The sequence below is a fragment of the Pieris rapae genome, chromosome 1 (genome assembly GCF_905147795.1).
Source record: "Pieris rapae chromosome 1, ilPieRapa1.1, whole genome shotgun sequence".
Classification (NCBI taxonomy): Eukaryota; Metazoa; Arthropoda; class Insecta; order Lepidoptera; family Pieridae; genus Pieris; species Pieris rapae.
In genome coordinates this window covers 1,935,328-2,007,416 of record NC_059509.1, presented here as the reverse complement: position 1 = coordinate 2,007,416, position 72,089 = coordinate 1,935,328, and the positions used below count along the sequence as shown (strand labels likewise).

The following is a 72,089-nucleotide window of genomic DNA, read 5'->3' as shown; positions in this document are numbered from 1 at the left end:
GTCTCGTTATTCCGATCTTGACAGTTTTCCCTTCGGGTGAATAAGTTGAAGGATGTTTTCAGTTCCTTCATATTTTAACAGAACTTCTCATATATGGTACATTATGTATGTATTTTGAAAGCAAGGGCTTATCAAGACATGAATGTTTGTTAATAAGTAAAAGGAGAATAAGTCTTTAAAGTAACGTTTAACATATAATATTACATATATTTTTCTTAGTAATTGGAGAGATATTCTCTTTCATTCTTTAACGCTTCAGATCCCTAAGGGTAGCTTGGATGATTATGCATTTAGTTGCAGGAGTAAGTGGGATACACACCAGAATCTGCAATTCAGAGCTTGGGTGAACAGTAACCACTAAAATCACACCAAGTAGTCGCTCTTGTATTCTACCGGGACCATATAGGCATGTTACTCTCAAAAACCTTTGCTTCACTGCACACTACAGAGGGGGCTGAAGATGGGCATATCTTCTTCTATTTACTCCGCTTCTTCCAACCCTAGATTTCGTTCTGTGACAGCAGTAATGCTATACAAGGATTCTGTATAGCATTACTGTATCTGTAGATTCACGTTTTTGCTCACAGATTACTACTGCATTCCAGTCGCCATACCTCGTCGCTGCCGACCACTTTTTGGAAAACACAAGGCAAAGACTACCTATTCTCCACCACAGAAAATATTATGTTATATTCCAGAATTGTATTGCCATTTACAAATGTTTTTAAAGACAATTCTTTCTTAATACAATAATACTATTTGTTGATAAAGTAGAGAATGTGTGGGAACATAATATGAGATGATAAAACCAACGATGTTTATAAAATTTTAATAAAAGTCGGACTTCTTCTTCTCATTCGTTTCGCTCTTGGCAGAGCGGTCGTGATCGCTATGTAGTAGAAGTAGAAGGCGCAGATGTAATGCGCTTCACGACGCTCCGCCACCGCTGCCTATTGGAGGTCATCCTGCTGCACTGATTCAGTGTTTCTCCTACGGCGGACTTAATCTGATCGGTCCAGCGTGTAGGTGACCTGCCGCGCGGTCTAGCGCCTTCCACCTTCCCCTGGACGACAAGGCGTTCTAGGGACTGATCGCCACGCCGAGATACGTGACCGAAGAATGTTTCCAGTAGCATTATCTCCACGTGGAGCCTGGTCTCTAACTCCAACATGGCCGGTAGTCCATTTCCCACCGCTCGCCCCGGACGCGGCGCTGCGCCGCTGGCTAGGCGGTTCGCATGGCAATCGTGATTCTATTGTGTGTACTTCCATAGCGATTGTCTTGGGAGATAAGCTGCAGTGGTTTCCCGTTGCCTTCTGCGCCAGTTCTTTTAGGGGTTATTTGAACCCCAAGGCCACTGTAGCCTCTTCTGACCTCTGGTCAGGAATGTGGTTATACCGCCACGGCTCGGTCGCCATTGCCTCGTCCGTTATCTAGCAGGGGGACCACGGTATAGGAATACCGCCGCGGATGATATGTTGTCCGCGCGTGCAGGTGAGGTTGACAGTTGGGGCCGGAAAGATGTTGAGTCCGTTCTCCCCCATTACCCCCCAAAAATTGGACTAAGACAGAAAAATTCAGACTCTTAAAGTATATTAAATAACAATAAAACTGAAAAAACCAACACGTCATATTTCCCAGCCCATTAAGGCACTGAGTGAAAACTGCAATAATTATACAGATAATAAATTTGTGAATAATGAAACTGTTTACAAAGTACCAGTTATTAAGCGCGAAAGCTGTTCAGTGGCCAATTTATAGTTTTAATTATCTCTTGTCACGCTTTCGAAAGCTATTGTTTTTATTGTGATAATGAAAATGGAAGATATGCATTGTTCTGTTTAGTTCAAATGAAATGCGGAGTACATACGTATCCAATTTGTTATTAATGTAATTTACTATGAAATGCTATAAGTATCACAAAACAAATGAAAATTTAGCTATAGTTTTAAAGGAATTTAGTATTAAATATGTGTAAGGTAACCAATATTTTTAAATCTTAGCTTAGTTTAAACACTTATTTAAAAAAGATGATACATTGAAAATCAATTTAAATGTATGTGAAGATACGTCATTCTGTCTAAGGATTGTAACATCTATGAACATGAACGTGATTCTCGATAGCCTAAGACGTGAGAATTGTGGAAGGCACTAGACTTTTCTATTATTCACACTCACTCACACTCACTCACACACACTCAACAGACAAAATTAAGGTTGTATTAATCGATTAGCAAGAAATATTGCACAGTGCAAAATCGCCGAAGTTTGTGTAATACTGTTTCAATGATCAATAGTAATTTTTGTTCACTGCGTCAGCCGAGTTTTTAACTCACACGTTATAAGGCATACTCGTACTAAAGACAGAATAAGTGATAGGTGTTGTCCTATTAAGACCTTATGCAATAAATAACGTAACCAAAGAAAAGAGAGATCTTTAATAAAAATAAAATAAAAATTACTTTATTTGACTCAAAAAAACATTAAATTCAAAATACAGTATTCACTGTAACCTTATATATAATTTACTTCTATAAGCACCAGCGTTTAAACTATACCTAGCCTGAAGCTTAAAGTCTAGTTTCTTCCAGTGTCGTTAAGATATTGGATAAGGTTTTTGCCATTAGATGTTTATTGATTTTTATTGTTTATTGAACTAAATGAAGGTATATACATATCTATTTAGGTTGTTGCAATTGGTTAAACCGTAGTAAGTGTGAACTTCGACAATGATTTTTAAGATAAGATGAGAAACTTTCATACGAATGAAGATATGAATTAAGTGTCGTTATTTAGGTAAGTATAGTAGGGGAGCCCAAGAGGGGATTTCGGGATTTACTCAAGCGCGGCAGATTAATATACAGGGGGATACCTTGTACCCTGTTAAGTACCTCCACCAAATATGAGGCCCATATATAAGGCCGCCCGTGAAGGATACAGGATCAGATTAGTAAAAAAAAATTGATCATCAGACATTCTCGAGCGCGTCAGATTAAGGTAGTGTGAGTTAATCACATCCTAAAAAGTGTATATTCCACTAATCTGACAATTTGAGAGTGACGTAAAGAGAGGGGAGGGCAGCAAAGTTGTAAAAAAAAACGTCATCTTGACATTCTCGAGCGTAGCTAATTTTTTTTTATTTTGAATGAAATAATTCAAGAATATTGAAAAATATATAATCTGACGATTTGCGCAAGCCGAAATAACAAAATTTCGTCGATAAAGTTCGTGCGATCGGATTATCGTTTTTTATGAAATTAAATAATTAGAGCTTAAAAAATGCGTCGATCGCCGTCAACCGCGCGAAAATTGCTTGATCCATTCAAAAGTTATTGGGGTTTGAAAATTTCAAAAATAGTGTTCTATGAAACTTCTATCAGATTTTCGAGCTGGGAGAACTCAAACGCATAGAAATATTATTTCTTTGAACTCAGCGAGCTCATAAGTACAATTTTAAGCGCCCAGGAATGGAATTGCAGGCATGGCCTTTAGGGTGAACCGTTTTTCTAAAATTTTTTTTGTCAGATCAGGCAAATCCCTCTAGATAATCGTCAGATTATGAGACAGTACGTATAGAATATAAATCAGAATATATATCTTAATCTGACGCGCTCGAGTATTTCAAAATGGCGATTTTTTTTGCACATTATAATAATGGCTGCGAGTTTGCGTCAGATCGAAATCGTCAGATTATTGAATGAGAGCTTTTTTTTTGGTGCACTTAACACCCCCTTAGAAAACCTGACGCGCTCGATTAAATTTTTTTTTTCATTTTTAACTCTTACGTACAACCACCCCCATCATGCAAATGATCAGATTAACATACGTACATTATTAAAAATACGTAGGACATTGATGCTATCAATATCTGACGCGCTCGAGTATGTCCATGCAACAGTTTTTTTTTACATATTTAAACATCTATAGCCGCTTTCCCCACCGATGAAAAGGTATATATCATATAACATTTTTTTCTTCTTATCATCTAAGCTTTGCAACCCAATAGGTCTCCACGACGCTCGAGTAAATCCCCATTTAGCATCGTGGGCTCCCCTACCATAAAAAATATTCATTGATAAATAGTGGTCAATTAAATTTTTAAACTATAATACAGACTGAAGTTAGAAATTTGAAAAAGCCTAATTTTATTATTTTATATTACCAAACAAGTTTTATATTTCATTATATTTTTGAGTTTTTAGCCATTCTACTAGTTTTATTTTTCATTCGTAGATATAAAGGGGATAAATATTCATCTTGTTCAGCTTATAGTACAACATGGGGCCTGTATAAAAGTGGAATATTTGAATATGTGTTCTAGTTTGTATAGTGAGACAGACTCTGTGTTCGTTACTGGCGATGGCATTATCATAAATGAATTATGGTGATGATTATTAATTTCGTATTATTTCAAGTTCATCAGTGTATTTTTTTGCGTGCGTAGTTAATGAGTGTTTAAGTAACTAAGATAGTATTGGCGTGACTTTTTGTGTGATCGGTCAGCGACTTTATATTAAAAATCTCATTACCGAATGACTGTTTACGCGGTAAAAAATTGTGCGATAATTTTTGTCATAACTGTGCGATAAAGCAATTACAGGAAGTTTGAAGGCGGCAACTTCGTAAATTGTTTGGTGTACGTCGACCCGAACTTTTTGCAGCGGAATATAAATTTGTTTTTGTTTTAAAATAACTCAACTCCACAACGTTGTGTTATTTTTAATTAGCAATTTGTGGTTTGAATTTTTTCGTTTTTAAACGTTTTTTTTTGCTTAGAATTGTTGTATTCGCGATTTTAGAATAAGAATAAATTTAGAATACTAAATGAATGTTCGGATATTTTTCAAAACTTTGAACATTAATTAAATTTTGATTTGTCATTTTAAATAAATGTTTATGCTTGTGTTTTATTCTTACTTGTATGGCTTATGTGTTATTAACTAGCTTTTGGAATAATTAATTAATTAGAAGCAATTTCTTGATCAAAATCTGTTATTCATAATATATTATACATCATTCAAAATTCAAACAAGATGTCTCCTCTGACCTCTGTTTAAGCATAACTTGAAGAAATAAATCCTAAAAGAAAATATAGCAAATGGTTGTTAAGTTGATGCTCATCGCAAGACTGTTATCGAGATATAGCTTCAATAAACAGATATTGGTGATTCATAAAAGCAGTGATACAATCTCTACTGTCATCGCATATCTGAGGTCTGATACGATCAAATGGGCCAAGATGTTGCCGGGAAAACAGTTTTCCGCATGGTGCGTGATATTAACTCTGTGTTTTCTGTTTAATATAAAACTACGTTTATGTATTTATTTATTTATATTGCTATATGCTATAATAAGCTGTAAAAAGTCAAGTGACGTGTAGCAGTGGGGTATACTGGACTAAACTGGTTTTCAGGCTATATAAGCACGGCGCGCTGTATGGTCGAGCGCACTTCTTCGACGCTCGCACTAGATATAGGACGTTACTATTGTTGTTGAATTTGTGGTTAATTTCGTGTAATTTAATTTGGTTATTTTTCGTAATTTTATTTGTTAATTTCTTACTTCAGAAGTGGGATTCGTTCTCATTTCTGATTAGTTTAAATTAACGCCCACGTGGTTTTATTTTAGTCAGTTTGAAACGCGAGTGATATACGTTTAATAAAAATAATGGAGGGTAGGCGGTGAACTCGTAAAAAAAAGACGGTGTGCCCGTCTCTGGGCTTGAAGAAACGTTACAGTCGATATTAAACCGTCAACCGACGCAAGCGACTGAGCTATGTCCACCAGTGGTGTCACCACAACTGTGCTCAGCAACACCACCGCGAGGGGGTCGGCCCTTTGCACCGACATGCGCAACACCATCGGATTTGCTGCTTTCTTCCTTAAGCGACACTCGTTACCACCTGGTACTGACGGTTCGCACAATGGTACTGCAAACGCTCCGGTGCCAAGTTCAAGCAGCGCATGCGAGTCAAACACTGATCTGGTACTTAATCAGGTGACCGACAAACTAGTAAGTGCGTTGAGCACAATTCTGGTAAGATCTAACTCCATTTATATTTCTAATTTTGACCCGTCTTTCAAATATTTCGATATATGATTTGAGGAGGAAGACTGCGCGGTTGTCTAATTATTGGGATGACCGTGAGTGTGTATCTCTGATTGGATATTGTTTGAAAGGGGATGCTAAAGTGTGGCTAAATGAGTGGCTTAGTAATGATCATAGTTGAGAGAATTTAAATAGCTTTTTCCGTAGCGAGTAGACTTAGCAAATATTTTATTCGACGTAATGACAACAGACTCTGATAGTTATCTCACGTATTGCGTGTTGTACGAGGAATGAGTGAAGAGTTAATTGTCGCAGTAGTTATTTGGGGTATTAAGGACCCACAAGTTCGCGCCGCCGCGACTAGTGCTAATTTATCATCGGTAGGCTTAGATAAATTCCTTTCATTATATACCAAGCCCCTAGAACTGCGCTCTATAATACAAAATCACGTTAAAAGGACAAATGTTTTCAAGAGGAAGGTGATTGGGTTCTTAAACACAAGGTGTTTTTATAGCGTAGGCGACTACCTAGATCATAGATTTGAAATTAACGCGGGGAACATCACTTCAGATGTTATTAAATACAAGAAAAATAAGCCTAACGTTTAAATCGTTGTATTTTTTGGATAGGAATTTTTACAAATATTGGTGTCTAACTAGCTCTACGCTGTCATTTTTCTAAATGTGTTTTTCTAAATGTGGGATTTGATAACTAGTCTTATTATTCAATAGATCAAATAAATAAAATATAAGATGACATTTGCATGCCTATTCATATGTGGCGGATTTTTGTAATTTATGTAACTAAAATTTGCGAAATAATTCCCGAAAACGAGATAATTTTCAGTCTAATATTAACTGTTTTTCATCTGGGGAAATTGGTCATATACAAATTTTGTGTCCTAAAAAAAACTAAGTATGAAACCGCACCAGAGACCCAATCTACAAACAATTCAAGTTTAGAAAAAGGCAGTTTTCTAATATCAAAATTATTTGCACATTTTGTAAGAAGGTAGGACATAAAACGGAGGACTGTTTTGTTCGATAGCGTTCCGAGTCGAGCGGTAGGCTAAATTAGTTATAATTTACCGCCCTTATAAAATGTCGTATGATGAAAAATTACGCGTTAGAGATATCATAAAAGATGTGTTGAATCAATAAATAATTAGAGATAGAGATTTGTAAAGAAAAAAGCGATTCAGATAGGCTTTGTGTCGACTTTAAACTTAAAACTCAAAGACAGTTAAAATACCCGCTTCCGTTAATTGAGGACCATATTGTTTGGCTAGGTAAAGCTACCTATTATATTTACTTTGATATGGCTACTGGCTTTCACCAGATAAAATTAAATAAAAAACATCGACACCACTCCGAGATTCGTAACACCTGAGGGTCACTATGAGACATGAGTACATAAAGATGCCATAAGAATTAGGCAATGCACAGGTTGTATATCAACGAATTATATCAAATACGTTACGATTTTACATAGATTCAGGCAGAGCCCTTGTGTGTTGTAATTGTGTATATGACGTATTATTACCTAGTAAAACAATAGAAGAGGGTTTAGGTACATTACATGATGCGTCAGAGATGGGGGTAAGGGTAAGGGACCCAGACAGGCTTTTCCATTAATTTAAAAAAAAATGTAACTTTCAGACTACGGAGATCGAGTATCTATGCCGAGTCATTAGCAATGGTCAAGATATGAAGACATCGTGCATTGCGAGGTTGACTCGCAAGGGTGTGCATTTCAATGGCGGCGATTTTGTATTTGTGCCAAGCTGTTGGTAAGCTAGACTCCTGTATGCGCGGACCATATGTGGTTTTAGCGACGTTGTCGCAGGACAGATATGAACTAAAATTAGTCGCTGGTTCTTATGGTAAAGCTGCCGCGGAATACATGTTGCCCTGGCGCGGGGAGTGGACCCCTGATGTGTGTGCCGCATTCTTTGAGAGTAAGTAATTTTTACTTGCCTTTTCAAAACTTATGTATGTTGATAAATGTTTGTGAGAACTGTAATTTTATTAGGACTGCTTATCATATAAGTACCTAGTACCTATTTTGGTAAAGACCTGCGGGAGTCTTGTGTGATAGTAATGGAGTCGCTCTTACTATCAATAGCAATGGATTCGCTCTTGCTTAGTGTGATGTACAGTAATGGAGTCGCTCTTACTGTTAAAGCAATGGAGTCGCTCTTGCTTAGTGTGATGTACAGTAATGGAGTCGCTCTTACTGTTAAAGCAATGGAGTCGCTCTTGCTTAGTGTGATGTACAGTAATGGAGTCGCTCTTACTGTTAAAGCAATGGATTCGCTCTTGCTTAGTGTGATGTACAGTAATGGAGTCGCTCTTACTGTTAAAGCAATGGAGTCGCTCTTGCTTAGTGTGATGTACAGTAATGGAGTCGCTCTTACTGTTAAAGCAATGGAGTCGCTCTTGCTTAGTGTGATGTACAGTAATGGAGTCACTCTTACTGTTGATAGCAATGGAGACGCTCTTGCTATGTAAAAAAAAAAAAAGAACTAATGTTGTGTCGAGAGTAATGGATGCGCTCTTACTTTCGATGAAGTTATGTTAATTTAACGTTATAATAACAAAAATGATGTAATTTTTAGGTGGCGCTGATGATGACGATAGTCCTTCACCACAACCACCGCACGTGATACAAGAGTCATCAGCAGGTCAAGTTTCAACATGCCAACCTGCCTATCATCACACGGGCGAGGACGCACCGTCGCCAGGAGAGGCCGAATAAGCTGTAAAAAGTCAAGTGACGTGTAGCAGTGGGGTATACTGGACTAAACTGGTTTTCAGGCTATATAAGCACGGCGCGCTGTATGGTCGAGCGCACTTCTTCGACGCTCGCACTAGATATAGGACGTTACTATTGTTGTTGAATTTGTGGTTAATTTCGTGTAATTTAATTTGGTTATTTTTCGTAATTTTATTTGTTAATTTCTTACTCTATATTAATAGGAACCTGTTCTTGACGACAATTCTCGTTCCAACACACGTAAGTTTCTGTATTCGAATATGAATTAAATCACTATGATGTCTGATTAGCATAGTTTTTGTTATATATATATATATATATATATATCTTATAATTGTTTGATGTATATAATATATTTTTTAATTAAAATTTAATATTGTTCTTGGTATACTAGTAAGAAGTGAAGCTAGTAGCGAGTTTATTAAATTTGGAATAATATAGTCTAAGTCTATAGTCTTTCGTCGTCGTCGTCTTTCGTTCTACTTGCTTGATTTGAGAATCAATGTAATTTTGTAAGCATACACTTTTATACCGACGTTCAGAAGTGTGAATTATGAATAATGTTTGGACTTTATGATTTATTTATAATGCTGATATTTGTATATTTTAGTACATAGAATATTTGACCTTCATTGACTACTAATCAGGCTTTTACTATCACAATGACGTGAAGAGCTCGCTAGAGGAAATTGTGATTAGGATACTTCATGGAGGCTCGTTAAATGAACTTAGTGATACGACAACATAGCAGTGTTTCTATATACATATTAGAGAAACGGTGACCTGGTAGACCTGGTGACGTGTATACGTAAATTAAATCAAGTACATATATTTTTCCGATGATGATGAATTTATTCTATAAACTTCAACTATATACAAGTTGTGTGTGTAAGGGTTTCGGTCATTTTAAAGATGAAACTGTAAAAATAGCTTTTTCAACTCCTCTCAGCCGAAATCTTAGCAATTAGTGGTAGTGGGTACTTAGCAAGCTACAATGTCTAAGAGAAAAACTCAGTTACAGGAAATTCAGCACGTTTTGATAAAGCTTACCAAACTCGGGCTTTGCGTCGCGGTAACTGCATTTAGTACTTTGTGATAAAATAGTTTTGGTAAAATTTCCTATAGATCCAACTATGTAGGTACAATGTAATGTTTTTAAAATAAAGTTACTTTATAGCTTTAATTCAAAGTTTTTAGTGTCACAGGAATGAGGTTAGTAAGTCAAATTTTCGCATGACTCAACTTTAAACTAGGGTTATAAAAACTTTTGCATTTCTGCTTCCTGAATGTTCTTGGAGACTTTCTAATAAGTATTCTTTTGAACAACTTACAGACTATGATACTTTATGCCCGAGAGTACCACGAAGATGAAGAGCTAACATGCTATTCTCTCCACTACCAAATGTAATTCTACGCGAATAACAACAACAACAAGAAAATATCTTTATTCATATAGGTAAACAAGTACACTTATGAACGTCAAAAAAAATTAAATGAATTGTAAATTTACATTTATTACCAGTTCGCAAGTCAAGGGCGTACAGCGGGCAAGAATGACACATGTCAGCGTCATTTTTGGTTGTCCAATATGAAGTTTTACTTTGCCGTACGACGCAAGAGTCAGAAATAAGTATCGCACCAAAATTAAGATCAATATAAAACGTCGTCGAGGTTACGAAATTCCACCGGCATCACCTCAACTTCCGTTGTTCCACAACTAAGCGTTTCTTAAAACCACAGCGCACCACTATGTGGAACCAGCTGTCCTCTGGAGTATTGTGAAACCTATTCGACTTAGGATTCCTCTTAAAAAAAAGGTGGTTGCCAAATTCGTAAAGGATGGCAAAGGAAGAGTATCCAACATTAGGTGAGCCTCCTGCCTGTTTGCCCCCTGTTATATAAAAACTTAATAAAGGCACAATTTTGTGGCTTAGAGCGCGAGGGTTTATGTGATTCACATGTGCTTACGATTTTATTGCGCCGTGACGATATCATCGCATTCTTTCTAATGAATGCATGGGAAGCTATTGATTTTTATTTTTCTGTCTTGAAACTCCAAAGTTTCAATATATTTGGGCAATATTGTCAGACCAATACCAGAGAACAAAACTGGCCTCGTCTTATGTTGAATATTTTTTTAAGGAAATAAAAGCCACATATTCTATTCTATTGGAGATCGTAATCCACCTTTCAACTCTGGTATTAGTAAAATATAATTTTGTTGAGCTAGTATTATTAAAATAAGTATGTCATCATTCACAATACTGGATTTTATTAAAAACATTTAAAATGAGTTCCATTTATAGTACAATGTCAACAAAATTTATTAAAACGCATTGTACGTACTGTTAACAAGAATGTTTTTAAATATTTTTCAATGAGATTGAATGAATTTATGCGAAATTAACTGGTGTAGAAGAACTCAGATGAAATTTTGTATGGAGATACGTTGCGTTATATAGTCGTAATATAAATTGTGTTGTTTTATTTTTAACTTTGTTTTTATTATAAGGATGTTTCTGTTTGGTTTCCGAATAAATAAATAAATATATAAAAAAAATGTGAGGTAAAGCCTGACACCACGGAGAACGTTTTTAGTTTTTCGTTCCTATTTTTCCCTTACATAGAAAATACTTTGACTTGATATCCGCAATCAATATAATATGGGCCTTTATATGAAGAGAGACTGTGTCTCCAATCTGAACAAAATATTTCAACGCTATAAATCGAGAGAATGTCAAGGTCAATCAACCATTTGTCATATAAATCGTTCAGACTTAGACGGCTCTAGCTATCCTGACTGCTAAATCTATAGTGTTATTAGGTACACATCGCTTGAAATATCTCAAGCGAACTGCGAGAGATACTACGTCAGATATGTGTAAAAGTCTTTAACATATATCAGGCGTCATATCTATATATATATAATGAAAATGGTCTTCGTTTGAGGCTCTTTCACGCCTAAACCACTGATCGTATCGACATGAAACTACCACTATTCGATGCGAAATTTTTCCTAGATGGTTTATGGCTATTTATTTTTCGAATTCTAACGTTTTCGTTTTTTATTGCTGTTTTACTTTTATGAACATTTATCCCGCTAATTGCAAGCATTTTCTCTCGATTTTTTTGTTTCCATGGCAACGGAGTTTACTAAACGGATAATGTTCTTTTACATTCAGCTAAGAATTCCAATTTCTATAGTTACTCATCACGAAATCTCGGGAACTATAGGACTTAGAAATGTGAAACTTGGTAGGAATATTACTTTCGTTATGTAGAGGTCAACTAAAAACGGATTTTAAGAAATTCATCCCCCCAAGGGGATTGCGGGGGCGTTAACAATTCCCGTTTTTAAACTATAGCTCCTATAAATTCCAAATTTGGTAGGAATCTTCTGTAAGAGATCTAGAAATAGTCTATGAACGAATTTTACGGTAGCTCACCCCACAGTAGGTTGCGGGGGTGGTTTAACAATGAAAATTTTTATTTTTTAAGGCGTAGCTCCTACAGACTCCAAATTTAGCTAGAGTCGTCTATATGTGATGCAGAAATTATTTAAGAGCGGATTTTACAACAACCCACCGCCGAAAAAGATTGCGGTAGTGGGTGTTAAAATGTGAAATTTCTATTTCCAAACTGTAACCTCTATAGACTTTAAATTTGGTAGTAATCTTTTATTTTTCATGCAGAAATCATCTCAAATAGGATTTTACGAAATTCTATTTCCAACAGGGATTGCGGGGGTGGGTGTGAGAATGTTAAATTTATGTTTCCAAACTGTAACTTCTACAGACTCCAAATGATTATTAGTACAAAAGGATAGGAAAGTAGAATCATTTTGCGACTAGAACACAAATAGTCGTGGCAATAAAGATTGTCATCTGATTCAATGTCTAAATCTTGGTCTATCAAAACCACAGAGCGGTTGAAAAGCCTTTTCGAAGCCTCATACATAATTGATAAGTCTAATAAAGATTCTGCCCTACATAAGGCTGAGTAGAAGTGAGTTTTAATATACCGTTTAGATAGGTATCACGACCTCGATACTTTTCAGTATATTTTGACGAAAATCTTGTTTCTGTAGTATTTTTTTATTGAACGTAAAATACTTACAAAATTTCTGAAACAAAAACTTATTTTTCTTGATGACTTGTTCTTATATTCAGATATATATAATGTACTATTGATTTTGCGATAAAATATCGACTGTTGTTGATCAACGTTGTATACAATTTGAAGAACTTTATTTAAGAGGAACACATTATAATAGCATTATTCATACAATAAACATTAAAAATTGCTTTATATTATATGGTCTCCTATCCTGTACATGGATAAGTCAAGTGCAGACTCACCTCGTGGATCTATCGATCCGCGCAACACTTAACTTTCTCGCCCGAAGACCGCTAGCTACAAGCTAATTGCAGCTGATACGTACTAACGTCATTCATACTAAAAGAAACCACATCTTGTATGATATGAACCTCTATGATAGCCCAGGTGCAAGTGTAGTAAGAGAATACATCATTTAAAAAGTATGATACAAAAAATTCAACTATGAACTTGCCGAAAAGAAATGGATTACTTACATGTACGGCCGAGATTAACTTCTAGTAATAATAATAATAAAATAGTAATGACACTATTGAAACAGGATCTTTATATGTATAATTCTATTATTATTATGTACGTGTGTATGTCACTGAACTCCTCTTAAACCGCAGGATAGATTTGTTTAAAATTTGTATGTGTTTGGGCGGCGCCCTGGATGGTTCAGATTAACAAATCAATCTGGTAGATAGCGTCCGGTAGAAATCGGTACTTTCATACTTTGTTTAGTACCCTAATCGCTTTAAATATCATGCAGAGCAACGTTTATATTGTATGTGGAAACTAACGTAGACTTAATGTTGTTTGAAATGCCTGCTAATAATATTCACAGAGTTGAGAGAAGGGCGAAAACAAATGAGTAACAGACTTGACATAAAATACAACTCAAGTCAATGAAGCAAAAGGTGCGAAATTTAAATAATGCAAACTTAAATAAGGATAATCGGAATATTTAAACAAAGGCGTTTAAAAATATATGTGGTGAAGGAAACATTGCGTTATCGAACTTTGTGCTTCTCAGCCCTAGTTTCTATATTAACCAGGCCAGTATATATTGCAAAAACGGATACTACTACTATTCTCTACTACTAAACTCTAGACTCCTTTTGCATACACTTTTACACTAATAAAATTCAAGATGAAAAAAGCTAGATCTAAATTTACTAAAAGTACCAAATGAAGTAAGGAAAAAGGACGAGGAAAACTGACAAAAAACTCTCCACAACTCTTTTTAATCACTAAGTTTTGGTGAATTGTATAACGGCATGCTTCACATGACAATTTGACAAAAAAATGTCTTAATAATATATCAACAAACGCTTATACGCAGCCTTATACATGAAGTAATAACTATTTCGCTCCATCATAGTTAAAAGTTAAAATTACATGGATCATTAAGCTGAGAAAGAGATATTACGGGTTTATTTAAACAAAGGGTTGATATCCAAACCTCGCAACAATTGGCCTTTGTGCACACTTTCCGGGGTATGTTCCGTACATACATACATACATTTTGTCCATATTACTGAAAGGAAATTGATTTTTTAATCTAAAATAATGTTTGATTTCGGACAAGGACTTTGGGAATATTCAGATTAACTTCAAGCGATTTTATTTCGTAAATATTTTTATAATGGATCCATATATTTAATACATGTATTATAAAATAGAAAATCTTATCAGACTTAATTAGTGTTGAAGAACATAGATATTATGTTCTCTCCTAAAATTTTACATTAAATCTACCAGCCAAATAAACCTATGGGACTCTGATAACCCTATATTTAACACCATCTTCGTCAATCTTATAGGTAAGTTTGCTACCGATTTATTGGATATAAGGCAAGCCGGTTTCGTCGTGATGTTTTCCTTCATTGCTTGAGCGAATCTTAAATGAATACATAGACATAGTCTGCACAGTCGGGATAGAACTTACGACTTCAAAGAGTTTCACGGTGGAGACACTAGGCCAACACTGCTGCTGAAATACATCTACACGATCATCCATTTCATGAAGATTTAAATTATATTTAACAAATGACCTAATAAAGTTTTAACCTAGAACACTTTATTTCTAAACAAGTGAAGCATTAAAATTGGCCAATGACTACTATTCTAAGTAAATGTACCGTACAAAAGATAATAAGCGTATGTCAGTTCCGCGAACCCAATTGTGGGACTGCATGATGTTGCAAATTCGTAAATATGTTTTCATTTAGTTCGGAAAGCTTTCCAAAGACCACAAAATATCATTTAACCTGAAGTTAACATATAACTTTTATACTTTATTCTGCGCTGGCAGCTAAGCTTTTTCAGAGAATTGTATTACACCAGCTTGAAGATATTAAATGTCGTAGAATTGTTAGAAAACTTGTTTGACGAATTACATTAATTGTTCTAACTGATCTAAAATCATCGTGATTCATGTGCAGTTTTTCTTTTTGATGTGTCCTTTTTGTATAATGTCCTGTTCCACTTTTTACACATATTTTAATAGTTTAATTTCCTCCATAAGTTTTGTCTAAATATCTATATGTCTTATGTGTTTTTGTACTTTTTGCTGAGTTGAGTACTGTTGTTGAGAAGGTTTCTCTTATTACATTTTAATGGTGGCTTGGAAGAAACTCCTCGAATGTGTCCTACTTTTCATGAATGCTAATTGTATTATGTTTTTGAACGCAAGGTTATAACAGCAAAATTTTGCTATAATAACTTTGAAATGTGGATAGAATACAATAACTTTTTAAAATACTATAATGCGAAATACAGTTATCAGCGTGTTCTGAAGCAGATACTAGCAAAGATCAAATAAGAATGGTCATATTTGAGATAACATAGATTTTCTAACAAGAATGTAATTATCATACATTTCTCAGCGATCTTTGCTCTACATATTTATGTAAATATTTTATTTTTCCACGTTTTTCTCTCTAACCTTGGAATTCTGTAAATGTTGACTTCTCAACATCAAGATATTGTATTAATTATTGTGACATATATAGGTCCAGTGCAGAGTGATTTAAAAGTATTGATTTTAAGTAGTGACTAAATAATATATTTACATGATGCGTATAACTAATATAGAAAGACAAGCAGAAATCCTTCGTAGCTAATGTAGCTGAAAATATTATTTTCAATGCTGTTTTGCAATGAAGTTTTATTGCTTAGAGAGACAGAGAGTTTTTATTGCTTAGAGAGAGAGTACTGAACGTATTATCCCGTAGATTTTTGGGGTTTAGTAAAGTCTATTAATAAATTGCCTATTGGATTGCGCATCAACCAAATTGGCGCTGTGAAAAGCTTAAGCTTACACGTTATTTAATATTCTCTCGTTACAAAATTTACGTACAATCTCTGCTTATTGTTGTTAATGTATCCAGAATCTTCCCTAAAACTGTGCTGTTAATCCAAGTATACTTATTGATCAAAATATTTATATTGTATAGAAATCTGACGCATTAAAACTCCTGTCCTTCACTCATTAAACTTTTTAATATTGTGTTACTGCCTTTCAGAAAACTTCCTGCCAAGGGTGCAGAGTAATTATGAACTTTATGAGTTTTTTAAGACTGTTAAATTGATTTTATTAAACACTACCTTCCTGGCATGAAATAAAATGAGAACATCAAATAATTTGATGTTTTTTTTTATAAAAAGTAATATTTAAAAAAATTGCGTTAAAAATCGCTCAGTTTTCATACGATCGAAGTCGAGGTAATTTCGTATTCTGCCTCGACGTCCGATGATACAGTACATATACTCTCTATAGTCAATGTACTGTAATAAAAAAATGTACTGTAGTAAAACTGTAGAAGATTCAGAAGGGGTGTTAAATTCGATTCCTTGGTGATAATTGCGTAACATTCGCCTAACGTGAGGCTTTACTTAATTTTTAACTCAACTTTAGTACAGTAACTTGCGTAGATTACGCAATCCGTGATTAACTTTTATGCTACTATATAAAATAACATTTATTTACGTTTCTATTATTCATGAATGAAGGTGAACTTTTATGGCTGAAAAGCTACTTCATCGCCAATCTGCCCTCTGTCTTCTGTATTTTGATATTCTGTCTTTAGAACAAACTTATATGATTACGGGATGAGGAAGCAGATGATTGCAGGTTAATAAAAAAAATAACTGTTTTAATATATTTACAAGTTATTCACTTTTTCTTCGGCAAGAACAAAGATACCGAAGTTATACCTGAAAAAAATTCAACCGTAAGAATTTTGTAAAAATATTAGCAATTTTTTTTAATTTAATTAAACTTAAAAATATTTTATATAGAATATGGAAACAATATTATTACGAAGTTTTTGTGGCTTTTATAATTATAGATTAGAAAAGCCACACAGACTTGGTAACAACTTAATATTTTTTTTTTAATGCAACGTACCAATTAAGAGAGCAGCTAACGTGAAGAAGGGCACAACACAGCCCATACTCAGTAATATCGGAAACATGATATTCCCGACTAACGTTCCTGTACGACCAGACATCATTATAAAGCTAATCGCTAGCGACCTGTAATAAAAACTTATTAAAATAAATAATAATTAATTACACAAAATAGTTTGAATCATGGTTTAAATTTTTTCTCAACCATTTTTTTGTGCCATACCCGCCATTCTTATGTAAAATGCAACATACAGATTTAATTTTAGAATTTAAATGTTTACATAAAAAACTTAAATTAGGGTTTAGGAAGAAATATCTAGGAAATTTAATCTAGTTGCTATATAAAAACGAATTCTCACCTGCCACTAGTTGGAAAATACTCCAGCACCATAGTCTGTGTCAGGCTTATCATTGCCCTCGCACTAGACACGACAGTGGCATACAAAGATACCAACTCAGTTTTTGACATTGCCCATCGCAACCCCACAGTACACCCGACACATATCAGACCGCAAATTACAAGAAGATTCTTCTTTCCAACATGTTTCACTAAAATACTCGTTATGATGTTGGGAAGAAGGCAAACTATACCTATTATAACTGCGTTTATGTAGGTTTCAGTACCACTGCGTACCTGAAAATAAGATATTTTTATAAAGTGCTGGGCGTTGATCATCGCATATTCAGCATTTAGCGGTGGATGCAGAGGCTGCCCTTTCTATTCTGGGGCAAAACTGCGCTGATTACTAGAAATCTTATGAAAGGTCTCACAAGGCCGTTAACGCACGCGAGCCCATTGGCATTGAGAGTGTCCTTGGGCGGCGGTATTACTTAAGAGCAGCTGAGCGTTCTGCCAGTTTGTATTGCAGACGTACGGATAATGTTTAAATTTCTAAGATTTAGACCTTATACGATTAGAAATTTGTATTTACCATGTTTTTGCATCATATCCTTTTCCGGATTCACCCATGTGTATATTGTATTATTAATAATTAATATCGAGGATGGCTATCGTTATTAATAGTGAGAGATTTTATTGGTCAACTAATTGAAGCGTTGGTTGCTGGTCAATTAATTACTAAACAAAAATCGGTCGTCTGTGAACGTGAAAACGTTATAAGAAAATACTGATAGAATGGTTGCTTTAACAAAAGAAAATTTTAGTTTTATATTTTTGATAGATATTTTGTATGGATATAGAGAAGGAGGTAAGTGGAAATCATAATTGAATTGATCAAGTTACATTTATTTGAAATTTGATTGAATTGATCAAGCTTTAAATGGAACGCATCAGAGGTAACGCCGCGCTGCGAGGTAACGCTGCATGAGTCATGTTTTTTCGTGCCTACAGCCGGCTTCATCGAATTATAAGACGTTGTCAAGTCAAAAAATTCATTGGATTAGAATACATTTTATTGTAACATTATTATGTGAAGGTGTATATAACTGAAGGGTTATTAAAACAACTAGGATATAGAGGATAAAAAATACATCACTATAACTATTATTAACTATTTCAATAAATCCTATGAATATCACTCTTCGTTGCTCATTCTCAGAAGCAATATGTTAAGAAATAGGCAAGGTGCTTTAATCTAATTGAGTGGATTGCTGTGTAGTTGCTACTGATTAACTATGCGTTGTAACACAGTTAATAATCATTCAAGGAGTATTATCGTTGGAATATTGCTTTTTTTTACCTCTCCAAGGAATTTTAATATGTTACTCTCATATTTTCCTCAATGGTTTAATGAATGTTAAGGTTTTATTTTTATAAATACATGGTTTTGACTACAACTGTATTAACACTAGAAAGACGGGAAAATCTATCTACCTACAAAGACGGCGACCGGTCAAATGACTCCTCCAATATATTAAACCTTTTTTATTATTTTAGCTGTTAGAAATGGTAACTATAGTTATAAAACAGGGTTTGATGTATTATTAATTATAATATTTATACACATATTTTACATTTTAACATTTTCTTTACATTACAAGAGCCGCAAAGTGGCTTTTTACAAGTGTCTTTATTAGTTTTATTTTTGCACTTTTGTACATAACATTTTCCGAGTTTCCGGATTTGAGTAGAAAATCGAGAAGAATTGAAAAAATGTACGGCCACCTTCGAGATGCCGCTTTGACACTATGATTTTATGCCATCTGGTAAGCCACATCCACGCCGTACTTGGTAGCATTGTAAAAAGGCACAGTTTTTGGCTTTTTCTTAGGGTGATTGGAGTCTATTTCAACATTGTTATGTAACGTGCTAAGGAATAACACGTTCTTTTTTCGTTTTCCTTGAGAAATTGTGAGTGTACATCTATCGGATTTCAGGATTTTTGTTTCAAACAAAATCATATGAAATGATTTTGACGTAAGGTGGAATCTCTCGTAGTGCCCTGTTCATAGTTCCTACAATCGTAGTGCGTTTTGCAAGCAAGTTATTTACCAAGCTTATCGATGTAAAGAAGTTGTCAGTAGTTATATTTCGGCCAGTATTTGCAAAAGGTTCCACGAGACGCATAACAACGGATTCACCAAGGCTTTGGTTTTGTGGCCTGCTTTCGTCCTTTCCTAAATAAGGAAAGCCGTTGAGCACAAACTTTGAATCCACATCGACACAAGCAAGAAATTTTATTCCAAACTTATCAGGCTTGTTAGCAATGTAATGAAGAAACCTGCATGTAACCTTAGTAGAAAACAGTTGTTCGTCTACTGTAAAATTTTCTCCTGGCTTGTAGCATGATAAGCAGTTCTCAATAAATTTCTTCCAAATGTCTGATATTAGTGCAAATTTGTCTAGTTGAAGTGACCACGACGTACCGTCGGTAGAGGTGATAAGACCTTGAAGCTCAGAAACTTATAAACACTTATCGGATCTCAGCCGTCAAATGACTGCCGCCGTCTTTGTCGGTATATCAAGATTTTAAATAATAAACAAAAGCGATGTGAGTTATTTTCATACATAGTTTCATTTAACTACTAATATTAATAAAAGTCACAAAGTTTCAATACGTTACGTCAAATGGTTTGTGAATTATTCAACACTAAATTCAAATTGACAGTCAAATGACTGCTCCCGTCTTTCTAGTGTTAATAGTTTTAAAATGGCTTCGATATATCCTATCCCAGTACATTATGCATTGTATTTATTTTTGATATGTATCGGCTTTTTTACTTTAACTTTTTGAAATCTTTAAGCAAATTCTACGTATCCTTTTATGGTTATAAATAATAATAAGGTTTTATTAGCTCTACAATTTAACATGCATTGTTTTGTATTTGTGCATATCAAAATATCTCCGTGTAAGTTAATTGTGAAGTTGTAAATACAAATAAGTCGCAATTGAAAAAAACTTTAAAAAAAACATAATTGCAACGATATCTGTGCCAGCGTGGCACGTCAATTATTGTATACAATAACTCAATAATTTGTTATTGTAACCACTAGAGTATATTATAGCAATTATTTCATTTACCGGCTAATAAGAGAATTTTCTGCCCAATTAATGTTATAAATTATTTTGCATCAAATTATTTATGCAAGTTGTTATCGGTTAATTAATGCGTGTTAATTATTCATCACATGTAATTTAAATACACACAGCCATACTATCATTTTTTTTACTTTTAATGTAATTATAAAATTCGGCTTCCAAAAATGAATGTATGTATTTATACTCAAATTATCTCGCTACTAGTGCACGTTACGCTAATTCGAAACAACGTGTTAATGATCGCTTAAAATTACTCGTAGTTTCGCTTCAGATATTAGATTTAACAAATTTATATCGCACACTTATATTGTTGTAATGGCAATTAAGGCTGATATATTTATCGATATTAGCAATACGGGTTATACTGACAATATTTTTATATATAATACTTGAGAAATGATTACAATAAGAGTTCACAATGTATAACGATAACATTAAAACAAAATAGTTGCGTCACAACTTTTTTTTTATAGAACAGGGGGCAAACGGGCAGGAGGCTCACCTGATGTTAGATACCGCCGCCCAGGGACACTCTCAATGCCAAAGGGCTCGCCAGTGCGTCGCCGGCGTTTTAAGAATTGGTACGCTCTTTTCTTGAAGGACCCTAACTGTCAAGTATTTGTTTTCTATTAAGAAATATTCGGTGATCGGCCTTCTGTGACAGACATACACAATCAATTTTGGGTGTGTGTCGGATTCCTCGCGATTTTCTTTTTACAGGACGAGCAGTGATACGAAACAAAACACCCACGGAAGAACAGGCATCGATCCGTTTATTACCTGTAGGTATTTTTATTTTAACTTTCACTTTTAACAGATAATTTTTTTGACTTAAATAACTAAATACTTTACTAAATCTGAATAAAATAATTAGACTTTTGATAAGTATCACTTTTACACAAATTGTCTATTTTAATATATTTACTATGGTATATTACATAATGTCTATCTAATTTTAAATATCTTCATAAATAATAGATATAATTATATATAATAATTTAAATAAAAATAAAGAAGCCTATTTATTTAAACCTATTTAGCAAAGAACAAATTAAACTTAATACTATTTATTATATATATTTTTTATTTAAGAATCTATTATTTGTTATTGTTATGATTGAAATAAAAATGACAATGATTAAAAAAACATACATACAGGAACACACTCTGCTACGCTAAACGTAGAGTTGGCTGTTCTCGCTGTAAGATTTCCAGTGTAAGTGTCCAACATATCACACAAGTCTGCACCATCTCGTCTATAGTGTTCTACTATTGTTGATAATTGAGGGAACCATAATCTTAAAACGTTATATCTGTAATAAGTTAATTAAATCTTCAGTGATATAGCCAAGTTAGAGGCCCAAACATTCGTCCGTAAAGAATGTAATAAAAAATTGGCTAAATGTTATTTGACTAGAAAAAAATAAATATCTGTGAATTATGTACAAAAAAATTTATTGCAATAGGATTTTGACATAACACATGAGAAGCATGCAAGCAAGTCTTAAAAACATTTGAAAATAGTAGTTTCCAATGTATGATGATGATGAGCTTTTAGATGGGAAAGAGGCTCATCAGATGTTAAATGATACCACAATAGACACATTTCCAGAGGCTCGTAAGTAAGTTTTACACTGTTTTCTTGAAGGACCCAAAGCTAAATTTTCTATGGGTAATTAAATTATTATTTTTGCGTCTATGTATTTTCATGGATGTAAAATAAATCAGTGGCGCTACAACCTCTTTAGGTCTTGGCCTCTGATTTCTGAATCGGTTTCGTGATCATTTTTAAATGTAATAGGCAAGTAGGTGATCAGCCTCCAGTGCCTGACACACGTTGTCGACTTTTTGAGTCTAAGACATGTCGGTTTCCTCACGATGTTTTTACTCCACCGTTCGAGCATATGTTAAATGCGCACGTAGAAATAAACTCCATTGGTGCACAGCCGGGGATTGAACCTACGACCTCAGGTATGAGAGTCACACGCTGAAGCCATTAGGCCAACACTGCTCTATTTTCATAGGTTTATTTATTCAAATAAAACTTAAAACTGCAAATAAAAACTAAAACCTAGCGGAATAACATACATAATTCAAATCTTGTAAACAAAGAAGACTTTGAAACCTTTCACAAATAGTGCCCTTTAAGTTGTATTCGGTTTAGTTATCTTAAGTTTAAATATTGCATGAATTTATTTTAGTTTAGAAATTCCAAGCATTCGTACTTACTGTTGCATAGTAAAGAAGTTTATCGAACAAAAGAATAAAAGATAGAATAACAAGGGTTTCCGGAAGATAGGTTTAATGTTTTCAAAACCGGCAGATAGTTTGCTTTTCATACTCGTCTCCTCAGAGTTGTCAGTAATATCCTTTGTTTTGTCTTTGAACAAATTGATATACTGGAAAGAAAGAACCATTAAACTTCATTACAGATTCTTAGCTTAACTTTCAAATATTGTAGTTATTTTATATAATATGCAATCAAAAACATAAATTCAAACCAAAACAAGTCTCGCCCCGCTGTTGTTTTACTATAAAAATTTGTATATATGTAATAGTTAGTTAATTTATTCAGTCCCTAGTTTCTTTGTTAAGTTATTACATAATTAGCTGACCTCACAACTTATAATGACCATATCTATATTACAATGTTTTAAATAAATACATTGACATGTACTGTCGCTTTTTGCCGCGACTTGGCGGGCGAACTACCGTACCAACAGATAATTAAAGACAGAAATGAATACAACAAGCACTATATTATAGCTAGGGCCTGATTAACCCTTAGGGCATAGGCTAATACCTAGGGTGCAACGATCTAGGGGGGCGCGCTGAAATCGCATCTTCTAGATCCTATGCATCAATTTCAATTAGAGCGAGACCAAACACTGAATTATTTGTGAACTGGATCTACAAGCAGATGGGAAATTTTAGTATTTAAACTAGATGAAGAATCGATGGTCAAAAACATCTGTGAAATCATCTGTTACCAACTGCAGCTGCAAAGGTCTTTTTCAGTACTAAAAACAGTTTAAAGTTACTTGCGCTCCACACTCCGCCAGCAAAAACTAACAGCGCTTTCGCTAATGAATACAGAAAGTGAATTTTAGAAACTATTGAATTAAAAATAAAATAAGAGGGCGCATCCCGATAAATAGCCTGGGGCGGTCAGAACTCTCGATCCGTTTCTGATTATAGCGTACAGATATCTGATCTTTCACATTAAAACGTCACAATTAAGCTATATTAAATATATTTTCCATAATTATTCCACTTAAATAGCAAATAAGACATAAAAATATCATACCTTAAAACTGTCAGCCGATTTTCCTGTATTTTCTTTATATACTTGAATCAAAACGGCACGTGCTTCGTCATATCGCTGTTGCGTGACAAAATATTTAGGGCTTTCTGGCAGAAATGCGTACAGTATTGTAGCAAATAAGGCCCAAGTTGAAAATATCAGCAAGTAGAAATTCCATATATGAAGCACTGAAAATCAATATTCTTGTTACAGTTTCTAGGAAGTTTGTCCAATTGTTAACTCGAATCCAGGTGATATCGATATATGGATTTTATCCATATCTGTTTGAGTAGTTATGAATCGCCTTCATGGCTTTCTTTAATAAACTAGATTCAATTATATTTTATTTTAAAACTGTCTAATTTTATAACACTCTAAATTTGATGATTAACGCAATACCTTTAATAAACTACTATTATGTTAAGCAAGAACGAATATAATATATAACAAATATTATCTTTTCAATAATACATATATTATCTATGTATGTGCAGTGTTGGCCTAGTGACATGTACCAAACTGAGGTCGTAGGTTCAATCTCTGGCTGGACTTTATTTCTATGTGCGTATTTAAAATTCGGGGGAACGGTGAGTAAACCGGCTTGCCTTAGACCAACGTCAACGACGTCTATCAGATTAACGAATTGTCATAAAACAAATACAGAAATCTGAGGAGCAGACTAAAAAAGGTTGCAGAGTCATTGATTTATTTATATTATTGTGTATTCCATATTTTCAATAAGATAATTTTATATTAAATAAACGTATTTTTGATAAAAATTTGTAACGTCTTAAAAGTGTATATTTGTATAGAAGAGATGGAAAGCCTGACAATTTTTCACTTAAAAGGGTCCGGTTAGATTTCTAACAGTTGTTAGGCATATTATACCTTCCTACGACCCTTTATAGAAACAAAATATTTGTAAATTTATATACCGTTACTTTATTTTAATTTTAATTATTAAAGTAACTCTTTCTCTTTCAGGTGAGTGGTGACGCAAGGGGTAAACAGTATCAAATGCAGTAAAAATAAAATAAATCAGTGGCACTACAACCTCCACTCTGCTAACCAAAATATCCATTAAAAAGTGTTGTGTTCCAATCGAAGCTAAGTATGCCCCAGGATTTCAGAGCAACAACAACTTGTCCTAAGGAAACAAAAGACGATTGCACCAACATGACTCTATCTCTGTTTCCAGGGTGACAGAATTCGGATGTAAGCGTTAAAAGCGGACTAAATGACATTGCAAATCTGAAAAAAAAATCTCATTAAAGTATTTCCTAGAATCTCTATGTATGTACATACATAATCTACAACAAGGCTCTAACTTAAAGCCGGGTTTTATAACTGGCGAAACAATTTGTCTCAGTTTGGTAGATATTGAAGGCTTGGTGTACAAATATCGTAAAAACTATAATCTCAATAAAAAATGACAATTCTAACATACTTTTAAAATTACTTTTATCTAAACATCAACAGTCAGTACATACTACATATACGGAATCTTATCGCAAACATAGGTTAGTTTTAGTTATCTATGAAGGCAATCATAGTCTAGCAGTCTTCTTAAGTCGCATCTAGGTGAGGGGTACAGGGTTCGATTCCCGGTTCGAGGGCAAGTTTTAATTTAAATTTTTTTTTCTCGGTCTCTTGTATCGGAAGATTGCTGAAACCGTACAGGGAGAGTACGGTCTAATTTATAAAGCAAGCAGTGAGGTATGCTACCTATAAATATACTGAAGTATAGAATATATTATGTTTACAGTATATCCTGAGCAGAGAATGGTAATTATAAGTGGTTGGTAATTCAACATTATATACTTTTGTCTCCTGGATTGAAATATGTGCGGCCCCCGACGAGCTCAATGCGGCTGTTTTTTTTTAAGGTTAGACCTTTTTTTTTTATAGAACCGGGGGCAAACGGGCCCTGTAACTTTAACTTTAACTTTCTGTAGTAAGTCTCAAACCTATATTGAGACTTACTAAAGAAACAGTTCTATCATTTTGTTACTAACGTAAACCCTGAACTTATATAACAAAATACCATACAAATAAAAAAAAATGAGATACTTGCAAAAATCCTTCTAAGAACTTTGACGTTATCAAAATTTCATAAGTCTGACTGAGGCCGGAAGTCATTGAGAATATAAATAGACCCCCAAAGCCTAATAATAGAAACATCTTGCGTCCAAAAGTGTCGGTAAGGAAGCCTGCTACTACACACGACGCTATCATGCCTAAAACACGTGTTATGTCATAAATATTTTTGTGATGACAACCTACCATGAAAAATATTAATTATAATGGAGAAGTAAGAAGATATTTGTAAAGTGTAAGTTAAACATATTAATCTTATCAGAATGCTCTTGTTAATTTAATATTGGTTTGTTATGCATTATGTAAAGAGGTATATTTTCTGTTTTTGAAGTAGGAAATCAAACGATATAGAATTATTTCACGTAGATATAATTATCAAATAATACCAAAAACAAAATAATGTAATATTTTTGCCGCGCACCACCACTATGTGGAACCAGCTGAATTATTTCCGAACCAATTCAACTTAGGGTCCTTCAAAAAGAGCGTACCAATTCTTAAACGACCGGCAACGCAATTGCGAGCCTTCGGGCACTTTGAGTGTCCATGGGCGGTGGCGGTATCACTTAGCATCAAGGGTGGCTCCCTTGATCCGTTAAAATTTGTAAAATCCAAATATTATAATAGCAATTCACATTGTGAATCCACATAAGTTAAATATATACACGCACATACATGGGTGTAGTACTCGATACTGCAACTGATAATGAATTGTTTTAATTAATTAATACAAGTTTAATTTAAACCCCTAAATTATTAATTGTACTTTTTGATTACAAATATATTTGAAGCACTCACCTAGATAAGGTATTGCGTTTAGAACTCCCTTTTCCACCAAATTCATATTGAGATCACACTCAGCTATTGGTAATATGTATGGCGTGGTAGCCGTAGCTATAACCCCAGCAGTGTGCGCGACAAAAGATGAAAACAGAAGTCTGAAATGAAATTTGCCAAAACCGCATTCCTTCAATGCTAAATTTACCATACCCATATCCGTTGGCGGTTTTTTCTCCACATTTTCAGCTAAAGGAAACAGAAAACATTGTCAAATATTTCTATGAATATATATTATACAAATACTTATGCGGAAAAAGTACTTCACAGGGTCTTTAATTAATCGTAATAAAATTTCTTAAAATGTAAGTAGATAATTTATAGGATTATGAGTTAATCATCAATCAGAGAAAATATAATAGGTTATAAATAAATTATCTTGGTTATGAATAATTAATATCGCTTTCCCAAGTGCATATGCGCAATTATTTTATTCGTTAACATATATTTTCCATCAAATGAATTTTCCAATAAGAAAAAACTGTTCAAAGCAAATGTTACTTGTATGTCATATATTTTAGATTATTAGATATTATTTATAGATATTTTAGATGTATTGAGAAATTTTTATTTTAGCTCTAGTATGAAGGTCGATCTCTGTGAAATGTTTTAGTTGTAATAAAACGTTGACACAAATAGATGTAGGTGAAGGATAGGGTGATTTATTCATTATTTAACCAAGAAATAAAACCTTCAATCGTATCATCTACTAGCAACCAAATACCGACGTAACAAAATTAGTTCACATCCAACAATGTTTTTTGATTATCGTACCAGATTTAAAATTATACAAAACTACAGTATTATATAACTTTTGACATACCTTCATCCTTATCAATGATTTCGAATTCAACCATTTTAATTAAAAAATATATTGATTAAATGCACGTCATCACTCTACGCGTAACAGCGAAGGAATGTGTACCTGATTAACTGGTATCACTCCTGCGCACATTAATTATCATCAAAACAATATTTTGAAGATCTCTATTAAAATATTGAACCACTCCTAATTCATTTACAGCCATAAAACGGGCAGCTCAACTATAATTGGTTCGTATATTAGCTTTAGATAAAATTATCAGAACCACGTTTTAAATTAAATGCAAATACCTTTCGCCATCTCTTTGCGTATCTGATGAAATTTGTGTATTTCAGAAGTAATAACTATGACTTATTATTATACTCTCGTCTAAGAAACGCCGCCGGCAGACTTCTATGTTTATTGTTTGTACAATGAAAACCTAAGGTCCTACAAAAAATCTAAATAGTGTGATCTATATTAACTACATCGAAGTAGCATACAAGAAGTTGTGGTGTATATCGCTATCGCTACTGGTGCGAGTTGAATTGCTAAAGGGGCAAATTATCAGTCTTTGATGTAGGGTACACAAATACATTGCCAGGAAAATTATCAGGGATATAGATATATAAACCTAAGGCCAGATAAAATATAGTTTCTTTAAACAACTGTGGACAACTGTTTGACTGAAAATAGTTTACTCAATATTAAAAAAAACTAATAAAATATTAATATAAATACCTAGCTAGCACTCTTGTTAGTCAAGATAGTCATTTTATTTGATCTCTGTTATTTTTATCTTAATAGAACCATAAAACCATACAATTAATTAATCACTAATCTGCGATTAATTTTAACAATGATACATTATTTTATCAACGACGTGTTGCAATAAATTATATGGATTAACCGCAACCTACAATAGCGAAAACGTTTAAAGTTTGAATTAAATATTTTGTAGAACTTAAAGTATTTAACTAACTTTGAACTTATGACCCTTGAAGTTTCTGCATCTACTGATCATTTAAGTACGTAGTCAGCCATGCATGGCAGCCTCCAGGTTGGACGCAATAAACTAAGAACGTAAACAAGTCACAGTGATGGCTATAGAATGGAAATTTATACAAGTTGGATAATTCATGCGCACAGATACCGCAGAAATTTCTGGCTAACTATGTACAACTTTGGGGCATAATTTGAAAAGACTTGTTGGTTTGGTTACTAAGGTTAATTAAATAATGAAACATATTGAATCTATAAAAGATTTATTGATGTAATTATATATCAATTCTTGTGTTTATTAATGTTTTGTATTGTATTGCAAATCACAAACCCGTGAAATTAGAATTTTAATTTGTAGTTTGTTTTAGGATATTTTTTGTTTTATTTTAGATTCAGATTCAGTTTGATGATTCTATAATTCTTTTATAAGATTTGGCTATGCACCACCTATATATTACCCATAATATATATTTTTAGTTGTTTTTACTACAGTGGCCTTGAAGATATGGCCCGTTAGATTCCTTATATGTTTATGTTATTTGCTTTACTATAAATGTGACGAAGTGTAAAAAAAATAATAAAATAATTCAGTTAATATCATAAGTATAACCAATTTAACTCTTTTATTAATAAATAATTAAACCATTTTTACTGCAGTTCTATTTTTACAGGCACCCTTTAAACTAATGCAATTAGCGAGATCACATTTTTTGTAGGAGGACCACTTCAAGTAGGTTTAGTTTTTATAAAAAAGGAACTTTGATGTAACATTTTTTTACACTTTTCAACAAATAATTAATCAAATCATTTGATTCCTTGGAATCGTTTTAGAACTTGTAACCTTTTTTAAGGACCTAGCCGATCGCCAACCTTTAAAAAAGTAGATTGTTGTTTCTTAAAGTAGGAAATGGAAAAATATATGGTGGAGTTGAGTAGATTATGTATCCATTTTGAAATATCGATATACGATTTAAATAACTTCGCTAGGTAGAAAAAATCCAAACATAGTCCATTTTTGACACTTTGAATTCTATTTATGACGAAAATTTATATAGAATATGATTTTGAAATTTACTCGATATATTTTACCGCGAGCCAAATAATCTATTTCAGAAAGAAAATTATCAAATTAAAATGAATAAAATTTATTTATTTAATAATTTAATGTTTTACATAACTAATTGTTCTGCGCATCGCAGTCCACCCCGAGACTAATAATTTCACATCTAAGCATGCATGGTTTAAAAAAAGTCGAATACTCAGTACTTTCACAATACTTTTTAATAAAAATCATATCACTATAATAAATAACAACACTATCAAATACATCGTCTTACTATACACACATTTGTTAAATATTTTGTCATTACCACTTTAATATAACAACACAAACGTATTTTATTTCTTTCAATTTAAAGTAGGGGTTTATTCTTTTTTCGATGAGATCAAAAACGCCAATCCTGTCGTGACTGTAAAAAAGAAAAGAATATAAATACCATTTGGCTTGAGTTCGAATAATGCCTATGCACCAATATATTTCATTTATGTGTGCGCAATTAACTTTTACTCATAATTCGAAGGCAATAATCGTCAACCAGTCTAAACTCCAATACGATGGCATGTCAGGCATAGGAGGTCTATTACATTAGTAATAGGTATTTAATAAGTACTTAGTTGTGTATTTTATATAGACGTCCTATACACACGTCTTAAATACAAAAAAACATGTTATTGTAATTGATAATTATAATTGTAAATCTTTATAAAAATGAAATAATTTAAATTTAATTGATTCCAGCCGTTGAAGAAAATAATAATTATTTATTATATTAATGTATACACACATATGTATGTATTGTTTGCTAAACAGCGTTATAGAAACATTATATTATATTTTACACGACTACCAATTATTTTATTAAAATAGTACGGAGTCGCTGTACCAGTTATCGAACAATCGCTAGTAACATATGTATTTGATTAGAAGTCAGATATCTTACCGCCAACTAAAGCTGCTAATGAAAAGAAAGGAACAGCGCATCCCATGTCTAATAGTATTGGAAACAATATATTTCCAGATACACAGCCAGTTCGGCCCATCGTCATCACAATAGCGACAGCTAACGATCTGCAAAATTGAATAAATATTAAAGTGTCGATGCTTGAGGAAGTAAGACTAGTATTGTCTTTTATTAACATAACTTTTACACATTTAATAAAACACTTTTTTACGGATTATAGTTATGTGCGTTGTCACGGTGACTCACGCTGTAAAGCACGCGAAACGTCGGTTTAAATTTAAAATTATGTCCAAATAATTATAAGTTTAAATACAATAATACATAACTATAATCCGTAAAAAAGTGTTTTATTAGAAGTAAGACTATTCAAACTATGCGCAAATCGGGTTTGTGCTCTTCTTCACCATGCCTCCTGCTGATATAGGACAAATCTTTGTTTTTAATTTATTTTATTATTCTTTATTACTCAAGATGTCATATGGAACTTGGTGTAATGATTGCAGCTCCTTACAAACATCATGTAAAAGCGGAGAGTTTATTGCCAGTTCTTCTCTTCCATTCTACGCCCTTGATTTGGAAACTGGCAGTAAATGTAAAATTAGTATCATTTAATGAATTATTTCCTTTTTTTTGACGTTCATAAGTGTACATTATGTTACCTTTATGAATAAATGATGTTTGTTTGTTTGTTTGTTTGTTCTTAAAATAAAAATACCTTATATTATGTGGTTACATGTCTCCTAAAATTTACTCTTTTTTGAATAAGCTTTGTTTACTATAAACTGCCAGATAATACAAATAATGGCAGAATACGAAATTCCATCATCACCTAGACGCTCGTCGTTCCAAAACTGAGCGTTTTTCAAGACAATTTTTGCCGCGCATCACCACTATGTGGAACCAGCTGCCCACTGAAGTATTTCTGTACCCGTTCTTAAAAAGCCGGCAACGCACTCGCGAGATCTCTGGCATTGAGTGTCCATTGGCGGCGGTATCACTTAAAATTAACTGAGCCTCCTGCCCGTTGTATTAAAAAATAAAATAAAATGTAGCAGATAAGAAAACTCGCGGGTAACGATAGTCTATTATGACATTCATAAAATAATATCAACCCAGTTTTATTGCGTTGGAATTAATTAAAAATAAAGTATGAAATACATTTTAAAATGACTGAAATCCATTTTGCTGGCGTTTTAATTACGTAGACGCGGTGATTTCGGTGAAAACCTTTTACGAAACTAGATCGAAATCCCAACTGTATCTAGGAAAAATATCGGAAAAATAGATTAGAAATGATACTATAAAGTTTATTTTCTTGTTCTATTTGTGTCACGGTTATTTCTGATATATAAATACTAGGGATATATATATATATATTTCTCGCAACGTTGAGTAAATTTAGTTCAAACCATAAATAATTACATACCGAAATTTTATTCAGGAATTCAATAATGATTTTATTTCATACATATAGTCAGACACGACCGAGAGATGTAAGGATATATTTTAATTTTAATTAAATTATATAAAAATAATGTTGTCTATTCCAAGTCTATAGCGAGCATAGCATAGCAGTAGCTTTAAGAGTAAACAGTGGTTAGTGTTTAGGCGTGTAGTTATCGGCCCTAGGGGTTGAGATTACACAGAAAGAAACATGATGTGCGAGTTTTGTAACCTGACATTAGTAATGTACATACACATATTGTATTCAATAATTGCAGCTTATATGAGCCTTTTAGTTTTTACCACACTCATAAATTGTTATTTAACATTCTCGTTTCCGATAATATCTACTAACTATCACTTAGATTTATGAACTCAAGTTTTATACAATTAAAGCCAGTTGTTGCCCAGCTTCAAACAAACTGTTTTATTTAACATATATCTGAATATATCCATACAAAAACCGCCAGCAAACTTAATCACGTTTTGCTTAAATCTGACCTGTCAATAGCATATCTTGTCCAATCATAGACACGCGACCATCGACCATTCATTCACCAACTATCCACCAAAGAACATTTAGCTCACAGAATAATTTTGAAGAATTGTAAAGCTCCTTAGTTTTCTACACCACGTTTTTGTTACCTTTGATAAAACGCATTTGGCTCACGGTGGCACAAATTGAGATTTTGTTACGTAAGTTGTAGACTAAATTTATATTTCGAATTCAGAAGAATTCGACGTGCAAAGATTTTATTTTACAAAAGCTTCATCATTCGCGAGCTTAAAGCTTAAAACACTTATCGTGTAATAAGGAGCTGAAACTTTTATGGCGTCACTTCAACCAAAAGAAAATACGTTAAAACACTTTAAGTAATACGCTTGTACTTATAAATAATACAATCTAGTTAATTTCATACTTTTTTAAACATGAAATACTACAATTATTTAAGAAAAATTATATTTTGTTTATACAAGATTATTGCATGTGCACAAAATATTGCAAAAGGTGATGAGTGTTTGTGTCATTTAAAGTTAAACCAATTATTTGTAATACTTAGTAATAACGAATTGAATTCGAATAGCGTCTTAATACATATGCGTAAAGGTCTAATTATATTTATGTTTATTGCTTCCTGCATTTGCTCCCCTCTCTGGCCTGAATTATATCTCTGTTGAATTTTCAAAACAGTTTATTTACTTAAAATAAGTTGTATTACCTTGTGTTGGTCGGAAAATACTGTAGTACCATAGTCTGTGTCAAACTGGCCATTAAAGTTGATATGGCGACGTCTGTTGAAAACAGCGCTACCATAGCAATCTTAGAGTTGGTCCATCTCATTGCTATACTCAGGGCCATGGCTATAAATCCACAGACTATATATAGGTTCCGTTTACCGACTTTGTTTACTAGTACACCGCTGATTATAGGTGGTATACAGCAAACAGAGCCTAGAATGACACTATTGATGTAAGATTCAGAACCACTCCGCGCCTGAAAATGTTATAGTTTTAGTTGTATTTCATTAAAATAGCAATTCTTAAAAGGCCGGCAACGCACTCGCGAGCCCTCTGGCATTGAGAGTGTCCATGGGCGGCGGTATCACTTAACATCAGGTGAGCCTTCTGCCCGTTTGCCCCTGTTCTATTAAAAAAAATAATAATAATGAAATAGTCATAACAAAAACCAGATCAATGTAGTCGGTAAAATGAAAAGAAAGTAAAAAAAAATTAGCTACAATAAGATCACGTACAATACACCACAGTATATTATTATAAAATTATGTATGCCAAATAAAAAAACAGAGGTCAAAATTCAACACAATGGATCCAGATGATGAATGGCTGGATGAGGATCGATGCATGATGAGGAGCATGTGATCGATTACAGGCGGAAATATAGAAATACTAGTGACCCGCCCCAGCTTCGCACGGGTGCAATGCTGATGAAATGCAGGTTTTTATTATGTATTGTTATTTCCGTCGCTGGAAAGCTCCGATAATATACGCGTTCGATCGCTGCTAAATAAGCTGTAATGGGCTGTATTGATCTATATGAAATGAACAATGTATTCAAGGTATTTAATTGGTTAAGGATTAATACTGTATTGGTTAAAATCACTTCGAAAATTTGCCATTATTTGTCGTAAAAAGTAAATGACAAAAAAAGTTATTGTGGGTTATCCATAAGAGATAGACATATATCATCGTAAACTTTTCTGTAGACCTTTTTAATGTGTACAATACTTAGTACATTATTTTGATAAAACTCGTGGGGTTCAGCCTGCGTTTGCAATGTAAGTGGAAAAAATGTAATTATTTACGACATCACATTAGAAACCTCAAAAATAACAGTAATTCTCCACTATTTAATAGATGTTATTATACACATTAACCTTTCTCTTAAATTATTCTATCTATTAAAGAAAACCGCATCAAAATCCGTAGCGTAGTTTCAAAGATTTAAGCATACAAAAGGACATAGGGACAGACAAAGCGACTTTGTATTATACTATGTAGTGATGATGATGATAAAATCCTTTAATGCATATAGACAGTATTGTTAGTATGTTGGTTGTTAGTTTTAAATAAAATTTGTATACTCATAGTAATAATTTAATAAAACACTCACTGGTATGCAAACTTCATCTCTTTCAGGGAGAGTTTTCAGTTTTAAGTCTTTGGAGTAAGAATCTATGATGACGCAGATATCACTACTACCACTTGAATAATGTTCAAACATGGCAGATACCTGTGGGAACCACATTCTCAGTACTGTGTATCTGAAAAAAAAATTATATTATTTTTTCTTTTATTACCGCAATATTCGAACTACGCAGACTACAGAATGATTTTTAGAATAAAGCATTAATTATATAAAGTTAATGTGAATTTCAGTTATTTTATTAAACACAAAGTATCACATTTATAAAAAAAATCTTATCTCAATATTGTAACAGACGTTTCGCGTGTTTTGAAGGCATGACTTACATAATTAATTTAAAAAGTGTCTACGCGTAATAAAGCCGTAGATTATCAATGTTTGTATGGAGTGACTTTTTTTACATTTACTACAGTAAGTCGTTAATGTAAATACAAGTACAGTTATATAAAAGCCTTTTGTTAAAATTAATCTATTTTAACTTTATTTAACCAATTTCTGTGAAGTTGCAGTAGATCATTTTTCGAAAAATAGGGTCATAAAGTGCTACACCCGAACGTTGCAGAGGTATATGGGATTCGATCCACACCAGAATCTCTGTTATTTAGAGAATGAGTGAGCATTACCTACCAAAACCACAATAGATCCTACAAAATCATGTTATAGAAGACCTTTTTTTTATAGAACAGTGGGCAAACGGGCAGTAGGCTCACCTGATGTTAAGTGATACCGCCGCCTATGGACCCTCACAATGCCAGAAGGCTCGCGAGTGCGTTGCCGGCCTTGTAAGAATTGGTACGCTCTTTACCTAAGTTCGCTCTCGCATTCCACAGGGACCTCTACGGCATGTTACACTCAAAAACCTCCATTGCAGTACATACTACATAGGAGGTAGGATATGGGCATTTCTTCTCCTATTTACTTACCATCTTCAACCTAGGATTCGGCCTAAAGCGCTGCCTCTCCCGTTTAACGGTATCCAATAGCATAACTTATTCATACGAGGATACCACATATTAATATTGTTCACTTATATATGCTCGATTTAGATTATGTATAAAACTTTCGACAGAGTTCATCTAGAGGAAAAGGAAAACCTAAAAAGTTTTCATTACAGAAAACCGAAATTCTCTGGGGTAGCATAGCAAAATGTTCCATGTTGGTATGTACTAAAACGCTAAGTAAAATCACATTAAGAAGAAACTAAGTTAACGGGGGCAGCTAGTAAACATATAAATAAATAGCCAAAGTGGCCATCATTTATTTAATATCCATTCTAAAGGTTTGATACAGAGCCGTCAAATTTACGACTCCCGTATGTCAAAATAAAGTTTCTCTTAGTACGCCTGTGACTCATATTAACTCAAATTAGCTAAGTATTTTAGTCCCGTTTATATATAGGAGCAATAAAACGGATTAAATATTCAAAAGCTATGAAGGCTTGTGGTATGTTTCTAATCAAGGGATTAATATTAGGTTTACTAATTGGACAATGTGGGAAAAGCGATGAATGAATCCCTCACTTATGAATAACAAACAAGAAAGTTATAAAAAAAAGACAATCACAGATAAAAAAACATAAATGAAAAAAATGGAGGAGCCTTTTGCCCTAAATAATCAAACTTAAAGTCTTTGCTAACACAACTCATACTCATAATAAAAAATGTTTACTAACCAAATTCTTTCTAATAAAGATATAATAAATTAATTAATTGGACAATGAATCGTAAAGACAGGTAATACAGCGTCCGTAAGAGCGTGGATATTCATCCGAAAAAATTCCACCAATACGTAACAAAAGAAAGGCACATGTCGTATACGTACGATTACCGTTGTATAATTAGGAAAATACTGGAATAAAAATGTCTTAGTCCCATTCCTGCGTTATGGGGTTTAAAACAAAACAGTTTCAAAGTTATATTTGATAAATCAAACAATAAAAACTCAAGTTAAAATTGCAATGACCACGCGATTTATCATCAGTAATTCGAGTTTAAACTGCGTGGTTTGTGCAGAATGTGCATAATTTATAACAAACCCTTTGTTATCCTGTAACCATCGCAAATAGGAATTGTTTTCACAATCAGTTAGATTATTTATATCATTTTTTCCTAATTTTTTTATGAACTTACAGATACTGTGCTGCGTTCGGTGTGTTTTAATGTACCAAATATTTTTTGTAAACAATAAAACGTGTGCCGGGAACTCGGGGACTACCGCTGTAAAGCATATATTATTATGTTGTTTTTCATCAATTTATTTTTTACTTTTGCCGTTTTTTTTATTACTTGATATTCTACAAAGACAATCTACCACTCTACCAGACTCAGACTAACACGCCTATATAGTTTGTCTCACTCTAACGCGTAGAGGCTGCACCTGCCGCGCTATGTCACCGATCTCGTCAGAGAGTTGCGAATATGCAGAATGTGTTATGTCCCGCTCTAACGCGTATTGGCCGCACCTATATTACGTCATCGTGTGTTATGTTTCTTTTCGTTACGGCATTTCTTGATTCGGTCGCCGCGCTCAAAGCCCGCGATAAAATCTATTCAATAGCTTAGTACTGAAATGATACAAAAAATAGTCTATCTAGACTGTTTTTTGTATCATTATTTCAAAAATAATAATATTGGATTTCTAAATTTCTATTTGTCTGTTAAGTCACCTGACTCCTTTAAGGTTTAACCTTTTACCCGCTTGTCCACTAAAATGTTTATAGCTTAACACAAAAGCAAAAGCTTATTAGGTTTAAAAAAATAATAATAATACATACAATGTCATTGAAATAAAGTTCAGCACACAAAATAGAGCGAGGTATCCCAGAAGAGGCGTGCGGAACATTGGCCTGATGTTATGGAAAGCATTTGACAGTTGACTTGCTGGTGATATTGATGAACGCTGCATTAACAAGTGTTTGTCCTTCCACAGGTCTTTGTACTGAAAATAATATAATATGTAATGACAATTTACAAAAAATATGAATAGTCGCGTCCACACGCGGCCAGATTCATGCATGTAGTTTTTTTATTCCTCTAAGGAAGGTTTTTATACAAAAGTTAGGAAACTTGAGGATTAAATCCGAGAAACATTTTTATTCCAGCTTGGTAACGTACTTGACGTATTGGTTCACGATGAATTTCAGGTGATCCAGTTATAGCCGACAAAAGGCTAATTCAAAGAACAACAAAACATTTTGTCACAAAAAAAAACACGCCGTATTTATAATTTGACAGAGAAATTATAAATTTGCCTATTTTCCATTAGTAGTAGGTCATGTGTGTAGGTGTGGTAAAATTTTTCTAAGATACGAGGAAAATGTGCTGCGAAAACGTGCATGTTCAAGAGGATTACGGGTGTGTTATCGGCTTTTAAAGGAATGGACTTCCTTGTATTTAAGGCCCTTAGTCAAATGTAAATATGATTACAGTATGTTTCATAATTAAATTTGGAAAAAAATTACTTGGGCGAAGATTAAATCAACGCTCACTACACCAACAGCCCCTAAATTGATAATTTTACTACCGTGAAATTAATTTCATTACCTATTAAAGACTCCTACATAGAAGCACAGATTGATATTAACAGTAATCGACTATACTAGCAAAATACGGCGTTGCGTATACGTTCAGTCTTTGTATTTATTTATTTAATGACAGCATATTTGCCAAACAACTTACATACTAACCTTTTATCTACTTAAAAAACAACAACATATATTCTATTTCTCAGTCTTTCCAAACCTATCACAAATATATTCAAATCTGGTACAGAACTTAGGGAACGGAGATGATGGATGAAATGCCGACAGCATGCTTCCAGGATCTGAAATACTTTTCAGGCACATAGACTAAGCAATACCGGAAGCAGTCTGCAGTCTGTTCTACCTCTCGAAATATTATATGCAAAGAAATTTGCCGATTTCTCTTTCCGTAGTTAAAGTTATTGATACCCCACCCGACGTGCCCAGCAAGAAACGCATGGGTTAATGATAGTAAAGTTGTAATAATTATCTTAAAACCACAACCACACGAAAGTAAATGTCGTGACTAATATTTAATATATTATGTTTGTCTATATATTCATTATCTTTATATATAATACTAGCGGATCCGACAGACGTTGTCCTGTCTATACGTCTTTAATTTGAAAATTTCAAACTTTTTTTAATAAGCTAAAACATTCTGGACCATTTTGATGAAAATTATTATTCAAATGTTATGACAATATCTAACGATCCAGCACATGGTCTACAATAACACAATGATAACAAAACTTTTTTTTAATTTGATCGCAGCGCTAACTGTCGGGACAGACTAAAATTAAAATTCGAATATTATTTAAATTTTGACAGTGCGATGGTAGCGCCGTCTGTCGGATCCAATGTAAAACATTCCAAAATCAACAACTACTAATTAATTAAAAAAAACATTGTCCAGCGGACAAAATTGTGAATCTAAACCATTCTCGAATCTCCACGCACACACACAAAAAATTTCATCAAAATCGGTCCAGTCGTTTAGGAGGAGTTCAGTCACATACACACGCACACAAGAAATATATATATTAAGATATATTTATGTAAATATATGTATTTCCTTTGAAAGAGACACTTAGGCCATGACACATAGGTTCAAGTGCAAAGGCGCTAATTAACGAATTAATTGAAAAGAGAAGGAAGTTGGCGCCTGGAAGATAGTACCAGAGACCCTAGAGCTGGTACTGTTTAAGTAACAACAAATAAGTATTATTATGTCAGCAAATATACACACACTGACACATATATATGTGTCAGTAATGCTGCCAGCAATATATTTGACCTATGTATTTCAAGACATATTGACGTACTGATATAATCATTCTGTGATATCGTGGTAGAATGTAATCATGAAAAAATGGCGCTTGTCACACCGACACGTAACATTAAATTAACGACGTCCAATTTAGTAGGATAGTCGGATTTATTTTATCTTCAGACGAATTATCTAATAGGGGTTTTATCACTTTGGTTTAACTAAGTGTTGCTTATGTTCCGATTCCTTAACGTATATTTGCTATTCACGATGTATATTATCAAGTATTTGAAGTGATGAGTCGGGTTGACTCTCACCCTAAAATATGGCGAGGGGGCCGATGGCTAATGCGTCATACTCGTGAACGGGTGCTACTTGTGGTGACTGGTCGGACTTGAATTCGTTACTTATTTCGACTATGTACTTGCGTGTTGTTACTACGAGAATGTAAATGCGTGCTCCTATTTACCAATGCCTATTGCTGATAGAGGACAAATGTTTGCCTTTATTTTATTTATTTTTTGGCGGAGAGAATATTTACCGTTCTTCTCGTACATTCTACGCCCTTGATTTGAGAACGTAAATGTAAAATATAAATAAAGATAAAAATAGAAATTTATCATTAAATATGTATTTCTTTATTGCCGTTCATAAGTACATTGTGTTACATAAATAAATAAATGATTTTGAATGTTTTATTAGAAACTAATTTCAATTATTTTTTTATGTAATAGGAGGCAAACGGACATGATGTAAAATCGTACCGCCGCCAATGGACAACCACATTTCCAGAAAGTTCGTGTGTTGCCGGCCTTTTAAGAATTGGTATTTTCTTTTCTTGAAGGACCTTAAGTCGAATTGATTCGGAAATACTTTAATAGGCAGCTGGTTTAAGAAACTGTCTCAAGAAACGGTCAGTTGTAGAACGACAGAAGTTGAGGTGATACGGATGCTATTTTGTATTCTGCCTTGACGATGATGAAATTCACCTGAAGATTGTTTTATAGATTGATAATAAAAAGTGTGCATGTGTGTGGTTAAAACATAAACTGGTTTTCTGTCCTGAACGTCGAGCTTAATTTTTAAACCCAATGACATAAATCATAATTAATTATTTATAAAAAAACATGTACTATGTTTTTACATGTACATAGTACAGCGGCAAATTAAGACAACTGAATTAAATATGTTCAAAACTTTGTTTAAAACAAATTAAAATTATAATGGATTACTACGTATGTCAGTATTTTTTTTAATGTTTCGTGATTGTTAAGTCTATATATATAGGCTGAGAACAGGGTCCCATGTAATATCACAGGATGCGTTTGTCTTTTTAAAATGGAAGTAATTTAAAAAATACGTGGCATTGATTTTTTTGGTAATTGTCTGGGGTTTATTAAAACCTACTCTATCACCCAACATTAGCTTGACCTTTGTCATAATGTATAAACACTACAATACATCACAGTATAAGAATATATACTTATGAAAAATGTTTTTGGTATTCCCAGCAAAAAGTTGGAAGCTTAAATCGAATATAAGCCTCCGTAAATAAAGAGGATTAAAATTTTACGTAGCATGTTCGTTCCGTACTAAATCGTGATTGGAGACATCGCCTGAATTATGAACTCGGATTACAGTAAGATTTATAAAATCCGAGCAACGATTTTGTGGATTACATATTCAAGGACGCGGCTATTCTTTGCTCGTAGTTTTATTGAGTTAGATGATGTTTTTTATTGATTTAGATACTAGAAATACAAATCGCTTACAGAGTATAGCTTTCAATTTTCTTAGCACTTTGAGTTTTTTATGTATCTAGTTTTCCCGTATCACCAACTGAGCGTTTTTCTTGGCAGTTTTTGCAGCGCACCACCACTTTGTGGAACCAGCTGCCCACTGAAGTATTTCCGAACCAATTCGACTTAGGGTCCTTCAAGAAAAGTGCATACCAATTCTTAAAAGGCCGGCAACGCACTCGCGAGCCCTCTGGCATTGGGAGTGTCCATGGGTGGCGGTATCACTTAACATCAGGTGAGCCTCCTGCCCGTTTGCCTATTCTATATATAAAAAAATAGTTCCTTAAAACGAATGAATAGTATATGTATAGTGAATATGAAAGTTCAAAATTAGAGATTTATATCGCCTAACAATAGAAAAAAATAATTAACTCATAATCATATCAGATTTCTGTTTCATAAGTAAGGCAAGTAAGGGATCAAATTAAATGCATTTATTCAAATCGGCACACTAATGATTGTCAATATTATAATAGTCTAAAATTTACATTTACGAAGAAGAACTGGCAAAACTCTCCGCTATACTTTTTAATTGACAATTTTTTGGTTTATGTCGAGTGTTAAATTACTGACGTAAAAAATCTTACTGGCCAGGATTTTACCGCAGAACGTAGTAATTAACCGCTGCACTATTGAGTTAAAAGTTAGATCGTTTAAGGTCGAATGAATCATAATTTATCAATATTAAAGGCCTAAGATTGTTTCAGTGAAGTTTCAAAGTTAAATATTCGCATGAAAGATCACAGCAGGTCGCGAGTGAATACATTTTAATAATAATCAATACGATCGGGGCCTTGCTGAAGCGTTATTAAAATATTTTATTTTATCTAAAAAGGTTTTACATGGACTTTCTTGATTTAAATGAAAATGTTCTGCGTTAACTAATGTATGGTCTGTCTAAGCCGCACAGGAAGGAGAAAGAACGGTAATTTATTTTAAATGTAGATGATTTTGTTTTCGTAAGATTATCTATATACGAGATAAAACTATCAATTAAAAAACAAAACGTTTATTGTATTTTTTATTCATCGGTACAAATGAATCGTTCATGATAATATAATAAGAGTTTACAAAACTTTTGTTATAATAATTTTATGTTTTGTAAATTTCTCGTTTTCTTTTTCATCGCTCTAAAGCCTCGTTTATGTATAATAAGTATTATTTCTAAATTAAAATAGTGAGACAAATTATTCAAAAAAACATTGAACACAATTATTCTAACCCCAACTTAAAATTCAAACCGAAGTTGCGACCACGAAAACAAGAAACCTCGCTGACGTAACTGATAAATTATATCCGTACTAAAATCCACGGCTGTAACTCAGCTAAATGGGACATAAAAACACATTTTAGTTGGTCGTGCAATTACATAATCATTGCCAAGGTGATTCTGGAGAATGGCCAACTATTTTTTGGTTTGAGGAAGCCGCGAGATCGCTGCGTTCTGTTAGAGTGCTTACGTGATTAAGGAGATGTACTTGCCTATTTGTACAAGAACGTCAAGAGTATTATGGAATTAAGTTTACTTTACCCCTTTATTTATTAGAACTAAAATAAGGCTTGGTTTCAAAGCTTTCAAAGCTATTAATAATGTGTACTTTTGATTTGTATACTTAATAATAAAAATTAAAAAATAAATCAGTGGCACTATAACCTCTTTAGGTCTTGGCCTCAGATGTCTGAATCTGATTCATTATCAATTTTTAAATCTAATAGGCAAGTAGGTGATCAGCCTCTAGAGCCTGACACACGTCGACTTTTTGACTCTAAGGCATGTCGGTTTCCTCACGATGTTTTCTTTCACCGTTCAAGCAAATGTTAAAGCCCAACTCTGCTCTTATATTATATGCTGCTATACTGCAATTATACTCAATAATAATGTACATTATATTTTGGTGCGTATTGATATACAAGCTAAAGTAAGGTAATTCAATTATATCACGATTAACTGATTGAATAAATATTTTAATCGATAATTTTTCTTTTATATTATTTATAGAGTTGAACTATTATATTCTAAACATACAATTCTAAAGGTTTGAATGTCAATATAAACAAATTTATTTAAATGTATTTACAAATAATTTGTACAAGTAAACTTACCTTAAATGTTTCAGCTGGTTTTCCCGTATTTTCCTTATATATTTTAATTAATACCTCTCTCGCTTTATCGTACTTTTGTTGGGAAATATAGTACATTGGACTCTCTGGCAGTAATATATATTGAATCGTTCCAGCCAATGCCCAAAGAGAAACAATAAGGAAATAGTAGTTCCAAGTATGAAGTACTGAAAACAAATACGAACTAAGTTATCTATAATAAAGGTACCAAAAGGTATCTCTATATTAAAGGTACATTAAGTTTACATATTGATAATTTTCAGACAGCCTTACAAACGACAATTTAATTTACCATGAATCAAACTACAACAAGTGCTAAGTATAATATTTAGAGTTGAGACAGCGTGGTTTATTTACAAGTACATACACATATACATACATATTACCTTAAATCAAAGCATGTAATCATCATAGCATTGTTACAATGTATACTATGGCTTCTGTGATACAATACGTTCAATATAACATAGAACTCTTGGAAATGCTTATTGCGAAAGAAATATTACCGCGATTACTCTTCACATGTTTATGACAGGCATATTTGATATCCTAGGCATCGTCTGATGTCTAGAAGTCACGTTAGTACTGATAGCAAATACAATATTCTTTTGTTTATGTATAAAATTGTGTTTAAAACTAAACTTTTATTAAAAGGCTTGAGCAATTTTAATGTATATTCGGTAGATCTGAAAACACGTCATAAACGTGTTTTATATTAAGTGAAAACATAGCAAGTTTTGGCTTTATGAGTACAACTCGCCTCCCTGATGTCGTATGTTCAATCCGCGGTAGTACACCAATATACTTATTTTTGAGTGCGCTTTTAAAACTTACTAGTATTGTAAAACATAGTAAAGGAACCGCCATTGCTTAGAACTCGACGACGTGTATCAGGCACAAATGGCCTACACTAAGCGTCGTAGAATATAACTATTAAATAATATCTTCCGTCGTGACTAGTAATCTAATAATATTTTTATAGCAAAACAACGTCAGCCGGGTCAGCTAGTTTTAAAATGAATTATATGTTGCAATGAGAGCTGTAAAGCCGTCCCTTTCCAAAGCATGGTAAAGACATGCTTCTATTTCATCAACACACCTCTTCTGCGTAATGTTGAACCAACAAAATGTTTTGTACTTTTTATTTAGATTATACTTTTGGATGAAACAAATTCCTGTGCCTGTTTCATTTTGTGACCCATAGTGGCTTTCACAACTTGATCGACTAAACAGTAAAAGAGTTATCTGTTCAAAATAACAAGATTTTAAACTACGTTTAATTGTCCAAGCCACGAGTTCAGACGGACTAGCTGTAATTTATAAATAAGCTCTCAGTTTTGGAAACGTTATTTAGAGGTTTGAATAATAGATTCGCACTATAAAGGCACTTGATGTTTCCAAGAACTCATACAAAGTAAATTTCCAGAGGCGACAGACAAGAGCTATATTCATTCTTGGAACTGTATACATTCACTACACCTTTAGAATGTTGAAAATACCCATACATCAGTTCTTTTTAATAGAATATTAAACATTTGAAAGACGATTTATTTTAAAATATCGCATTGTATATTATACACAGATTGTTCTCTATTCTGATCTAAATCTAATTATGCAACATTTCATTCAAACCTGAGAAGATTATTTACGTTTCTATACATATACAAATAATATTATATTGACTATATAAAATAGATTTTTGTGATGATGCTAGCCAAAAAATAACAAAAATAGTTGTAAAATAATTTCACTCACCAAACGCCCCGTCAAAGAACGAAACTTTCCAATCTTGAATCAGTATGCCCCACGACATAAGAGCGACAATCACTTGGCCCAAAGGAATCGCAGCAGCTGCAATCAGCATTATCCGATCTCTTACTCCATCGTGATAGAACTCAGATGTCAATGTCAATATGGAACTATACGCTCCGGCGAAACTGCGGCATATATTTTTTAATTATTATAATATATATAATATTATAATATATATAATATCATAATTTAAATAAATGGAAGGTGTATATTATAATGCTTAAAGTATTTTATAGGAAAATTTAATTCAGATAATTTTTACATATAGCTTACACATTTAATTGATAAACTCAAGATTTGAGAATATTAATTACTATTTACCGAAGGTTGGCTAGGGCTTTTGTTGGACTTTTATTGAAAAAAATCATTTATTTCAGACCAATTAATAAGTCCATATTTAGTTACTATATTGAAACTTATAACTATATTAGTAAAATTATTAAATAAAATCAAAATAAATCAGTCACGCTACAACTTCTTCAGGACCTGGCCTCAGATTTCTGAATCTGTTTCATGATCATTTTTAAATATAATAGGCAAGTAGGTGATCAGCCTCCAGTGCCTGACACACGTCGTCGACTTTTTTGGGTCAAAGACATGTCGGTTTCCTGACAATGTTTTCCTTCAGCGTTCGAAATGCAAATGCAGCAAATGTTAAGCGCACATAGAAAGAAAGTCCATTGGTGCACAGCACGGGATCGAACCTACGACCTCAGGTATGAGAATCGCACGCTGAAGCCACTAGGCGAACACTGCTACTGCTGCAGTAAAATTATTAAAAACATTTTAATATTCAATTCATAAGTCTACGTTGATTTGAGACACCAGGTACATATTATATGAACCCAGTGTCTCAAAACAGCACATTCGAACTTATTTGCTATAACCATCAGGATGTTACAATTAATAATTTACGGTTAAATATATTATTCTACACATTATACTCCGATTCTAGAGTACCTTATTTAAGGGTCCCAGCGTCCAATTATTATTATTCGTATCTTGTTACCTCTACAGGTCTAAAAGTAACAAGTGAATAAAGTAAAAATATTATAAAGAAAAACATCCCCAAAGTTACATGGTGTACTTAAACTCAATAATTTCATCCAAAGTTAGAGTATTTTATCTTTTCTATTTCTCTTAAGCCGGATAATTTGATTTGTCACTTTCTTTCTTCCGAAATGAAATTTATTTTCGATTTATATTGCTGACGCTACGTAACGGAGTGTGTGGATGGGGACAGATACTTTTCCTACCGAACGGTGTTTCTCGAGCAAATATAAAATATAGGTGACATTGATTTACATAGCCCATTAAATTTAAACATTTTGACTAAAGAATCGTTTTTATCTTCTATCAAATTGAACTGTGATGGTAAGGGACTTATTAGCGTAACAAAACCTACTTTATTTAGTTTTTAGTTATTAAGATTCTATTTTTTTTCCTATTCTTACTAGGGTTGCCTGGAAGAGATCGATTAGAGAGATAGGTTTAAAAAAAACTACAATAAAAGAAAAGAAGTTAAGCGATACGCTAAGATTGTGCAATGAAATTTATTTCAGAGAATTAGATCAATAATTTTCTTTAGTTGATTTAAGCTCGACCCGCCGAATTTAATGATAGTGATATTATTATGCATTGTTAGTAGTAACTATACCAGAATCGAATTAAGTTGTAGTAAAGTTACACTTCTTGTTTAGGTCTTCAATTATTCAATATTTCGAATCAATTTTTATTCACATATTATTGAATGTCGCTATTTTTTTAAAAGTCGTAGGTGATATGTCAAAAGACTCGATTTTATTAATAATAAAATATTATGATGGTCCAATCTTAACTCCGCGGTCCGCTTACATAAATAGTTATATATAGTCAATTCTTACATCATTTATCACTGCATCGTCACATTATTAAAATGTGTTATTACAGTATCAAATTAATTTTAATACTTATTATAATATTCCACTGAAATAACTCTAGTTGGAAGATCTATAGATGCTTTTAGTTAATTATTATTAACCTTGATTGCCATACTTGAAATGTTTCGTTTACGGTGCCAGATTCATATTTAGCACACCTTACTTCCGCTGGAATAAAGTTTTTTTTTTATAGAAAGACTTTTCTTGAAGGACGCTAAGTCATGCTTATTGATTATTAACTTGTGTTTAATCATGTATCGTGGCGCAAATCGCGTAAACTTGGGAGAAAACTTTCCTAAAATGTTAAGAGAATACTTTTCTACAAAACTTCGTTGCAACTGCGTTCGTTCGTTTGGTCCTTCAAGTATTACATGGCACCATGGAGGGAGGGTCTGTGATTTCGTATTCGGTGATTACATCAACAGTAATTATTTGCTTTGTTACACTTATTACTTGAAAACTAAATGTATATTAGATAATTCCTACAAAAATAATATGTTTATGTACTATTGATACTATTTTTGAGAGGTTTGTTAACTTTTGCTTACATGAAGATGCCCCCCCCCCCCATATGCAATAAATCTGCTTACGTAATACTCCCACTCAGGTTGAGCTAAACTCGCCAAAACAGCCCGTGCTGAGCTGAAAATGACCTTAAGCCCAACAGCGAGATTTCTTACAAAAAAAATGGCCCCAATATGCTAAGGCTGAAATATCTTACTCAAGTATATACTTACAAAACTCCTTCGCAAAATTTGGCCATGGTTAACATTAGGTAGGTTTGACTAAGACCAGATATAAACGTGAAGATGAACGTTCCACCGCAGCCGAGGACAACAAATGTCTTCCTTCCAAACGCGTCCGTAAGGAAGCCGGCAATTATTGAAGATGTTAACATCCCTAAAATTAAGCATTATTATAAATTGAAACAGTATCTCTAAAACAGAAAAGTGGAGCAAAAACCTACTAAACTGGTCCCTAAGGTACAGCAATCGGGAAAAAGAGTAGAAGATATTCAGAAGGTGGATAGACCAAATAAATGCAACAGCAGGTGGTACATGGTAGAAAGTGAGTTTTGGAGGAGGCCTCTGCCAAAAGAAGGCATAAATGTATATGAATATAGGCTATTATTATTAATTGTGTGGTACAAGAACTCAACATTAGGGTTTTAATCGCGATCGCTATCGCTATTAGGAGTTACACAATACCGATGGAGAAGCTGAGAAAGATATGTAGAAATATAAATTGGTTAATAAAACATTCACACCTAAATAAGGCATAGCATTCAACACGCCCTTATCCACTAGATCCAAATCAAAATCACACTCGGCCTCCGACAAGATATATGATGCACTGGATCCCATTAAAACACCCACGACCAGGCCCACCAGGACCGCGAGCATCAGTCGCACATGGAAGAAGCCATAACCACATTCTTTTAAGGCAAGGTTAACTTCCTCCACAGCAAACTGTGATTTAGACTCAGCCGCAGCGCGACCTGTAATCAAATATTCAATTTAATTAAAACCTCAAAAAGTCTGATAATAATAAAGCATAGCGCAAACGTTGATAGGCACATGAGCAGTGACAATTTTTGTCAATTTTAAATAAGTGGCGTAAAAACGTATAAAGAAATTTGTTTTCAAAATCAACCAACTTCAAAATGGATTTGTTATGAACTTAAATCGATGGAGCAAAGTTTATTAAATACTAAATTAGCCTAATAACCATTTAAAAGTGAAAGCGCCTATTTGTCTGTCAGATAGTGTTTATATGGTGATCTGTATTTTAGTTACATAATAACATTAATTCTATCAAACCTAAGGTTATCTAGTAAAATGACATTTTGCTTTTCATACAAGTTTGTCTCCTTAAAATAACGATGTAAAAAATGAAATAACTTCAAAAAAAATTCCCAAATAAAGTTTAATTGCCACATATCATGTACATTTTTATTTGTTCAACACAATGTAAAAAGTAGGGGTCTATTTAAACTGGCTGGTGCACTTCGAGTATACTCACGCCGAGATGTCTGCAAACATGTCCATGATATGCAAATTTAATGTACCATCCGGTCACGACCCTTTGAAGATGTATACATCAAGTCTGTTCATACATGTTTAGTATTACAGTCTAGTCAAATTATATTTGTGTATGTTGTGTAGTATAGATACCAGCCATGTTAGCTGTACGAATTAATATACAATTTTCATTGCTCTAGGAAGATGACGTCTTTGAGAAGTTTTATTGCAGTAGTTGTAATTCCACTTAGGGTTCTTCAAGGTAAGAGCGTACCAATTCTTAAAAGGACGGCAACGCACTTGCGAGCTCTGGCATTTAAAATGTCCATGGGCGGCGGTATTATTTAACATCAAATTAGCCTCCTGCCCATTTCCCCTGTTCTATAAAAAAGAGTAAAATATCGCAATTGGTATCTTATTAAGATTAAATCCTACATGAAAAATAAAGTTACTTTGTTTTATAATTTTAAAAAATAAATATGCTGTCAGGTAACTTTAAAACAAGTTTATATAATATTTTGAAACGAAATTGTTGCGCCGAAGCGATAATTTCATTTTTCAGTCAGTTTCACGTGAATTTATACAGTCAAGAATATATAACACCACTTAATTGATCGAGCGGCTGTTTGCTTACATTTCATGAATTAATAGATGACCTATAAGCCTATAAACTTGTAAAATATTTTTTATAGAATCAAATGCATTACTTAAGCCTTTTGAAAGTTCTTTACTATACGAACATACATTGAACTCCTAAACAAATTTATCTTATATTATTAGATATCCGAATGCTAGTCAATCCTAAATATATGGAAGAGGAAGGAATAAGAATGAATAACTTATTACACACAATAAAGGATGTATAGTTAAAAATTAACTGTGTGTTTGTGTAATAGCTATTCACATACATTTGATATGACGTAATAAGTACTATATAAATAAGTATTCCATATAAACGAGTAAACGGTGCAATTACGAAGTCTGTTTTAAGAATAAGTTCAGTGAAATCTGTCTTACCTTAACACATTAAGTGCTATTTTCTCGGATCCGAGTGGAGCGGGGCCACCCACTCGGATCAGTGTGATCATCCCGTTCATTTTTTAAAGACATTCCTAGCTCTCTCTCGCTCTCAGGATCCGAGTATTCAGCACTCAACATGCTGTATGCCAACCACTCGGATCTGATCAGATATTTATAATAAAAATAATAATATACATTTATACAGAATTATATATTGAAAACTTTCATATTTACGTAATAAAAATTCACTATAAAAAGTTTTAGTTTCCGGTTATTACTTTTAAGATGTCAGAGAACTAGTTTCATTTTCTCTTAAGCTAAAGTAACCCTTAAACCTTAATGTACTTCTTCAAGCTAAGCCGTAAGTACTTGCATTGACGGAGGTTAGGAAATGGCTGAAGGACTGTATCGTAGAGGCCGGTCAATCTTACGATTGGCATTTTTTTGGTCACATGCCAAATAGGCTTGAATTTAGGACGTGTTTTTGTCAATGTAAAACAAAAAAATAATGAATTTCTGGAACCGGGACAGGCTAATAAGGAAAGTAATTCTAGCTTTGGATATCCCTTTTATATTTTCTTTTTGTTGTGTCATTAATATTGTCTCTAGATTGTTGTCCTTGGATATTTTACTGTTTTCTAATTCTAATAATAGTTATTTAAAATTAACGCACAAATTATGTGCGTATTCCTATTTCATCATGCCATGCTCATAGAGGACCAATCGTTGTTTTTAATTTATTTAATACTACTAAAGATGTCAAACAGAATATGGTGTAATGGTTGGAAAAAACTTGGCCATTAAAAAGAGTGACAGAGAGTTTCCTGCCAGTTCTTCTCCTCCATTCTACGCCCTTGATTTGAGAACTGCCAGTAAATGTATAATTAGAAGCATTCAATGTATACATTACTTTTTTAACGTTCATATGTGTACATTATGTTACCTACAGGAATACATATTTTTTTATCTTTTGACTACATGTAACTGGGGTTAATTATCTTGTATCTTCTTAACATAATAAAAACCACATGGACTTCTAATTGTTTTAAAATTATTATATATAATAAATTATTCATGCACTTACTACAGAACACAGGGCTGTAACCTAGGTCTGCGCCTCAAAAGCCTGGTAACTATATCGTGATTACTTTATAATTAGTAAAGCGGTAATTAGCCTCCTGTGGCGTCGACTTTTTGTATCGAAAGAATGCCGATGGTTACAATGTTTACCTTCCCCGTTCGAGCGAGTGTTAAGGACACACATAGACAGAACATCTTTTACAACACAGGGTACCAAACCTAGGTCCTCAGGAATGAGAGTTGAACGGTGAACGCTACTAGATCAACACTATTTCAACCTAAACAAACAGTTTTTCCCCGAATTGATCTCGTAGAATATTTAAAAAAAAACTTTTGTGTGATTTTTAATATTGTGTATCTCAAATAGAAGTTATAAAGGAAACTTTGACTGAATTTTAGATAAAAATAGGTTTTGGTAATAAAATAGGTATGGTAAAACCATTCAAAAATCGAATACAAATTCTATAAGAGAACGCAAAACAGAATCTGGTGAGAGTTTAATTAGATCAAAGTGATAGTAAAACTAAAAACTTGTTCTATATATTTCTCACAAATCAATATGTATATATTAGTAAAATCTGAGGTCACATTTACAATAAATGTTTGTGGTGTAAGATTTTTTATTTCAAAATAAACTTTAAACATCAGATGAACTGCTACTAAGAATCTCGATAAAGTTGTTTTGTCAGCGATTTCAGAAAGACTGTATTAAATTAATTCAGATGTACGTGCAGTTGCTTTAAACATTGCAAAGATATATGGAGGAGTTTGTCATATAATACGTGAGATCACGATAAACACAATATCACTACGTCTTGTAAATAAGATCTCCATTTAATCAAAGGTTCTATAACCACTCATTCAACCATATTCAATATACGTTCTCACAAACAATGCGGTTCGTTCTATAGGCCCCTCCTGCCTCACATAGATACAATTTAATAGCAACTTGTATTTGACTCAGTAAACACTGGGTTAGAATTGCTTCAAGATGAACCAAAGGTTTAAATGCAGTTCATTTATTAACATCAAGAATGTATTATTGTGAATATATCGCGAACATTTTAGAACCATATTCTTGTAAATTATTATTATACGTAAGACGTTTCTCAATAATTTTCACATACAAAAATCGCCCATTACTTTTATATCGAAAATCGACATTTCCATAGTTTTTAATTGTATTCTGTGTTTATTGGCCATTCCTGAAAAATATATCAAAGCAAAACTCGGCGATATTATACCATTTACGCGATACGCGTGGCAAATAGAATTCAAACTAAAATTCCCATCGACTAAATCTATAAAGCTTAGTTTACACTAGGGATTTTTCCGCACAATTGCCGAATAAAGAACGTACAGCTCTTAGCAATTTTCGATAGACGATTATTTTTGGGAGCGAACCGGGTTTTTTGAGAGCCGCACAATGCTTCCCATATTTTTCGTTCGCAAAAAGTATTCCAGTCTGTTGCACACTTCAGGGGGATTTATCCGGAAAAAGTGACCGCACTTTGATGCTGTGACGCAATTAGCTCGAGTGAAAAACGCAGTTAGGATCACTGCAGTTTCCCGTATATGAGCTTAATTAACTGACGACTATTAACCACTGAAATCGTGATACAAATCGATGCTCTTAATTCAAACGAAGTTGTTAAGCGTCATTAGCTTATATCTCAATAATTTTTCACATGAAAAATCATTAAAACATTCTAAAAAACAAGTGCTTAAAATACAGACAAAAGCCAAGTTGTCTTATAAATACTTGAAGTTATTGTATCTTACATTTTTATTGATAGTCATAATCAACAATTTAACTACACACATACACACACCGATATGTAGTAATAGATTTATTAACCTCTATTGCTAGAAAAATATTCAACTAAAACGCCAAGAAAATTTACATACACAAACATAAAGTTCATTGAGAATAGAGTATTTATGTTGAAGTCTAATTCATATTCAAATATATTCAATGATCTTATTGGATCGCTTATGAACCATTTTGCCTTAATTAAATGTTGTGTTACATTCGAAACGCTATTCCAACTAACTCATAATACTTTAGAGTTTACAAGCAATTATTGTTCAGAAAATTATTTAGTTGACAAAATTAGTTCTATTATAATATATACATTGTATTGGTCTAAATTCTGAATTTAGTTATGATTTCCTTTAAGTATTAGTTTATGAGTAATCAACTTAAACGTGAAGTGAGTCATTGAATACGAAATTTTTTTTTCAAAATGTCGAGACAGATAATGATTGTAAAAATACATTGAAAGAGATATGCTTGTATTTGAGCCAGAACCGACGAAAACAAGCTTTTACAATTACTTCATGCAATACTGTCGCAGAAAGCAATAACTTTTATGCCTTTTATAGATGCAATATAAACATCAAAAACGATAAATATTGTATAAAAATCCAATTTACTAGAGCCTCGCCTTGCAAGTGCGTTGCTTTGTAAGTAAGCACTTTTCTTGAATTTGAATTAGTTCGAAAATACTCCACAGGTTATATTTAGTCATGGTGTGTGTAGAAAACTGGCAAAAAAGTGCTCAGTTGTGGAATGTCTTGACGTTTGATTATGAAATTGAATTATTAATCTAAGCAATGGTAAATGCGGTAGAAAAGCTCTTCATTGCATGCGGTCAAATGGAAGGAGATGGTAGTAGGTAGCTCTTGCCGAGAAGTGAGAATAGAACTCCATGTGGGTTCGTATTAGCGCCTTATAGCTATTATAACATATATGGCCGGATCAGAGGACCAGCGTACAGGTGCCGTAAAAGAAAAGTTAGGACTCAACAAGCTTGCCAATATCTTGCCGAATCTGGGATACTCTGAGATTGCCATAGCAATTTCCAGTTTGAAGGAAATTTGGCTGTGTTTTATTCTTTTTTGAGTTTGCATATAGTCGCCCCTTCACAGACACACTTCACTTCACAGTACAGACATGCGTAGAATCGCAGTGTACGCGTAACTAGAAGTTAAATAGGTCATAACTTTTGTAAAGTACACGGAGTGTTTGGAAGAAGGTTCCTTGCTCCGTATACCCCGATATCGATAAATAACTCATTGATGTTATTAGTCATAGACTAGCCTCCCCCACCCCCAGAAGGGCAGGGGTAGTCCATGTTTTAACCCTGTTTTATTCTGGACTCTTCTTGTAAAGCAGAAAGCCAGTTTGAATTGATGCAAGAGTCTATTGAATAAATCTATTGCATCAAAACAAGCTTGCTTTCTGCGAGACTTACTGCCTTACCTGTTTGTCTACCAAATGCAATATTAGCGAAGTGTAAAAAATAAATGATTTACACACTGATAGTAAAACTTAAAAACTTTTATCATAGTACATATACACAATAGGTATATAACAAGGGCATAATAACGATAAAAACATGATTTACTCACCGGTTTTAGCTAATGTTGGTAAATCAACTTCACTCATTTTAGCATATCAATGTTTGATCAAAATATTTTACACGTCTTTTCACTTCATATACAAAGCGACTGATTTAAATTTGATTATGAATAATAATATAAACAAAAAATTATCTGCATTACCTTGATTTAAATAACCAATCAAATATGAGCTATCGTTTTCGCTGTATCAACATAATGTTGGAATAACTTCGTGTACAATATAGTTCATTTTATAATGGTTTTGTATAACTAGTAGTTTATTTTGCTAGATATATGTACTGCAAGTAAATATTATTTGTTGATTCATTTAATATGGGGTGGAGCAACACATTATTTAACACTTGCAGGATAAATTTGTTTTGATAAATTATAAAAAAACATAAGCCCAGACGCTAATCAATGATTTATTAAACATCTAGTAGATAATATATTTAGTTATTAAACAGAATTTGCAACGCCAGCAAGGGTGAGTACGTTGATACAGGATTCACGCTTTTTTATCATTCGTTTATAGCACGTACTATATGTGTTCGGAGAAGCAATATACCAACAGGTTAATCTGATATACCGTCCCAATTTTTAAATCTATTTACTTCTGTGCAATGTTTTTCAAATAAAAATAACAGTTTAACCGCGTGACTATGAAACATGCAGTCGCGCGCTCTAATTCTGACGGCACTATTGTTTTCTTTCTAAGTGCAATATTAAATGTACAGTGAAGGCGTCATTATGCATTTTAGACGAAAAAACAGTTGACGACATGTCAGGCACAGATTGACACATACTTGTCTATAAAGCAAAGACATAAATAAATGCAATCTAAAATCATAAAGGTGTACTGTCATATCACAATATATAAATATTTGTTATTATCAAGTTAAATTAAACACCATATACTTCAGCTGAGGTAAATTTCACAAGATATTTCGTGGCACCATCATTATTTACTTTATATTTGTTAATCAAACATAATACTCTGATAAATCGTATTTTATGTAAGAAGCAAGAGTTTTCTGTTTGAATAAAAGTGGAAAAGTGGTCCTAGCTCCGCAGGCAACTTCGTCCGGATGAGTTTTTTCTACGATGCTTCGACCTTCAATGATAATTATTTGAGCTAATTCACAAAAAAAAAAACACAATTGCTTTTTCCTCCACATGCCTTGCTCAGTAATCACTATATATTGGTGATAACAGCATATCATCCGCATGATGGTTTTTTAGTTGACCGCTTTGCTACAAACATAGTCTATAATATGTGAAGATTTGATGTCTGGCATCAAAAAGACATTGAGGAGAAGTTTAAATCAATAAAGTAAAACGAATTCGCATCATTCCTAAGTAGAAAATTTATCGACGGAAATAATTTCTTGTAGGCCGTATATTCTCGCTAAGCGAGCTAAGTTTCTTCATCCAGCATACCATTTCTTTGGAACTCATCCTATTCTTTAATTTCAATGTATAAATGGATCATTAGTCGTAATGGGGGTTTCTACGTTCGTGGGTTCCAGTAGTCTTTTTAATTAGTGGCGACGTCCTCTACATTAGGGTCCCGAAGACCTTAAATCTTCCGCTTTATCCTCCGTCAATAGGTTTTTTCTGTACGCAAACACCTTCCCGGAAAATAATAGATTACCTGGATTTTTATACCCCTTTTTAAAAGCCTTTTACACAAAGTCCAGGGTTATTTAATATTGTGGTACACGTCATGCAGCATGTTTCTATTAACTTCGAATGTAACCACGAGGGAATGTTGCCTTGTAAGTGCAGTTCTGCAGACTCGAGATATCAAGTTAAATTACAATTCAAATCCAAAGGGAAGTGCGCATGTAATATGGTTTGTCAAAGATGTTTGTTTACGAACTTCAAGTCAATTCCTAATAATTGTACGTATAATCGTATATAAACTAAGTATTTATCGTACCGTGGTAGACAAGTACTGTTTCAGTAATTTTTTTCGTGCTGTTTCACTACAGAGAGTCTAAATAGGACTCGAAACACCGGAATCAAGATATAAACTGATTTACTCTCTAATAATATGTCATGTAGGGAATACCAGAGCCCGTATTAGTCTTATTTTGATTTTGATACGAATTCCACTTTTCTTCCAGATGTTGCTAAAACGTGTTTAGCCTATTCGCCTATTTGCCTATTTGCCTATTCGCCTTTTTATCTGGGGGCAGAGTTAGAATTTTAAAAGATCCCAGATATTAGAAGCGGTCATCGATACTATAATACAACACCAAATTATCGTTGTTTTTATGACTGATAGTGAATAATATTTTCAAACAATAAATATTTAATCCAAATAACAAAGAATGATCGAATGACGATTTTTGTTAATAAACATTATAAACGCCAAATCTTCTTAGACGTGTAAACTTTAAAGATTTCACCAAAATATAAGCCGTAATAGTGTTTATATATTTGTAGAATTTTAAAGGTCTCTACAAATCTGGACGTTTGCCAAGGCAAGGTTCAAATGACATTTTTTCGGGTCAAAATAAAAATGTGAGTGAAAAAGTTTTACTTATTTATTGAGATAACTCGGCTTTGCCGCTTTAATATTAAACTATTTGTTTAAGACCAATATATATACAGCGATGTACTCTCTTTTCTGAAATCGTAGCTTAGTGCACCAATTGACTGTCTGTCTATGCGAGCATCTAGCACCTGTTAGAAAACCGGGATGCCTTAGACCCGTTAGAAAAAAAACAGACACAGATGTATAAGGCTCATAACAATCACCACTGATTAAAGATAACCTTTTTTAAAAAATCCTTTCAATGTTGTTAACGTTGGGTATAAACACATACGTAATAACTAAACATCACTGGATATTAAAATCTAAGCGTAAAGCCGACCTAAACACAAGACAGAATAAAATATTATATTTCTATATTCATACATCATCCAGTAGTGCTATATCAATTGGCTACTGATATATGTGATAATATTTGTTAAGGGCAATCTTACAGTCAGATTCAAAGACTAGATCTATATCTTGCTCTCGAGTGTAACTCTAGTGTTGTGGTTAAGCGTACGGTTGGACTTGAACAGCCAGTGCATTCTTTCTGCAGTTCCTTCATGAAGCGTTAATAACAAGCTCTTACATTTGCGAGAGTCACAAACATATTAGATTCGACTAATAGTCATACTTAGCTCTTAGTCTAGAGAAAGGCTTGATCAGTTTCATACACGTATAAGCAAGTGCTTTACTCATAGAAGACGCATTGGTACACAGTTCGTATGCACTGGCTTCTAAGCCTAAGGATCGATTAGCCACTGTATAATTCTCTCTCTTTGTCTTCAAACAGTGGCTAATGGTCGTCGTGGTCAACAAAGAAACATCTTGCCCGCTCTGCGTTTATGATTTGCGAACTGCAAATAAATATTAATTTGGAATTTTTTGACGTTCATAAGTGTACTTGAATAAAGTACAATATAAATAATTTTGAGTTTGGACCAGATGGTTTCCACGGGTTCCTGTTAAGTACCTCTCTAACATCTATAGTTGTGAAAATGTTAAGTTTCACTTCATCGCTTTAGCTTGAATTGCTGGTAAGACAGAAGACAAACGACCACGTGGCCGTTTGTCTTCTGTCTTACCAACCACGATCAATTTCTCCAAGTTGTCATCATCATCATGTCATATCAAAAGTGAGTCCGTGGTGGGATGCGGAGTTGGGTAACGATCAATATGCGCTTCGCATAAATACATTGCATTATTTGGAAATACAATTTAAGAAAGATTTCATTAAAACCCCATTTAATATTCATCGCAGCCGGAAAGTTAAATTCGCATTAAGCAAATATCAGAGTTAAAAATCGTTCGAATGCTCTAGAATCGTCGGTCGTAAAGCCTGAATTGCCTGCAGCTGTAGCACACTCACAAGTATTTAGGTACCCTAGATAGATCTCTTGAAAGCGTAATGTCTACATAATGGAAAAGACTCATATTTTCTTAAGACTAAAATTTTTAAATTATTACTAACGAGTGGGATTGGCTTGTAGCTTACGTGTGAACGAAATTACTTTTGCACGATATTTTTTTGGGCTAATCTACTTTATGTTTTCGGTTTTTCGAAGTAAACTCTTCTTCTTCGAATCTTTGGGTTTTATGTTAATAAGTTTTTATATTGCTACTTTAAACAACAAACTGCAAAATGGACTGCAAGGAATTGGTGTGGCTCGTAGAAAATATAAATTCTTACTAATGAATTATAACAGGACATAAATAAATATGTAAATAAAATATGTATAAATTGTAGACTTTTAATAAAAAGATTCATACTTATAATTCAAGAAAAATTGCAGATACAAAGATACTTTGATTAGACAACTTTATTTTCCTCAAGTTTTTTAATTACGGTTAAGACTTCTTTCTTTGGAATTAGGTCGAATAACATTTATTTTTTGTAAACTTGTAGTTAAATCAAACTATCATATCTTGCATACTTCTCTAAAAAACAATAATATAAAAATAATAAATGATAATAATTTGTTTATGACACTGATATCTTGGAAGCTATTTCAATGGCTGATTAATCAACTGTTAGTAATGTATTTGAACTCAGGGAAAAATAAATAGGTCGAGCCCTTTTTTCTAGTAATATGGATAGATTGCTATTTAATTAAGAGAGAATATTTGTGTTTTTATAGAATATAATTGACACTCATTTGGGAAAATATTTTATATTCTAATATATAAAATTCTCGTGTCACAATGTTCGTTCCCATACTCTTTCGAAACGGCTGGACCGATTCTCATGGATTTTTTGTGCATATTCAAATGATAAGGTGTGTCCATACCGAACTATTTTTTTTAGACGAAATCTTTTGTTTTTATTTGTTTATGATAACAGCATACAAAAATACATCCAATCCTTAATTTTCATCTACACTTTACGATCGACCCCTATTTCTTATTTGTTAGTTGAAAACTTATAACATGAAATCTGAGATGTATATAGAGAAAATTCACAAAACACCGAAAAAGTTTTCATATTGGCATGTACTAAAAAGGTAGGCTAAGTAAAATCAAATTAAAAAAGCGAAGAACTTCTTCGAGAAAAACTTCGAGAAACGAAGATCGCGGGGGCGGCTAGTATAAAAATAACATCATATAAAAATAACTTCATATAAAATCATATAAAAATAAGTCAATGAGTAGATTATATGATGATCTTCTCTGGAAAACACCAGCTTGGTGAATGACGTCAGTAAGTACGTAAGTTTTGATACTTGGCGGGTCGTTATTTCGGGCTGTCCCCTTGGTCTCTTTCCATCAATTTTCCCGACCATGATAGTAAACATTGTTAATTAAATATTTCATGTTTTAACAAGGTTATAGCGGTACGCTTCTGTCCATTTTCATGGTATGTGGCAGAATATAATTACTATTATTGCAGCGCAAGGAGAAAAAAATAAAAGATTTTTTTTTCTAGTGTTATTATTTCTTAACTTATTTTTTACTGTCAACGAAAAAATATTTATTCTTTGATACTTCTTTTCATTCCTATATCTATTTCTATAACTGGCCACAAATGAACCGTTCAACACAATATTTGTTTGATTGTCAATTGTCAGTATCTCTTGCGATATGGCACTTATATCTTTCCGTTCGTTCATCATAATCGTGAAATGCGCCGTCTTCTTTTGTTTTATTCAACACTGGTGTTTATAAAAAACTCAATGGCTTTAAAATGCCATTAAATTTACTCTGAATATTTATTTATTCTACACAATCTTATCCAGACACAATATGACCAGGAGACCTAATATAATTCACCAACAATAAAAAAAAGACACGAAGCAAAAAACAAACATTAGAAATTAATTAGGGAAAACAAGCCAAAGAATTACATAATACCATTCGTATCGACAATTGTGTCGTTCCACATCTAAGCTGTTCTCGCTAATCCCGCGCACCACCACTATGTGGAATAAGCTGCTCACTGAAGTGTTTCCAAACCAATTCGACTTAGCGTCCTTCAAGAAAAGAGCGTACTAATTTGTAAAAGGCTGGCACCGCACTTGGCACTTGTGAACCTTCTGGCAATTTTAGTGTCTATGGGCGGTAGTATTACTTTACTGCAGTTGAGTCTCCCCCCTGTTTGCCTTCATACATTAAAAAACAAAAAAAAAGGTCTTAATCGTGTCACGTTGTTTGTCCGCGATGGACTCCTAAACTCCCGAACCGATATCAATCAATTTTGCACACCGTGCACCGTTTGACCGTAGGATAGCTGACATCTCAAATTATACCCGCAATATTATTTTATTGCAAATAATTGTTTATTAGTTGATACAATTCCAACAGATGGCGCTGTATGTATAATAACATCCATTAAATAGTGGAGAAGTACTGTTATTTTTGAGGTTTCTATTGTGATGTCGTAAATAATTAAATTTTTTCCGCTTACATTGCAAACGCAGGCTGAACCCTAGGAGTTTTATCAAAATAATGTACTAAGTATTGTACACATTGAAAAGGTCTACAGAAAAGTCCGTGATGGTATATGTCTATGTCTTATGGATAACCCACATTTTTATATACAACGTTCACAGATTTTCTGTAGTGTATTTAGTATTAGCATTGCACCTGTGCGAAGCCGGGGCGGGTCGCTAGTATACCTATATAACTAACTTCTATAGAGACAAAGACGTTTGTCACTTCGCTCAACGAAGAAACTTATACCATAGACTAATCTTATTTCAAATAAATGAGTTTAAGAAAATACTTAATGAATATTATAAAAATAAAATTCTAAGTAAATAACTTAAAATTATAACGAAGTAAAATATCTTGGAGCACGTCCACTTAGTATTAATTTACATAATTTGTTGGACTGGCTAAGATTTACTTGGAGTTTTTAAGATACCTAGCAAGGTAGAGCTTAGTGTATAATGATTTTTAAATGTCTCGTTTAGTTTTCTAGAGAATTATATAGTCATAATTAATGACACTAAAAAGCAAACTTAAATTTATATTCAACATTGAGTGACTTTTCTAAGACTAGTGTAAAAATTGTCTGAATATCTTTTTTTAAACATGTGTTTTATTATCCCTTTCACTGTTTACATATTCAATGGGTCTGTTTTGTTTAATTATTTTTTTCTAAGTAAATTTAGGTCTAATGTAGTCTGATATTTATCTAATTTAACTTGTTTTCTCATAATGGTTGCCCGGAAGATATCGCCGGAAAGCCGGCCACCTGTTGCCCTCATTTTTGTTTAATTAATTTATTGTATGGTGTTTTTGTATACAACGAAATGTATTAAATATATAAATTAATTAATGTTTAAAGAACTTTATTTCTCATTAGAAAAAAAAAACATGATAAACTTAATATTAATATGTACATATGCGACATACACGAGATGCGAGATACACGTCGTCGTGACTAAAATTTACTGTGTTCATTCTAACATGCATCTTTACTGCCTTTTTGAATTTGTCAAACACTGCAATATTGCGGATTGAGATGGTAATTTATTAAATAATTGCACACCCTCATCCCTAATAGATTTCTTCAAATAATTTGTACGGGGCTTCAGCATCATTAAAATAACTTATCTTTAAAAAAATTTCATTTAAATTTGGTTTCAATAAAGTTGGCCTTTTGAATATTTGATCATCGCTTATTAAACTCATACTATACAACTATACTATACTATACAATAGACAATAAATGGTCCTCGAGGTTAAGTGGAAACCACTTAGGGAGCACTAATGATTATATTATGTGTAATTAGATCTCCTTGGACCTGTGTGTGACAGATTAGATAAAATTTCACTTTGCGGTCAATGCAATTACAATTTCCAAGGGTGGGGAAGCTTCTTGCCAGTTCCTTTCACCGCTCTACGATTTGGGAATTGGTAGTAAATTTAAATTTAGAACATTGCTATTTAATGAAAACATTGTGGTTCATAAGGATACTTGGTTAACTATGAAGAAATGTAAGTACGAAACTGATCACCCTAGTTGGTTATAATAATTAGAATAATTTATTCATTATATCCAACCATTAAATCCAAAAGTCTATTAGACCCATTTATAAAACAATTAAAAGTGCGTGCGTATAAAGAACACATGTTTGAAGTGAAACTTCTTTGTAAATTTTTTATTACAAAGGTAAAAGCCCTAATAGATGATGTACCAGTTTATGATCACTCCATGTATTTGTATTTCTATATTTACAGGTGCTAATGATAATATAAATAAATAAAAATCTGCTTTTACTGCACAAGACGTCATGCAACAGAGTTGCCATCTAAAGTTCTAATATGTAACTACTAAACGAATCCATCTACCAATAAAAAACCGGTAAAAATACGTGCAGTATTATTTTCTTGATCTCCCGTTCTCACTCTCTCTCAGTCGGTCTCAATCGCTCTCTTCCTTTTCTTCGACAAAAACGCTGCATATCTGCGTGACGTTTCATCCGTAAAAATTTACCCTCGTGTGTCTAGAAGTTTCACTTCAGTAATCCAAATTATTCGTTCTAATTATACGCAATTTTGAAAATTCACTAACACAGAGCGTACGTGCTGGTATTTTATAAAAATCAGCCATATTTAAAATAAAAATAAAAACAAATAAATGAAAAAGTATTTTTTTACTTAGCAACCAGTTTTACAGTCAGTGTGTCTTTTTATTGTCGGTTTTCTTCCCAGGCCTTTTCGGTAGTTAATTTAGTAAGATCCAATTCAACATCATTACAAATATTACAATTAAATGCTTACAAGAAAATTTTCTTCATCACCTATATCATACAGCAATATGCTTATAGTATGTAAATTCAAGCATAATTTGCAGTTAAGCTGAGGAATTCTCGTTATTTGGCAACGCTTAGCTAATTTAAAGCTATTTGCTAATTAAGTTTCTTTGGTATGCTATTATTTGAGTACTTAACGCTTCAAATATAGTTTCATAAAATGAACTGAATTGTTTATAGTCTACCCTTATTTGTTGGATGATTTGCTTTTTTAAAAAAGTACCGAGAGATTTTTACGCCGGCTTCTTTGCCGATGAGTACGGATGCCTACAGGTTCGAATTTAATGACGTGGAATAAGTTATACCTTGATGATCTTATTTTCCAAAATAAACTTACTTTTTATTTCAAATCTAGATTTTTAATTTGATTTTTTGGAAGGTATTAAATTCTTTTAATGAGTGTACACACACACTTTGTATATCAATTTTAATTAATATTATTATTAATATAGTTAAACAGTGGTTAAAATATTGATAATTAATAATGATGATAATTCAAATAACTTATAAATTCGAAACATTTACAGTTTCGCCAGGAATCGCCCGAAGGCGATGTTATATGCCACATACGTAAACTACTGAAGTTATATGTAAAGACCTAGTAATGTATCTAACAGCTTCCGAGCATTCCTAAGCGGGAGTACTATATTGTTGTTGTTATGTTTCCTCTTTGTCCCTGCCACAGAATATGTCAAAAATAAAATGTCTACAAGGCGAAATTTTCATTAATATTTACTAATTTGCTAATGGACATTATAGCAACCACCTGGGACTGACGGTGTTCGTAACATAGTAATACTTTGGTAGAATGACTATGTTTTAAAAATATGAATAAAATTTTATAATTTAAGTACGCTGTATGGTGTACGGAAAACTATGAACGTATCTGCATTTAACTCGCTGCTGACAAAGAACATTACTTTTAGTACTGATTCGACTGCCGGTCGTGGCCAATATTACATTTATATTTTTTTAAACGTCGGAGATTAGGATTCGAACAGAAATTCCTTAGTCACTAAAGAGATACTAGACGGGCTCTTAAAGCAGAAACCCTTTTTAAAGTATTATTATTATATATTAAGTAGTATTATATTTTTTAGTACGACTTAAACAAAGTCGTACTAAAAATATCAAAAATATGGTCACCACAGTTAACACTAAATTGCAGCGCGTTGTTAAGAACGAAAACATGTGGTCCATAAAATGTTGTGTTCGGACGTGAACAAGCAATATATATTATAGGGTTACATTTTCAGTGTTAAATGAGCCGAATTCAACCCTTTGTTTGCAACACGATTACTTTGTGGCCATAAAGTTCTGCGTTAATGTAGGACTCGTCTATGCTCTATACAAACAATCACAATTTCAATTGTTGAACAATCATTTGTTCATAATAGACCTTTGAAAGACTACATCTAACGGGTAAATGTAACGTATACTTGGAATTCCGGAATTAGTCCGCTCCTTTATATAGATCGCAGATTTTTAATACATATAAACGATATAATATTTTACTACTGTCGACGTTATTAGATGCAGAGTTCTTGCGTTTAATAGGGTTAATACATATGAGAATCGTTAAATTAAGATGATCTTGAAGTAAAATTCGTGTAATATTAAAGATATATGTAGAAGTTTTCTTCTGAGTGTAGTAATGGCCAGTGGCGTAATTATATATTTTCAAGTTTTTTGCCGCCTTTGCGTCTACAATTCACACGTTCTACTCTTTCCTATGACTCCTATGATTTTTGATCACAAAATTATACACAAATCATCCAGTTTGCAGCTTCTAACCAGTAGTAGAAATTATATGTATGGGTTAATAGGGACTTACATTTTCTGCAATTTTGCTCTTTTCTCTCGTACAAAGTGTAAGATGAGGACGCAGAGGTAGGTAGAATATTGAAGTCCAATATTACTACACCGAATGTACAGTGACAAGTTACAGAGAAAGAGAGGGGAAAGTCAGAATTTTTTGCTCTATCTGTCAAACAGCAGAAAACCGTCATGCAGAAATCTTTTTAATTTCTATGAGGTAGCAAAAAAATGTGCCACTCCAAAAATCTGCTGCCCTAGACTTCAGTCTAGCTGGTGCCAGGCTGAATTTGGCTATGGGGCTGTGTATATCAAAGTTAGCTCCTTATACAAGATAATTAAAATATGTTAAACTAAATAATATATTATACGTATATTGTTTTCTTGTTTAAAAAAAATATTTTATTGTTCCTTACACTTGCGTCTCACTTTATCATGTACTAATTTGAAACTACACTAGGGGTACACAGGTTAATGTTTAAAGAATTTTAATATTACGCTCTGTTTATCTATTCATACATAAATAATAGGCCAACCACAGTACAGTTGACCCCATATCTGATCACAGTAGATAAGTTTGGTTCAAATGTCGACGAATTAGTGTGTTATAAATATTCATTTTAGCAAGTCAGGCTTTACACCGGTCACTGTAAATAACTAGGTTTCCAGGTAGCGTTTAAATTTTTTTGTACTATATACGGTAGACCTGTCAATTTTACACTTGTCACGCCATACAATTTCAACAATTACGAGAATTTTTCGCAAAATTTTAAAACGATGTTGTTCTATTTTTAAATAGTTTTTTCGGCTTTATTCAAAGACCAATCGCGACACTTTAATGTCGTCCATATCAATGCTCAAAGCGTTCCTGCTCACCATTTGGACTTGTTGACAACCTTTGTATCCAACGAAATTATCTATATATATATAAAAATAAATAAATAAATGGTTTCAATTGTTACAAGTGTTACATGTGCTAAGTTATTTACGAGCTTAAATTGTTAAGTGTTAGGAAGTTTTTCAAGTTGACTTTACACAAGCGTTGGATATAGTAGACCTCTTTATAATGAAAAGAACAAGTGTGTGTACTTATGTACACAAAAAATTAACTTTCGCCTTATTCTACATTTGTTACGACACTTACAATAGAAAAAAGGTTTTATTATAACGCATAATCTAATTAAATAATGTTTATTTAAATATCAAAAATCTACATAATTAAAGAAATTGTCATTGAAATTTAAAATTTTAAACCAAACTTTATATTGTCGGTTTTTGTGCCGGTGTGCCGGTGTCGCACTTTCGCGCCAAAAGTAGTGTAACTTCAATAATATTTCGAGAAAGTATGACATAACCTCAATAATGAAAGTATACTCACATTTTCTGATTTATAAAGTCACGAGTATACGTACATACTAATATAAAATATATCTTACCCGTATCACGTATGATGAGACGATAAAAATAAAGCTTCTGTAACAGATACTATAGATAGATAGATTATTTTTTTCATCTTACACATTAATTGTAGATATATAAATATTCTTACGTTAATGGTTCGCACGCTAGAACAACACTTATCTTCGCCATGAGATAAGGGCAAGATGCTGCCCATCTAAAGCTTATAGTATATTATGAGAGAATAAAAATATAGAGGAAAATTATCTTCAACCGGGGTGACGCTAAAAAATAGGCTACTTAACATAAAAAAGAACGCGTAGGGTATCCAAATAAACTCGTATACTACCCACGTATCATTAACTCGGATTGATATCTGGAGCGGAGTCATCTCCGCGGAAGAAAAGGAAATTGAGATATAAAACTCGGGTTATACCACAGTGGATGGAATTTGTAGTAATAATATTCGTAGTGAGAGGTTTATAATAATTATAAACATGTTAAGAAACTTATTTATATAATTCTAATAATTCTTAGATTAATTATATTTTCTAGATATACAAATACAACCCTACTATTTTGCCCTACCTTTTAAAGTCTGGGCCATAAATTATAGTATCTGTTTCGTGATAACATTATCGTTAAATACGAAACTAGAAAGTTGGTGCATAATCGGGGATCGAACAATACGGCTCACGACCTCAGAGAGGACGTTGAAACCTTCTCTAGTAAAAACATGTTTTTCATGTTTGCCTCTAAGTGCTTGTCATATTAAAAATTAAATAAGAACGTGATAAAGACGTTATCGTTTTGTTCGTACGTAGTACGTTTCTAAATAACCAAATCAAATGAGTTCAATAATTGGACAAAGGGTTTCTTCATTCACAATTCAAATTTTTGGAATGTAATATTTGAAATTAAAAATCAACATAAAATCGATAATTTACAACTAGTTATACATACTACTTTGACGAATTGGGACAACTATCAATAAAGCGATCGGATTTAAAATTTAATTGATTTTTATTTTACGCGATCTATCACAAATTTCACCACTACACGTTAATGTGCTGCATATTTGTGAAGGGTTGGAGACAGTTACCCTCATAAAGCATTTTCTATTAAACAGACACAGCCTGTGGCTGCTCCCGTCTACTTTTTGTCGGCCACAACGTTTAATAAATTAGCATTCCATAGAATCCTCTTAGACATTATATAACAACGGAAAGGGGCTATGAAAATGAAAATTGTTGTGGTTTTTCTCTTGTTATGGGGATTTTATTAGGTTTAAAATATCACTCGTGCGCTTCTGGTTACTTGTAATTGTATTAAAAAAAATATTCTTTATAGAATTTCAACATGATATAGTTAATTTTATCATTTCGCCTACTAGGGCTAGTGACATATACACTATAACATTATGATCAATAAACCATTAAAATTGCACTTTTGCAATTGGATCACTAATATAGATATGAAAGAATGCTGAAAGTGTGGTGAGAGTGGCTCGTGATCTAAGATCCGGCTGCAATTGCGTTCAACGGTATTTGCTAAAAGTCAAAGTTTTATGTATATTTATAATTAGAAGAATGGCCGCTAGACAGCTTGATAAAGATTAAAAAAAAACACGGGTGCCGTATACACCTGGCCGCTCTTCTTCGAAGCCTGGTAAGCTGGAAGCTCTGGTTCGAAAACTGGTATGATTTCGATACATTTATACGAATAATGATGTATATAACAATATGGTGAGGTCCATATATAGGAATGCCAGGCGATAAAATAGTTGCTTTAACAGAAGCATATAATTTTAATTAAGTTTTTATTATTTATTTATAATTATTTAATTAAAATAAGAAATTTAATTTTAAGATTTTTGATAAAGCACAAGAAATTAAGCTTTTATCAAAGATTACCTATTATATTTTAAAAGGTATCATAATTTATAACAGATGCGCGTAAATGTTTTTCCCCAATGACACGTCAGCCATTTTGAAATTATAAATTTGAATTTACAAACCTTTTAGAACACTGTATTCACTTACCTTTGAGCGCATACAACGAACTATGCACTTCAAGAGATTTTCTCTAAGTGGCTTTGAGGTTTTTAAGGTTTCAAAGGGTGTGCAGTAAATTGGTCCCTTTATACACAACACGATGCTTCATAAAGATTTTTAATCTCTTTGACGATTTCACTCGTTTATATCTGACAATATGACATGCAAAGCAAAATTTTGGACAAAATTTTAAAATATATACTTTTTCCATTTTTTTTTAAATTATAAAATAGGCCACGATCAAGTTAATTCAATACTAGCTGTATTGGCGGTTTAAACTTAATATGCTTTTGTGTAGTTAATATAAGCTAGCTTAACCCATGCCTTTTCTTCTCGAATTGTTGTTAATTTAAATTAAAAATGTAATACTTATAATATACAGTAGTAAGTTTATCACCATCAAGAAATATTGTTATACAACAGTAAAACTTATGTATTTATTATAGAGTTAGGATAATATTAGGCAAGATTTCCAATTTTATGCTATTTTCAAAAGTTGACTAACCGACTAAGTTTACGGCTGCTAAAATTATTTCCAATCAGATTTTCGCAAATTTAGATTTATAGATGTAAAAATTCGAACTGTCGAATTCAAAGACATTTTACAAAAACGATCCACCGATTGGCTATTAAAAAGTATTTTATAAGAAATTGATTAAAATATGAATCTTTAGTAGTAAATACATTTAGTAGTAACTAAAAATTGGATTGAGATTGAGTAAAGCGGCAGGATGGTAAAAAAAATGTTCTCAATGAAAAATTTTCAATGATACATCTTACAAACTTATCGTACATCTCTCCGTATTTTACTCGGAGTTTTCTTAATTACGGTATAAAATCGTATACGCCATTTAGCGGTGAAATATCTAAAACTTTAAACATTTAGTCAAAGTAAAGTCCTTTGGGAACGACTCGTTATATTCGGTTTGATGTTAATTTCTACTTTGTCTAAAATTATAGGTCATCAGCGACTGGTCGTTCTTGGTTATTGTATGAAAATTTTCAAGAACCTGTATAAAATGACATCTGTAGGAGTCATTAAACTATATTGTCATGAAATAATCTTATTAATAATTCAATGTTTATACAAGCTCTCTTCATTACTCATTACATTGTGTTACCTGTATGAATAAATATATTTGTTTTTGATTAATATAATTTAATTGGGTATTCTGTAGCAAGTAAAAAAAAATGAAGTCTAAAGTCAAAGGTTTATGGGTATGTGAGTAATTGTACGTTTTTGAACATAAAATTTAAAATACTTAAATTTGTGAATTTAACGTTACATTTACGCCCAGTTATTAAATCATGAATGAAAAAAGAACTAGCATTTAATTGTACGTCACTCATTTTTATAACCAGCCATTTTATATTTCAAGATGCATGAAGAAATATTTAACAACAACGATATACCAATGCCGGTACAACCTATCAGGTGTAGGCCTCAAATTTCTGTATATGTTCCGTTATGATTTCTGACACTTTTCGTATTAGATATAATTATGGAACCATCCTTCTATCATCCTATGTAATCAACCTTCTCTATATGAAACACAACGTCGACTTATTGGATCTAAAGCATGCTGGTTACCTTGCTATGTGTTCCTTCACCGTACGAGTGAGTGTTAAATACGTAGATAGAAAGTCCATTGGTGCACAGCCGGGGTTCATCCCTGCGACAGCAAGGATATGCATGTACGGACATTGAAACCACAGCACAGCTTGTTGCATTACATTAGCAATATATTAAAAAAGCTACGTAAAGTAAATATTTCAAACCCAAAAAATTGTCACCTCAATTATCTAGATTGCTCTACCCAACGAAGTGTACCATTACTTAAATATAGTTCCCATAACAAACCTCCTTCGTCGTATTTTATAGGGTTTTTACGCTGGTCTAGCTGTAATAATGTCCTAATTAGTTTATTTTTTATTTATTTACATTTAACTTCAACTCACTAGTATCAGACAGTTATGTCTAATTCATTATTCTTCTAATTATTAAGTTTTCGCGTAATAATCTCTTTTAGCCACCCCAAGCCATTTTGAGCATTGAAAATGATCAAAAAGTTAATCCGAGAAGACAACATTTTTCATGTAAATAGCCCCGGACTCGACAAAGATGTGATTGATCACTTTCCATCATCGTGACGTCTTTTTCCCTAATGTGCTTTCAAATATTACCAGATTTTGAATACACCATTAGTCGTTATTCACAGATAAAGGGGAATTATAATATACAAAAAAACTGATATTTTATATTTCGGTTGTGTCCAGCGTGGATTTCAATTGTTTAGGTTAGGTTTCGAAAGAGCGTACCTATTCTTAAAAACCGAACGCATTCGCGAACCTTCTAGACCTGAGATTGCCCATAGGCGTTATAAATTTATATCAGTTGATGCTCTGTTCTATAAAAAAAAAAGATTTAATTACATATAAATTACCTATGAGATGTTAACCCTTGTTCATAATAAAGAAGTCTAATTACACTGTAACTCTATATTGTCTTTCGTCTTTTGCTGTCAAATTGTGTTTACGCTGTGTTTAAAAGAGACATACGATACTTTTGATAAAACGGTGCAATTGTACTTTAGTTTGTATGCACTATAACGCAATACGTTATCGTTCGTACAATATTTGTTGATGGCTGGCGATAATAAAAGTAGTATTATGGTATTAAAACCCCACTTTCGGATTAATTACATGATTATATTTACTTATACAAACTTACTAATCTTTTTAGGATTGAGTCTTTTACGTGAATAATGGTGGCTATGTTACAATAGACTTGCGTAAGTTTTGCGTTCTATTCCTGGGGAACCAATCTTTTTTCTTCTAAGCAACCTACCTAGGTTCTGAATAAACAATGCTAGTCAACCACTATTAAACAATCTTTTGGCTTATCTTAATGCAGTGTATTGATTTACATCTTAATATATATAAATCTCGTGTCACAATGTTTGTCCTCAATGGACTCCTAAACCACTTAACCAATTATAATAAAATTCGCACACCATGTGCAGTTAGATCCAACTTGAGAGATAGGA

At 33.0% G+C, this 72,089-nt stretch overlaps 2 protein-coding genes across 2 annotated transcripts; both read right to left on the bottom strand.

Annotated features, from left to right (window-relative positions):
* Nucleotides 1-17,074: 17,074 nt before the first annotated feature.
* Nucleotides 17,075-28,027, bottom strand: LOC110999937 (synaptic vesicle glycoprotein 2A). The gene is made up of 10 exons (XM_022269230.2): nt 27,900-28,027; nt 27,038-27,265; nt 26,217-26,379; nt 25,212-25,393; nt 24,146-24,330; nt 23,068-23,237; nt 21,995-22,151; nt 17,698-17,972; nt 17,337-17,464; nt 17,075-17,143 (listed from the first exon to the last, which is right to left on the bottom strand). Exons 1-10 carry the CDS (start codon nt 27,931-27,933, stop codon nt 17,103-17,105), a joined length of 1,563 nt encoding a protein of 520 aa, XP_022124922.2. The 5' UTR covers nt 27,934-28,027; the 3' UTR covers nt 17,075-17,102.
* Nucleotides 28,028-30,136: 2,109 nt separating this feature from the next.
* Nucleotides 30,137-55,074, bottom strand: LOC110999938 (synaptic vesicle glycoprotein 2C). The gene is made up of 10 exons (XM_022269231.2): nt 54,986-55,074; nt 48,718-48,948; nt 48,188-48,350; nt 45,475-45,656; nt 43,702-43,886; nt 37,783-37,946; nt 34,977-35,127; nt 33,565-33,839; nt 30,881-31,008; nt 30,137-30,349 (listed from the first exon to the last, which is right to left on the bottom strand). Exons 1-10 carry the CDS (start codon nt 55,020-55,022, stop codon nt 30,306-30,308), a joined length of 1,560 nt encoding a protein of 519 aa, XP_022124923.2. The 5' UTR covers nt 55,023-55,074; the 3' UTR covers nt 30,137-30,305.
* Between the last annotated feature and the right edge of the window lie 17,015 nt (nt 55,075-72,089).

Coding starts and splice junctions, on each gene's coding strand:
- LOC110999937 (XM_022269230.2), bottom strand. CDS start 27,933: ATGGTTGAATTCGAAATCATTGATAAGGATGAAG. Junction 27,266..27,899: donor AATCATTGATAAGGATGAAG/GTATGTCAAAAG, acceptor TGTTTCCTTTAG/CTGAAAATGTGGAGAAAAAA. Junction 24,331..25,211: donor ACTTTTTAATGGATATTTTG/GTTAGCAGAGTG, acceptor ATTGATTTTCAG/TGCTTCATATATGGAATTTC.
- LOC110999938 (XM_022269231.2), bottom strand. CDS start 55,022: ATGAGTGAAGTTGATTTACCAACATTAGCTAAAACCG. Junction 48,351..48,717: donor GAATGCTATGCCTTATTTAG/GTGTGAATGTTT, acceptor GCTTAATTTTAG/GGATGTTAACATCTTCAATA. Junction 45,657..48,187: donor AAATTTTGCGAAGGAGTTTT/GTAAGTATATAC, acceptor TATATGCCGCAG/TTTCGCCGGAGCGTATAGTT.